This window comes from Onychostruthus taczanowskii, unplaced genomic scaffold (assembly GCF_017590055.1).
Source record: "Onychostruthus taczanowskii isolate IOZ18803 unplaced genomic scaffold, ASM1759005v1 scaffold164, whole genome shotgun sequence".
In the NCBI taxonomy this organism is placed as follows: domain Eukaryota; kingdom Metazoa; phylum Chordata; class Aves; order Passeriformes; family Passeridae; genus Onychostruthus; species Onychostruthus taczanowskii.
In genome coordinates, this window is record NW_024498840.1 from 13,334 (window position 1) to 85,184 (window position 71,851).

Here is a 71,851-nt window from a genome sequence, read left to right on the forward strand (position 1 = left end):
TGGAATAGCAGAATTTCTGCAGTGCTGGAAGGTTCCAGGTAGAGTGGGAACAAGTCCACAATGTTCCTGTACAGTCATAAATAGGGATGCAGGGCTGGACCAAAGGCTTTCCTCGGGGGCGTGAAGCTGAAATCCAATCCATTCTGGCACGCCAGCATTCCAGACCCCAGCAGGTCTGACAGACAGCCCATGCAAGGAACAAGCAAGATCCAGCTACTACAGGACAGAATGGAAGGGAGATGGATTCATTCAGACAAGCAATTAATGTTTGAAGGAAAACCATGCACAGGTCCCTTTGAGCAAAATGCAAAGGCAAAGGGATTTTGGCAACAGCAGCAGAACTCTTGGAAATAGGAGTGCTTTGCAACAGCAGCTTACAAGGACTAATTGCTGCCACTGGACATTAGGGCAGAAGAGAAGGGTTTGGTAACACAGGAATCATGTCAGGAGATAAGCAGTCATCTCCTGCTTCCCCACAGCCTTGCAACAAGCAGAAAGGGCTGTTTGATCAACAAAAATAAAAATAGCAAGAAAATCCTGCTGACTCCTGCTGAGACATTGATATTGTGGTGCCTCCGTTGCCGTCTGCTTGGGGGTTACTGCCAGCTCCGAGCAATCAATCATTCTCCATGAATTGGTACCTGTGTGAGCAACAGAAAGGATTGCAGAGGAGAGCTCCCAGCCCGCCTCAAGGCTTTGCTTTCATCCGCTCGACATCAGCTCAGGCGACTGGATGCCTTGTCCAGGGGAGGGTGTCCCTGTCCATGGCAGAGGGTGGAGCTGTATGAGCTTTAAGGTCCCTTCCAACCCAAACCATTCTGGGATTCTAGGATTCTTCTGAAGGCACTATCATCGATAATGAGAGATCCCTTTCCACAAGCTCCATCATAAACTGCTGTCCCCTTGTCCCAGGCTGCCCCACTGTATCTAATTACAGCCTGTTTTCCAGCCACACTGCAGCTGCCTTTGATCTGTGCTGGCACCGTTTGAGCAGCACTGGACCAATTGGCCTCCAGAATTCCACTATTCTACAGCCTAGTTTTTAGGGAGTCCAGCACATCCTAGAACCAGCCCAGGAACCGGTGATCCTTGTAGGTTTTATTAGGTGGTTGAAAGTCATTCATGACTAAATGGAACTTAGGTCAAGAGAATATTCAGTGGTCCCAGGGAAACAGTGAGCTGACTGGGGAATGTTTGGCACAGCTTAAAGTTCTCTTGGGCAAAACCACTCTGTGGAAGGAGGAGCCAGGCCCCAATGGCCAGGCTGATCAAATTGTTCCAGATTATCCCATTAACAGTTACATTTCTTAACCTACTGTCTCTAAAGATGACAGTGTTCTCTGCATCCATCTGCATTCTCTCTGCCTTTCACATCCCACTGTGGGATCCAAGCCAATTCTTCTTTGAAACTGGCGGCAAAAGGACCCGAGGCTGATGACCAGACACTCAGCTGGACCGGAGGCTTTGGGTCGGCTCCTCACACTGCAGCTCATTGTACTGGAGACAGGAAGGGTACATGATCCAGCCTAATGCCCCACTCTGGCAGTGGAAAAATAAACCTTACTCCTGCCCCCGCTTCTGTCTTTTCTATTTGGGTTGCCTGCTCTTCAGAGTTAAAAGGTACCAAGGGTAAAGGATCCAGCACAGCAGCCCTGCATTTCCTAGAGGCCCTCCAACACAAAGACAACTAAAATAACTGTGGGTTAGTCACAGTTTTTCAAAGGCAAGCAAGTAAAACAAGGTATTTTAAACAGTGCCAAAAATTGATAGAAACCCCCGATGGAAAACTGTATCTTTCAGAAAGAAAAACACAAATGAGGAAGAGAATTTGGGTCTCCTTTCTTTCCCAGTATCAGACAATACGAGTACAAGCATCAACAATTAATACTTACTCTTCTTTCAAAGACACACCAATTTAACACTACAAATGCTGGTAACCTTTTCCAGGGTAGAGAATGGATTTAAAGAGGGCTTACCCTGCTCCAGTAGCTGCTCTTGGATTTCAGCTGCACTCATTTAATTTTACTGGAAATCTCTTTCAGAAGGCCTTTCAAATCAGAGAGCTTGAAAAAAATAAGAAAGAGGTTATTTTTGTAAAGTCCATCTTGCTGAAGGAAAGCAATGCTAATGAGAAATGGAAGTAATGAGTAATTGCCTCTTCAAGTATTACACCAAATGCAAGAGTGCTCGAGAGGACACTCCTAATTACAGTGTTCATCAGGGCAATTAATGCAACGAGCCCTGATACCTCTGTATTTCAGTGAGTTAACCAGCAGTTAGCAGAAGAGAGATGCAAGAGATGGGTATTTCTTTCCAGGATAGAATTAAGGTTAGGAGGATCTCCTTTCAGATTCAAGAGCAGCATCACTAATCACAGACTCGCTCACCACTCCCCTTTCAGTCTGGGAAGCAAGTTATCATTTTGCAATGTAAATTATTTGACAGCAACCAAAATATGTACTCTGAAGTACATGTGGCTCTTTTCACCTCTGAGCTTCTCTAAAGTCTGTGCTTCATACGAAAGCCACTCCCCACTTCAGAGGCCAAATAGATAATTCAGTCAAGTCTCCAAAAACACCCATTGTGAAGGTCTTTTCAGCATCACAGTCACAGAAAGATTATTTGTATGGCAATTCTCATAGTGTGCTCTCTGGCAGATTGGTAGATTTCTATTGCTTAATTACCCCATGCCAACAGCACCAGAAGCTAAACTTGACAGGCACCTTTGGGAAGGGGACGTGTGTGACACCCCTTCTTCCCACGGCTGTTTCATGGGCCCGTTACACGGCTGAATGTTGCAGTTTAAGGTGGAAATTACTTCTAATTTATTCTGCCCCAGAACTCCTCCGGTGCTAAGCAAGTGCCTTTCTGTTTCATTTTCCTGCACAATATGAAGCTCTTGTGGCTTGGAAGGGACTTCAGAGCTCATTGTGTTCCACCCCTGCTGTGGGCAGGGACACAGGCTGCTCCAACCCCATCCAGCCTGGCCTTGGACACTTCCAGGGATCCAGGGGCAGCCACAGCTTCTCTGGGCACTCTGTGCCAGGGCCTCTCCACCCCCACAGCCAAGAATTTCTTCCCATTATCCCATCTAATCCTGCTCTAAATTCAAAACCATTCCCTCTGGTCCTAACCACTACACGCCCTACACATTCCCGTCTGTGGAATCCAAACAGCACAGTAAAAAAGTCCAGTTAAGCTGGGGTCCTGCTGACAAGTGACAAAGACTGCACACGACTCTGGGAGGCTCATTTTCCTTGCCATGGCACACCCCCTGCTTTACCAGAGAGAATCACATTCCCCAGAGCAATCTGGGACAGAAGTACCTTTGCATCCAGTTGTCTGAATCGATGCACCATCCTAGGAGCAGAAGGAGAACACGGAGCAAAGGGATCAGTCTGGATACCAAGGAAAACTTGGCTAATTACCACACCCCACCTTCCCCCAGTGCTCCATCCTCCCAGGGAGGCAGGGCTGCATGTGACTGGCATCATTTTTAGTACAAGTAAATTAACCAACATGCAAATTACTATCAGTAGGATTCTATTCCATTTTCCTTCTCTAGACACTTTTGCTTCCAGCACCAAGGAGATATTTTTGGTATTTGTTTGGCTTCTTACCCAACACTGCGTGTCTCTGGGTAGTCTTAACCTAAACACTTATTTGTGGACAGCAATGTTCGTGCCCACGGCTGTGGAAGGGTCTGGTTTTTCTTGCCCATTCCTATCAGCTCTCTCTGATTAAGGGAAATACTCAGGCTGCCAGAAGTCAGCAAAGTTAAGCAATCATACAGAGCAGGTTTTGTTCTCTAGCAGTGTTCTGTTTTTTGCTCTCTTTCTGTTTCTTTTTTCTCTTATACTAGTACTCTGAAAACAATGAGACATATCCCAAAGATAATGTTTCCATGAGCTGGCAGTCAAAGAAACACCCAAGTCTGTATCTCCAAGCTCCAAATACCGTGATTCTAAAGACCATCTTCCCTCCTCAGAGGTCTTCCTTACTCATGCTAGTAAGTACACATCTCCATCTGGATTACTGCTGTGGGAATGTCTGAGATTCCACGTCTAATGGTAAACATTCTCTGTTAAATGTATAACCATAGAATTACTTGGGTTGGAAAAGATCAAGTCCAACCAATTCCGCCACTAACTCGTGTCCCCAAGTGCCACATCCACACAGCTTTTAAATCCCCACCCCAAGATGGGGGTGCCACCACTGCCCTGGCCAGTCTGTTCCAGGGCTGGACAACCCTTTCCATAAAGAACTTTTTCCTAACATCCAGCCTAAACTAATGCTACAACAAGAGTGGCACTGCTGTGGCACTGCTTCCCATGATGAGATCTCAAAACACCATGGGAAGACATTTTCTTCTCTTCAGCAGACAAAAAAGCACCATTTCACTTTAGAAATCAAAAGCATGTCTCTGCTGAGTTTGTTTACTTACTCATTAGTTTGTAAACATTCAGAGCTGCTGAAAACTTGCCTTGACTAGAAATGTTCAAGAGAAAATTAAGAGAATGAAGACAAAAACGGCAGCCTTACTCTTCTGATGAATCACTTGCTTTTGTATTGATTTTGACGAGGTAATTTTCCTTCATGACAGCTTCCCATGCCAGGATTTCATTGTCCTCATTTCTTGAGCCTGGGAAATGTATTTGAAGAAAAAACATTTAATTTGTCTTTCCAAAGGCAAGGTGCAAAAACGCTGGGTCAGTGTGTGCATTCTGAGGTTAATGATTCCCTGCTCCACATCCTGAGCACTCACAGCCCCACTGCCCACCCCTGACTCAGCTCTGACAGATGTGACACTAACACCTGGCACTGAATGCTCCTGGCAACCAGAGTCACCTAAAAATACAAAATATGAGCAAACATAAAATCCTCCCAACACAAAACCCCTCCCCCCAACCTTACAAGCTCCAAAAGTCTTTCTGGACTTCTCTGAGTCTTGGTTAACACAGGTGCCTCTGCTCCAACAGGTACAGGACATTCTAGCAAGTTCCCATCTGGGTTTGAGCTTTCCATTTGTTCCTACATTATCCCATACTGGATCATTAAGAGTAACACTTCAAGAACCATGATGTGGGATTTTTCACTGAACTGAAGCACTCCAGAATGATGGAGAATTGTCTTTTCCAGAAAGCATTTTGTGGTGGTGCTGCAAATTCAAGAGTTGATACAGAGGAGCCCAATTTGAGGTATCCGTTTCCTCCAGGGTAATAACTTCAGCATTTTATCCTGTTCCAAGAGGACAGCATAAACCATAGGGGTTTAAATAAAAAAATAAAATTAACTGGGACTAAAGAAGCCCAGGGCTGAAGTCCCTTTCTCCCACCCAGAGCTCCTCTGAGCTCACACACCCCTCAGCTGTTCTCCCATATTCCAACAAGCATTTAAGGACCCAAATCCCAACCATTTCCATAAGAATTAAATGGGGAAGGCAGGATTTTATGACAGTCAATACACCAAGGTGCTTCCCCCATGCAGTTCTCAGTTCCTATCATCAGCAAAACCACAATCATTTTCTGGCTCTAATTAACTCTCCCATTCTTTCAGAGCTGCAGCATCAACTGTGCATCGTTTGAGCAGGAATATCTGCCATCCAACAGCAAGGAATCCACACAGCAATTTGGACAGCCAAAATGATTTAGTGCTAAGCAATTTTATACCCCAAAGCAGGCTCTTCCTCCTGAAGTGGTAACAAATCCAGCTTCTGCTGCAGGGCAACAGGCAGGCTGCTGATGGATGGGAACAAGCCTGTCAATTAACTCAACTTATGCTCTCTCAGCTGAGAAAACACTACATTTGCTGGAGAGGTGGGGGAAAGCTTCTTAAAACAATTCCTATCTGTGTCCTCTGACAGAGAAATTCAAGGAGAAACAGCTCGAGAACTGACTTGCCACATTTTTGAGGTGGTTTGCTCATTTGGCTACATGGAAACTGTTTATTCTCTTTCAGTCACTCCCTAGCAAGTAGAATGAATTACAAAAAAGCCAAACCCACCACCTTGCAAAGCTGGGAAACAGCACAGGCAACCCTGAAGAGTCAGGATTAATCTGAAGTCTTAATGATTGACACACACAAGGCAATTCTACAGCAAAATGGCTTGGACAAGAGAGCACTGGATAAATCTCACTTGAAAACTTGAATCTTACTGAAGAGATTTCAGCAGCACAGTGGATTTGCATGAGAGAGCTCTGCATGGCCCTTGGAAATTTCCCAGCACAGCACAAAATGCCTGGAATAAGCACAGGACGCCATGGAGGAACTGCAATGCACCTGCTGTAGGGATGACTTTTGGGCAACAAGGAAAAACCCAACTCACAACAAATGGATGGCTCTTTGCTTTCTTTGTTGCAGCAGCACTTGAAGCATTTTCTCAGCACCATGAATATGTAGGCAAAGATGACAAAGGGGAAGGGGATGGTCAGGCGACTGCAGTATTCCTGCACCAGGAAAAAACGCTGGAACTTCCACACCTGGTCATTGTTCTCCTGCACTGACCCAACAGTGTAGCTGATGGGAAAGAGAGAACACACCCAGGATGAGTTGTTCACCCAAGAGCTGCGTCAGAGCCAAGAACAGAGCATTCCTCTGCTGCACCAGGGCATGGTTTTACAGTCACAGAATCCGAGAGTGCTTTGGCTTGGGAGTGACCTTAAAGCTCATCCCATTCCACCCCTGCCATGGGCAGGGACACCTTCCATCATCCCAGGGTGCTCCAAGCCCCATCCAACCTGGCCTGGGGCACTGCCAGGGGCAGCCCAAAGCTGCTCTGGGCACCCTGTGCCAGGGCTTCCCCACCCTGCCAGGGAACAATTCCTTCCCAATATCCCATCCAACGCTGCCCTCTGGCAGTGGAAGCCATTCCCTGTGTCCTGTCCCTCCATCCCTTGTCCCAAAGTCCCTCTCCAGCTCTCCTGAGCCCCTTTAGGCCCTGCAAAGGGCTCTGAGCTCTCCCTGGAGTCTTCTCCTCTCCAGGTGAGCACCCCCAGCTCTCCCAGCCTGGCTCCAGCCCTTGGAAAATCTCCTCTGGACTCATTCCAGCAGCTCCATGTCCTTCTGATGGTACGGGCCCCAGTCATTCTGAAGGTGGTCATTTTTATTGACTAGGTGGTTATTTAGTTTGTTCTCCTTCTTAGTGAGTAATTTGCAAATGGGTAGAACTAAGACAGTAGGAAAAAAAAAACCAAAACAACCCCTTGAAGTTATAAATAAACCAGAAAAAATCTGAATAGGAACAAAATGCACCGTGTACTTTTACGACCTCAGCTCTAAGCAATTGTCTTCTAGCCTGGACACCTGAGAACAGGATGCTTCTGCACAAGACATTGAGTCTTATTAACTGATCAGATAACTCCTTTCTTAGGAAAAAATCCCAAACGTAGAACTCGAACCCTTACAAGACATTTAAAAGCTCCTGAGATTGGTAGTAGAGGTACGAAGCACACTGCAGGCACAGATAAAGCCACGGCACAAAGCACTGTATGAACCCAGCAAAGCTACAACCACAGGAGCAAGCAGCTCCCAGGCTGCCTGACCTTTCAGTGTGACAGTAAGGGGCAGATGGATGTTCCCAAAATGCCTCTGCTGAGAGCCTAATGCACCTTTATGTGGGATAAATGCAAACCTTCACCTGGTGGAGCTTCTCTTTCTGCTCAAAAGATAAATACAACTGGCCAAAACTAGAGGGTTTTTGCTGGCATGACAGCGTAAACTTGAGCATTTACCATCAATTAATGCTGTTAACAGCTTTAACAGCTGTTAAAGTAAGTGTTCTAGCAAATATTAAAGGTTTTTAGGGTAGAGCTGGCTTACTGCCACACTTCCCTTCATTGTTGAGAGGCACTTGCACCCTTTTCTAGGGAGTATGAATGAGCATGCTTGTCTGTCCCCAGGCACATCCTGGCTGCCTTGCCAAAAATAGCATTTCTGACTGTTTTAGAGTCCAGGTCAGCCTGGGGAGAAAGGCTCAGAGCAAAAGCTAAATCTGAGGCATTCTCAACTTATCACACTCAGACATCTCAGGCCAGGAAACAGTGGCAGTGTCATTCAGCTGAGAGATCCTCTTCAGCAGCACCAGGAGTCCTGTCAATACTCTCTTGCTGCCAAAGCAACTTCCTGCCAAGGTGCCACCAAAACACAGAAATAAACCTAGTGGTCCTCAAGAAAGGGTGGCCAGAGGTTTTGAGTACTCTTGTTATGATGTGAGTGTAAAGCAGAAAAGGAGCAGGGCTGGGAATGGGAACAGAGCCACAGCACCAATCCAGCTGCATTCCCAAGTGAGACACAGAGGCAACACACCCCATAGTCTGATATGAGGAACTTCCCAGGATTCAATCAACTCCCTGTCACAGCTTGCAGTGGATGCAACAAAGGTTTCTGGGAGAAGCTGAGGAAGATGTTCCCTGCCCTTGCTGGTCTGCAGGTGATGGCACTTCTCAAGACAAAGTCCTTCTGCATGCCCCACGGGAATGTGGCCCACTGCCTGTGGTCTAAGTCAGGACAACAAATGGCAGGTGCACCAGAGCAGTACCAGACCCTTCCTCACCACACAGCAGCTCAGGTTAATAAAACCACAGTGTCCTGAAGAGTGATAATGACTCATTTACTCCCTCCAGCCAGGTGTCCCAGATTGAAAGGCAAGATGTATTCTGTTTGCCATCTGCATGGCAGCTGTCTTCTGTTAAGTGGGCAGTTTTCCTTATCTCTTCCACACCCACTCCTCCCTCCAGGGAGGACATCTGCTGATAACAGGCTATTGAATGTCACTGCATGGCTGATAAGAACTATAGCATCCCAGTGGGAGACACTCTGCCCAGAGGGAGCAGCCCAGCACTCCTACCTGGATATAATCTGGAAATTCTGGAGTACCAACACAGCTTTTCCACTGGATTTCCCAAAGGAACAGCAGCTGCCTCTTCTTCCACTGGATCTTCAGAGGAAGACTACATCTTTCTACAGGATCACTGCTCCAGCAGAAGCACACCTGACACTCCAGGAGGACTGCAGCCACAGTTCCAACTGGACTGCTACCAACACCCTGACCAACAGGGTGTCAGGTTGTGTTCTGACTCTGTCAGTGTTGTTTTAGTTTACTGCATTGTTTATTTTATCCTGTTATTTTCTTCTCTATTAACAACCTGTTATTTTCTGCTCCCATATTTTTTTGCCTGGGAGCCCCTTAATTTAAAATTTGTAGCAATTTGGAGGGGGTTACATTCTCCATTTCAGGGGAGGCTCCTGCCTTCCTCAGCAGGTACCTGTCTTTCCAAACCAAGACACGAGGTCACTTGGGCAGCAGCTCACACTTGGTAAGGCCCTGACCCAGCATCAGCCCGTGTGACCCGCGGCGGTTCGCAGCACGCCCACAGTGCAGAGGATGCTCAGAGATGGAGGCAAAGGACAGGCAGCAATCCCTCCCCAGGACACTGCACCGGCTTCCCCCAGGCTGCTGTGACAGATGCAGAGGCAAGGGGTGGCTTTTCCAGCACTGCACTCCCTTTCCCAGAGACATGCCAGTACGGGGATGACCAGGAAGCCACGGCTCCTTGGGTACGCACCCGAACATGGCCACGAGCAGGTTGACCAGGAGGATGTTGGTGGAGAGCATGTAAATGCACACCAGGGGAATGGTGATCCACTCCGGGAAGCGGGGTTGGTTGTTGGCATCCAGCTCCACGCACAAGGGCTTGGACTCATTCCCAGAAAACGTGCAGTGGTCAAAGTTGTAGGTGGTACCTCAGAGAGAGAGAGAGGAGGGCAAACAGTGAGCTCCTCGTTCTGCAGGTCCTGCCCTCATCCCTCCATCCCTGCTCCCCATTAGACTTGGAGGCAAGGGGCCAGCACAGGGCTGGACAACCTTCAACACACTCAGGAGAGACCCCCAGAAGATAAATACCATCAATGTCATCGGGGTACTGGCCAAACATGGCCAGGTAGGGCTCGTAGATGACCGAGCGGAAGATCCACTCCCAGCGGTGCTCGTTCTTCCTCAGGATGCCTTGCCTGGCCACTCCAAAGGCCACCATCCACACAGCAAAGAGGAAGAGGAAGAAGAAGACATCTATCATCTGAAAAAGGACAGCAGGCATCAATCAGTGCCCCACTGCAGGACTGTTGCAAGCCACACGTGGATGACTTCTTGCTCCTAATTTCACCAACACACATTGACCACTTCTATTCAGAGAACTTCAAAAATATTTATGCAACCGTAAAAGCAAGGCATGTTTTGGAATACAGGATATTCCCCTGGCATCAGACAGGCTTGACAAAAGCCAGAACCAGGTAAAAAGGACTGTGGCTCACCTTACCCCTACGAGATGAAAGCTTCTGGAAATGCCACTCTGGATGGCTTCCAACCAGCATTTACAGCCCAGACACTCTGGCCAATGGTTTCATGAATTTCTAGCACTGTATGACAGGATCCTCACCACCCTCTTCCTCAGGTACTCGTGGGATGGATGCAGTGGAGGACCAAAATCCTCCTCTTGTACCCTGCATCATCACTGTCTTGTTTGGGGAATACTCATGGGAGCAACAGAAATACCACTGAAACATTTGAGGTATGAAAGACAAAAGCTACCAGGAAGCAAATTTCCTCTTCTGTTCTTCAGCCTGATCCTTATTCTCTCTCTGGACACAGAAAAATGCCCTACTCTTAATTACATCCCATTTAAATCTTAATTCATCCTGTTTAGCAGATTTAACTTGCTGGCATCATCAGAACATGGTGATTTCACTCTTAAGAGGGAAGGAGGAAAAAAGTGTCACATCATTTTTTTTAGACTCTGTTGAATAACTGCCAGAATCTTACCATCCTCTGCAGCATAATAATTTTGGGTCCTAGATTCCTGCTAACTGTGAAAATATGGATGAGCCTCAGGGTGAAAACTATGTAGTCCAAACAGAAAATTACTCTCCCGGAATACCAAGAGCTTTCATCAGAGTGAAGCCTGATGGAGACAGCAGAAGGAAACAAAGAGAAGCCGTGGGTGAATCATGCAGAAATCAGGCAAAACCACACTGAGACATTGAAATGGAGAGTGGAAGGTGAGTAATTGGAAAGCAGAGCACAGCTATGCAGGGCCCCATGGCCTCCCCATCTAATGGCAGGTGGCAGAGATGGTTAATGCACACTCTGTTTACACCCTTTCTTCCTGACATGCATCAGCCCTGCTCATTATTTCTCTTACCCTTCAAGCTATTAACAGCAAGGAAATTTGTACCTGGAGCTACTCCCACGGCCCTCTGAAACCACCACAGTGCAACAACTGCTCCACTGCCCTGAGGCAACAAGGACTAAGTTACAGCTGACTGAACAATTGCTTTGGAAAATGTGTTTCCATCATTTCTTTGCTGTGGTTTTTAACTGACCTCATTGTGTAGAACAGCTTCTGGGAGATAAAGACATTGTTAGGCTGCTGTAGGGACAATCCCACTCATTTAAATGTAACACAAGGCCCAGGTGGTCACACTAAATAGCCAGTAACAGGAGCCACAGAAAATCCTAAAGGTCCCCTGACTTTTTTGTTGTTGGTTTGTTTTTTGGGTTTTTTTTTAAAAGTCAACACTTGCCATTATTTGGGGCCTTCATAAAGGGAATTCCATTAATACATTGCTCCCCAAAATTTCATTACAGGTTGTAGTCAAAACCCACCTTAAGGCAGGGAAGCAAAGCTGTAACATGGACACAAGAGAAGGCACTACTCACCTGAACACAATCCCTGCTATGAAGTAGAAGATTGCAAGGGTATCCATAACATTCCACAGGTCTGAGAAATACTTGCTGCCGTTCATGTACCACTGGGAAGGAAAAATAACAGAAAGTAACCCCCACACAGCACAGTTTCCTTGCCCAATTAGCTTTTTGTCACACAATAGAGAACACCAGAGTGCAGATGGCTTTCAGTTTCCCCAGAAAGAGGGGTTTAGTGTATCCAGCAATGCCACAAGTTACTGGCACAGCCTGGTTTTTTGGGTCTCGGAGGTCCTGGAGGCACTGTGAGGGGACGGGGCTCACAGTTTAAGGGTAGCTGATGCATCCTGGCTTCTCTCCCTTCACAGAGCTCATTCACTAATCTGCCCCCAGCTACAGGCACATGCTTTGGATCCAAGACGCAGATTTAATTTCTTCTTCTAATTACACACCTCTCTATTTCTGAACTGCAAGTCTAGTGAGAATGCCTGCTCATTCCCTGACTGACTGGCACAGCAGCCTGGATCCCAGGTCTGTGCAAGAACCAACCTCTGCAGTCAATTCAGAGGTGACTGATGAGGACAAGAAGCTTCACCAGGACAAACCTCTGCCAGGCCTGGAGAAATAAACTGCATCCCCAGCCATAATTCTTTTGAATTTCAATTTTCATTGAAATGATCAAAGTTTTGGAGAGTACTGCTCAGTGAATCTCTAACTGGCATATCCAAGGAGGGCAATTCTGCCCTTAGTACTTCTATGGGAAGCAAACAGAAATCAAAGGGAGTTTTCTCCTAGGTGCTGTCTCTGCCCAGTAGCTCCCTAAATCAAACAAAACATCTGGGACTGAGGTGCACTTCTCCAAATTCCAAGCAGTTCCTACTGCTGAGAGGTGAAGTGCACAGAGGTTCTGTCCAGATTCCTCCTCCACTGGAGAAAGCAGGGCTTTCCTTCACACCCCACCAGTCCACCCACTCACCTGGCTGGAGGCTACCTCCGTGTGGCTAAGGAGACAGCAGGGACAAGGCCTCTCCAATTTCCCTATGGCTCTAAATGGGACTGGAGCAGCTCCAGATACTTACAAATCCCTGGCACCACCAGAAGTGAAAGCAGGGCTGAGCCAGTGGCTTACAGTTCCGAGACTGCTCCAGACCAAGGGGGGCTGCTTTCTCCCCAGAACTGGTTCTCTGACTGCTGCAGCTACATGGGACCCCAGGCAAGCTGCTCCTACTTGCCTTGGATGTGAAAACAAAATCTGAGGTACCCCTCTCTTTTACTTCTTTAAATACAAAGGACACTGACACAATTTTGATGCAGAGTTGGAGCAATGCACACGTGGTCTACCTCAGGAGAAGCCAGGGAGGAATTTCCCCAAGAAGTTTAGAGGATTGGGACACTGCTCTGCTTTTCTTCTCCATTTCTCCTGCTCAGGAAAACAGCTTTGCAGCCAGAACACTGGCTGCAGGTAACCTGAAATATTCAAATTTAGCTGCCTCCACTGCCAAACTGGTACAGTCTGGCTACCAGTTACTAAAGGGAATTGCAGCAGTTCTACCTGGTCAGGGTAGTAAGAAAAAGGGACATTGGTAGGAAAATAAGGTTTCTATCCCTAAGGTTTTCCCCAGGATTTTTGCTGGGTACACACAGGACGTGCAAGGACAGGTCCAGAGACACCAGAACCTAAATCAGCAGAAACAAACACTCCATTAGTGTTTTCATGACAAAAAAGTCTTTTACTTTTCCCCCATTTTCTTAGCAAGTAAAGTTGCCACAAACAGGGTTCCACCTTGACTATTAAAAAGGGAAAACACCACAGGAACAGCGGCATCAGAAATGTCATCTGAGCTCAAGTGAAAAAAAAAGCTAATGCAGGGTGGGATGATCCAGCAGATCAGCCACAAACACTCATGAGGCCACTCAGGCCTTACAGCAGAGTCAGAGAGCAGCACCAAACCCACGCACCCACTGCTTTCTGCCTCCCCCAGCATCCTCCCGCTGCTCTGGCCACAGACTGGCAGAGACCAGCTTGCCCAAAACCCACCAGATTCCATGTGAGGTGAGGAGAAGATACCAGCTAAGTGGCTGGCTATAAAGGCAGTCCCACGTGCTGTTCCCACATCACAGCTGGCCCCTGAGTCTACACTGAACCACCAAAACCTGTACAGATGATTAAAAGCTAAATAGAAATGCATAAAGGTATGCAGTTTACTGGCAAAATAAAAAACAAAGGGGGTGGAATGTAGGGAAGAGAGGCAGGAATGACTTAATCTAAAGCTTTGCACCAAGGTAAATGGGCTAAATCTAACCCTTTATTACCAAGTACCTTGGCAAGCCAAGCATTCCTGGGAAACCTCTGCACTGGCACCATTATCCTCTTGGTGCACAGACACTGCAGCTACAGGGGCACAAGCCGGAATTAAACACCAGAGGAAAAAACCCTCACTGAGCCCTGAGCAGCTCTGCTAGCAAGTGGCTCCCCTGAGCACCTGCACTGCCTTGGAGGGGAAAAGCCACAAGGCTGTGGCTCTAACACTAAACTTTCTGGGGTTGCAAGAGCTGCCTACTTGTCTCACTTCATCACAAAGCAGAATGAAGACCAGCACGTAGAGGATGATCTCCAGGGCCGTGGGTTCCTTCTGGAAATCCATCAGCAGCACGTAGGCGAAGAGCAGCAGGAAAGCAATGTAGAAGATGACGTTCCAGGAGAAGACCACAAAGGGGGAGGTGAAGAAAGACACATAATATAAGAAGAGTTTCTTACTCTTCTCCACAGGCTTTTTCCTGAGGAATCAAAAGAGGGAAAAGGTCTCAAAGCATAGCTTTTAATGCCTAGAAACATCTGTGTTCTTAAAAGTGAAAGAGAAAAGGATGCAAAGTCTAGCTCAGGTTGTTGCTTCAGAGGTGAAGACATCCTGCATCCACTGCACTTAGGCACTCCAGTAAGCTGGTAAATCTTCCAGCTTGGATGGGGCTTGGAGACACCTGGGACAGTGGAATGTATCCCTGCTCATGGCAGGAGTTGAAACAAGATAAGCTTTCAGGTCCCTTCCAACCCAAAACATCCTGTGATTCTGTGATTGTAAATCCAAGATTGGAGTGAAACACAAACTGTCAAAAGCTCATTTGGCTTTTCAATGCCTTTATCTACAACTGACTGAACTCTAGAACAGCTTCCCCCGAGTCTCCACCCTTGGAGATATCCAAAACTGGACACAGTCCTGGGCAACCTGCTCCAGCTGACCCTGTTTGAGCACAGGGTTGGAGTGGATGATCTCCACCCAGCCTCACTTGCATTAAGATTCTACAATTATTTTACTTTCTTTCCCTCTGAAAAATTTTCCTACTAATGAAAAATCAGTTGATTACCTGAATGAGATGAAACCACAGCCTATTAAAGGGAAAAAGAACAGGCACAGTATAATCTTCCAGTTTTTAGTGTCTCTTGAAATCTCTCCATACCACTGCTTGGAAAGGAAATTCTGCAGGGAAGAAGGAAACGCCCTCATTTGTTCCAACAGCAACAAAATAACCTAGGAATGCTGTTTCAGAACATTTGATTTGGTAAAAATCAACCCCCAACTTTTGAGATTTCAATCAAAATGCTAGAGATTTTTGTTGCAACAAAACAGAAAGCTTCCTGCATCAGTAACAGCATGCTGGCTCCTTAGGGCAGCCATGCTCCATCTATGTGATGAGGAGTTAAAAATGAGGCTGAGCAGGACTTGACCTGATTGATAAAACACTTATAAACCATTGCATTATATGCAGTGCTCATCCCTGCCGGGCATTAGATCCACACTGTGCAAGCCAAAAGCAGAAATCACTTCAGGCAGTCTTTATTACCCAGTTCATTATGATTTATAGCCCCAAGCCAAGATTTTTTTCCCTCCTGATTTACATTTGTGAGTAGAGGAGCCAACACCCCCCGTTAGAGCACAAGAGCTACAGTGACCTGTGCACCTTTCCTTCACTGCCATTACCTGCACACCTGGCTGGGCAATAAACTGCTGGTCTCTGGCCTCCACTGCTAGCTCCAGACAGTTGCTCCCTCCCCAGGCTTCACAGGAATAAGTCAGCAGCTGCTCAGCCAGGTCTTCATCATTGCTGTAGCACTCAGTGAACAGCTCTGGAAGAAAGAAGCAGCTCCACACTGAGTTCCAACTTCAATTTCCCAGCAACTTGGGTGCAAATATCTTTAGTGTAATATTTGTAGTACCAAAGAACCCTTTTCACATTTTCAGCACTGCAGAATGACTGTGCATCCCTTTACAACCCCACTTGCACATCTTCAACCTTTGATACAGAATTTAGTCACATTCACATTCTCTGAGAAAATCCCTTTGCCTGGGATTTTTCTCCTGGGAAGCTGAGAAGGCTCAGAGAAAAAGGAAAACAATAATTATCTCATTTGCTTCTCCTGTGTTGTGCTCATGTGGAATGTGTTTGGAGATTGTTTACCCACAGGTGTTTGTTTAATTGGATTCTGGTCTGAATTATTTTGACTCAATGGCCAATCAGGGCCAAGCTGTGTCAGCACTCTGGAGAGAGTCACGAGTTTTCATTGTTATCTTTTAGCATTCTGTAAGTATCCTCTTTGTATTCTTTAGTACAGTATAGTTTAGTATTCTTTAATATAATATAGTATCATAAAATAATAAATTAGCCTTCTGAGAACATGGAGTCAGACTCATCATTCCTGCCTTCATTGGGGCACCCCACAAATACAATAGAATTTGAGCTTGGACGGAAAACTGTAACACTGAATCACACAGAGAGCATTCAGTTCTGCACTAAAAAATTGAGTAAAAACCATGAATTTCTCCTTAAATGATTCAGTAAATCTCCTTGCTCCGTCCTCTTTTCTTAAATTCTGTTTGGCACTGATCTGATGAATTATAGTCAGTCCAAAATTAATAGTAGGGTTGAAAAAGTCAGAATCTGATGTTTTTTTACTGGGAAATGCACTGTTCACTCTTTAGTGTCCTGCTAAATCACCTGGTCTGAGGAATGTAGATACCTTTAAAAAAGTCTATTTAAGCAGTTTTTCCTTTGTGGAATAAGAGATACTCTCTGGAAACAAGCAAGATATTTCCAGTGTGGCCTTGAGCTGGTCCTTATAAAGTCACAGAACCACCAATCTACTTTTTACCTTCAACTTGTTCTCACTCCCCAGAAGTACTCCCAAAAATCTGAAGGGTGTTTTTTCCCAACCTGAATACTACCAGTATTCATTAGGAAAGTTTCCTCTTTTCTATACTTTTATTCCTTTTGTGGGCATTCTTCTTCAGCCTTGCCAGTGGAGCTAAGTAGCTTTTCTTCCCCATGAAAGAAATTCTACACCCCAAAAAAATCCACTTCACAAAACCCACCTTTTGAAGCCAGAACAGGACACGAAATTTCTACTGGGAACAAACAATGTGGAAGGACTTTCCTAGCAGTAAAATCACATGTTGACATAAAAGAAAAATGTATTTAATGTTGGATGTCTAGTTTTTAATTCCCTGGTCTCTGACCCTTCCCACTAAATTTCTAAAGGACTCACAGAGGAGGCACTTACCTACTGCTCTTGTCTCATACTCGTTAGCCAGTTCCTCAGACTCGCCAGCAGCATTTATATCATTCTTCACCTTGGCCATGCTTTTCAGGAGCTTACTGGCCCCCAGGGCTGCCAAAGTGCAGCCTCTGGTCTGTAGAGAGAGAGCGAAGTCATGCAAATCCCTCTGAGAGGGGAACATGACCATAGAATCCTGAAGCCACAATGATTTGGGTTGGAAAGGACCTTAAAGACCATCTCATCCCAACCCCCTGCCACCTTCCACTACACCAGGTGGAATCTTTAAAAATTCTCCTCCATTTTGGACCTTCTCAGTTCCCAGTCCAGAATGATCTTTTTGATTCTACAGTCATTAAATTACTGTCTAATCCCAATTAGAAATTGGATTGCAATCAAACACCTGGAATCAGAACCCATCCCTGCTGTGGAATGGGTGGGAACTCAGTATCCCAGAATTGGCAAAGGTGACAGCATACAATGGATGTGGACTGCTGACTCACACACAGCCTTAGGAAACAAAAGTATGAAGTCCACACCCAGACATAAACTGGACAATATAAAACCTACTGAGAGTCATCTAGCAATTATGTCTTGTGGTGGTGTGTTTGAAGCTGGATGTGGAACATTCAAAGGCCAATAAACTAAAGACACAGAACCCCACTGCACTGCCTGCAAAGAGAAATAAAGGAGAACTCAACTTACTTGCTCCCAAATGACTTTGGACAACTCCTTCTTGTTCTGAAGAACTGACCAAATAAACAGAGCTTGCAATGGGTGCCTTGTGATAGGACACTCCTCCTGAAAGAGAGAGCAAGAACTCAGACCTAGGCTCACCAGATGTTTTCAAATGGAACAAATCTGAGCACGGACTCTCCTGTTTTTGTATTTTCTTTCTTTCACAGCCACCTCACCAATTCCTTCTCTCAGCTCTCTGCCACTTGTCACACACTACTGTGAGTTAGGTTACATTTGCTATTTCTAGTAAAGCCTTGTATTTGACAAGGAAGAATCAGCCTGCCTGTTTTTCCTGAAGCTGGTACTAAAGAATATTTGTGTAAAATATTTCCTGCTTTAACCACTGCAGTCCAGATAACCTCACTCGCAGCAGGATCAAACTGCTCATCACTCACTGAGAGCTGTATCTCCATCTCATCCTTGCTGGTTTTGTAATATCTTTTGAAACCTCTCCGGAAATCTTCCACCATCTTCCAAACAAAGGTGAGGAGGGCATCATTGTAGGAGTTCTTGGCAATCTGCAGGTTCTTGAACACCAGGCTGCTGAAGTTGTTGGTGTACAGCTCCCTCAGGACCTCTGTGGTCAGGAACTTCCGCAGATCCAAGCCGTTCTCCAGGAAGAGCCGGACAAATTTGGGCCTGTCTTTCACCAGGGCTGTGAACATCACATCCTGCAGGTCAGCAGACTAGGAAGAAATGGAAAAGCAAAAGTTAGGGATCATGTGAGACGTGTACATCTTATTTACAGCCTGACACATGGTCACTGTCGTGTTTTCATCAGAATCAGGTTTTTTTCTGGACACAGTTGCCGTGGCTGGATGGCCCAGAGCATTTCTGGCATGGGCAGATCACCTTTGCAACACTGATCAAACAATGGATCATCATGGAATGATCCAAAATGATCATTTATGGATGGAATACCCTGAGTTGCAAAGGACCTGCAAGGATCATCAAATCCAACACCTCTGGCCCTGCACAGACACCCCAACATTCCCACCCTGTGCACCCCTGAGAGCATTGTTCAAATGTTCCTTGGGCTTTGGCAGCCTGGGGCTGTGCCCTTTCCCTGGGGGAGCCTGGGCAGTGCCCAGCACCCTCTGGGGGAAGAATACCCAGCCTGATCTCCAGCCTGACCCTCCCCTGACACAGCTCCAGCTGCTCCCTGGGTCCTGTCCCTGTCACAGCAGAGATGAGAGCTGCCCCTTGTGAGGAAGCAGCAGCTCCCAAGGAGGCCTGACCTCCTCTTCTCCAGGCTGAATGGAATGTGACAGTGCAGGAGCAGTAGACACTCTCAACACAGAGGCTGAGGTGCTGGGACAGTGGCTCCTGTTGGGCTGTGTCCCTCCCCAGAGCTCCCTGCACTCACTCAGAGAGGGGCTGTACCTCCCAGTTTCGGTCGTTGGTGAAGATCTCATCGCTGGCCAGGTCCAGCTGGTTCCACTCCAGCAGCAGCTTCAGCTGCCCGTTCCAGTTGTCCCTGTCGTGCTCGTTGGTGCTGAAAGCTGCAGAGCAGCAACAACCTCTGGGTCAAGGCCAGGCATGTTTATCATCTCTGCTTCTCACACCACCAGGACAAGACTCCTTCCAAGGGGCTTTTCCCACACCCGTGCACATCTTTCCAAGTGGGGGCTGGAGGCTCAGGCATCTATTTATGGTCCAAGACAGGCCACAAAGGAGCTGCCAGGAGCACCTCATGACCAAGATCAACACAATGCTTCCTTCAGGCTCCTCAGAGTCCCTCACACAAGGAACTCATACCCTCATACAGGCTCCTCATACCCTCTATACAAGAGAGATTCTGCAGGATTCCCAGTGGGGCCCTATCAGCATCCCCAGGGCTCTCTAAAATGCCTTCCCAATTACCTTGTTTGGATCTTCCCCACACTGAGAGATCCCATACTGCTGCTGTAGCCTGGCCACACCCCTTCAGAGCGAGGAAGGCTCCACACTGTGGCAGGAGCTTAGCTCTAGAGAGATGGCACTGCTCTAAGGAAATCTGTTCTAGAGAATAAATAGCCATCCTTTTCCCATTTATTTTTAAATCCCCAAACAAACTCAGAAAAACAATTACTTGCCTTTGTACAGGGCAAAGGAAATGGCATTGCTCACAATTTCATCCCCAGCTTCTTCTATTTTGATCACTGTCAGTAAATGAGGGCTCTCAAGGACTTCTTTGATCTACAAAAAAAAGAGAAAAGCCATGTTTCAAAGCTATCAAGGCTGTTTAGTAGCAGATCTCCTATTAAAAAGAAATTTGCCACCACATCATAGCAAAGCTGCTTCTCATCAGTCCTGAGTTTTAACAAATTTAAACAAACCCAAATAGAAGTAGATAATGAGCTTGATTTCAAAGTCACCAAAGGACAACATTAATTATCCTCTGAACATACAGCAAATAACTGTGATTTCCCTATGCAGATCATCTTTAACAAGAAGACATAATCTCAGTAATTAGAAGTGACTCCTAAAGTAGAAAAGATTGTGACAGCACAAGTTTCAACTTATATCAAGCAATTTGTTAGAGAACAGTCTCCAGCTCCTTGTGCTTTGTCAAAGCCAGGTCATTTCTCTCATATGAAGCTTTGTAGAGTTAATTTCATTTTAGCACATAGAAGACAAATAATCTTTCCCATTTCTGATGCAGGAGGAGGTACACTCCAGGGCAGCCCAGCAGAAGCTGTGAGGAGTGTGGCCAGACAGAGAACACTGCCTTCAGCAGCTCCACACTTCACAGGGAAGAGATCCTTCTGGAACCTTCTTAGCTTTCCTGTGACCAGACACCTGCTGACTCGACTGCAGCCCCCCCAAGTGCTTTTGTTCTGTAGATGGAGAATTTTCCTTTTTTGCATCTGCACAGACGTAACATGGCAAGGAGCCCTGCACACCCCGCAGGTATCACCAGCCAGCAGCAGCCCTGACCTGGAAGCCAGCAGCTGCTCCCTCTAGCCTCCTCGCACAGCAGCCCACGCTCACCCACTTGATCCAGCTCTCGGTCTCCTCTTCTGAGAGCCTGGAAATGGTGCGCGGCAGGAACCTGAGCAAGCTCTCCTTGACACAGGAGGAAGCAAGAGTGCCTTCAGCCTCCACCAGGCTGGCAATGACATCGGCAATGCGCCCAGAGCCTTCCACCACCACACAGGGAATCTTGCTCTTGATGGCCACGTTGATGGACTGAGGAGACAGAGGCAGAGGAGAGCACTTGAAGCACGACTGTTACTAGAGCCTGCTCTTGAGTAAGGAATCCAAGAGAACAACAGAAACCCACGGTCCACAGCAGTATTTTTATTATTATCCACTGATACATCACCAGTGACAGCTCTTTAAAGCATCATCATCTAATGAGAGAGGGCTGTGAAGAGCCCCAAAGAGACCAAGGGTCAGAAATCACCATCTGCCAAATTTTCACAGAATCACAGAACAATTTGTGTTGGGAGGGACCTCAAAGCACATCTTGTTCCACCCCCTGCCATGGCAGCAACACCTTCCACTAGGCCAGGCTGCTCAGCTTTAGAGTGGATCAGCAGCTCAGGACAATTGCCAAGTGGAAATGGCATTCAGGTCACACAACAGTGCTGCCCAGCTACAGTCACTGCTGCTTTATGGCACAGCATTGCTCAGCTGGAACCAAGGACTCTGGATTTATTTGCTGGAGGCAACAGCAGCAGTGTTTTACAGAGAGAACACTTCTGTAGCATCACAAGAACATCAAACTCTAATAGTACTGAAAGTCTCCAAGTAGCCATTTACTTGATTTCTCACACAGCAACATTGTACATGGATTAATGGCAAGACAAAAATCTGCTGAAATCATGCTGGAAGGACCATTAACCCTCCTGGTGCAAAGACCATAGGAGACACTGATTTCATTTGCATCACTACACTGAGAACAGAGTCACAGCATAAGCTGGCTGCCAGCAAATTGTACAAAGGGAGTCGATGCAAGTTATCACCAAGAACTGGAAAGACAGAACATCTATTAGTTAAGAGAGTTTCTTGAGAACAAACAAACAAAAAAAAAATCAATTCAGTCATCAAAACAAAACGGCGCACACATTCCTTCTGTCAACTGGAGAGCAGGTCTCTGACAAAGGCAAGGAGGCTTTTCTTATCAGCTAGATGAAAGTGGTTTTCTAAAGAAGGGTTCAGCTAAAGTGCATGTTTTACATCACAGGCAAATTTCAAACAGAAGCTTGGAGCAGTTTTACTTCTCCCTCACTAATGCTGATTCTTGTTGTCATGCACCAGTCACAGAAGCTGAGAGAGAGAGTTTTCCTGGCCAGTACTGCTAGGACCAAGGCATGGCAAGGACAGACATCCACAGCATGGACTCTGCTGAGTCATCTGGGCTGGTCAGAGACTTAATTTGCTCCTTGAAAAAAGGCTTCACCTCAGAATATCTCAGTGCACTTCCAACACTGAGAAATAAAAACTCAGCGTGGCATAAACCAGCCCCAAGTTGCATCAGGAGAACTTTAGGTTGGATATCACTAAAAATTATTCACTGAAAGGGATGTCAAGGGCTGGAACAGGCTGCTAAAGGAAGTCATCATCCCTGAAGATTTTAAAAACTGAGTAGATGTAGCACCTGAGGACACGGTTTGGTGGTGAACGTGATAATGGTGTTAGATTGACCACGGGATCTTAGAGATCTTTTCCAACTTCAATGTTATCATGATCCTATGAAACAGCCAAGAGAGTGGCATGAACCCTGAACTGAACCATCATCCAGGTACTTCCCAGAGGAGACTCTTGCCAGGAATTATGCATTTGATTTAACAAGGCTTTTACTCATTCTGGTTAGGCAGCTACTAAGTCTGTGTGATGTATCACTGCTTAACAGTGGGTCTGAGGTCTCTCCAAAAAAAGTGAAATAATAAGTCTGCACAGCTACAGCACCTGGCAGTCAGTCAGCTCCTTCAATGATGGCCAAATCCTTTCTCAACCACCAGCAATTTGGAGCTAAAAGGAAATGGACATATTCAACACAACCCTCTGAGCACAGCTTTCCTCTAAAACCTGACTGGATGCTTCAATTCATCTCAGGACTTCTGATTAACACTGCATCTGCATTCATCTACAACTGTGCAAGGACAAAATTCATCATGTGAATGGAACCAAACTCCCAGGAAACATACAGGGAGGCTGGGATAACAATCTGGAATTTCACACACTGAATCAGACCAACTGATTAACACCAGCAACAAAGTGGTAGCAGAGATCATGCTTTGAAATGACATTGTTTATCCTCCTGACAAGCCAAGTAGTTTGATCAACCTTGACAGTAACAGCACAGCTCTGGTGAGAACAGGAATAACCAAGATAATGTCTACAAAAAAAAAAAAAAAATCATAAATATAATGCTGCTTCAACTTATTTTTGCTGCATCCTACTTTCTTGCAAAATCCAGCCCCTTTCCCAGCTCTCTGTACAAGCTAAACCAGCTTTTCCTGTAGCTGGTCAGAGCTCGTCCTCACTGTTCCTGTTCCCTTCCCACACAGCCTGAATCCACATCCCCTCACTGAAAACCCTGGGTCAGGTCCCTTTGCTCCCTCAGGCCACGCATCCTCCCTCTGGCAAGGTGAATGGGCAAGCAACAACCCTGGGTTTTAACCCTGAGAGAGACTTAGAAGCCATCTCCCTTTCCCCCTCCCCTCAGTGTCACTTAGACATCCTGTTTCAAGGATGTTCAGCCTCCTGCCTGTCGTCTGTTTGAAGATGATGCCTGCTCCTTCCCCTTGTAGGCTTGGAAGGGTCAGAGTCAGCAGAGCCCTCCTACCCTGCCCAGCTGCCAAGACTTAAACCAGGTCTGGATCTAAACTAGATTTAAAATGCAGCCTTTCAGTACTTAAAGGGGCTTATAAGAAACAGAGAGAAACTTTTTACATGAGTAGATAGTGACAGGACAAGAGGGGATGGTTTTAAACTGCAAGGAGAGAAATTTATATTTACATTAGGAGGAAATTATTGACTGTGAGGGTGGGCAGGCCCTGGCACAGGGTGCCCAGAGAAGCTGTGGCTGCCCCTGGATCCCTGGAAGTGTCCAAGGCCAGGCTGGATGGGGTTGGAGCAACCTGGGATAGTGGAAGGTGTCCCTGCCCACGGCAGGGGATGGAACTGGATGGTCTTTCATGTCCCTTCACATTCTGTGGTGTGGAAGAACTGAGACAACTGAACTGTCCCAGCCAATCCTTTTCCAGGATGTCAGCCCAAGGCAGAAACTTTGCACAGAAATTTAAACAGAAACAAACTTCAAAAGTTTAAATTGCAAAAAAGGTCCTCCTGTAGCAAGTGCAAGGCAAGCTTCTGTAAATAACAGCAGTGTCTACTTCATCGAGTTTATTTTGGAGCAATCAGTCTTCAGTATTAGAGCAATGCCCCTATTGTCATTCCTGGAAATAAATTTAAAAAAATGAACTTACTTTCAAAGTCTCCTTCCCACCACCTTGGGCAAAACACACAATTGGGATCTTCCCACCATAATTAGATTCTGTGAAATATGCCAAAAGAAAAAAGAAGGAAAAAATATTAAATCAATTAATGCAGTTTGAAGAACTTATTTTTCCTGAGTACAATGAAAGAATCTCCAAGCCATTCATTCAAATACTAGTTTGCTGTTGATTTTGCCAGTTATTAACAGATATTTTTAATGAAAACTCAGTTTTGCCTAACATTCTGCATAGCTGACTTCAGACAGCCTTCTCCAACACAAGCTTTTCCCTTCTAGAAATCCAAATTTTTACTATCTCTCAAGTCCTTAAAATGGAATTTTATTGTATTCATCCGCTCCTTTGACTATTTAGAATCTCAGTGAAAGGTTCTTCTCACAAACTCAAGATACAGAACCTGAGTTCACATTTCCAATTGTAAAAGAAAGGTAAGAATTCCATAACTCCAGGAGCTAGTGTTTGAGAGACATTCAGAAAAAAAAAAAAACCAAAAGAACCAAACCCAAACAGCAACATACCCAAAAGCTAAGGCCTTTGATTTTTTTTTTTTTTTTTTTTTTTTTTTTTTTTTTTTTGTAAAGAAGGGGGCAAAAGAGAAATTATTTACCAGCAAGTTGCAGGCAGCTCAATCACCCTCATAAATAAATATTTTGGGAAAAGCCTAATTTCAGTTCCTGTGTGATTGTGCTCCAGCTACCTGGCATTCAGTGACAGGTGGGAGGGATATGGAAGGGCCAGCTTTTAAGAGGAAAGGAGGGAAGGGCTGTGTGGCTGAAATGAAGCATTTGCTGTGACACAAAGGACATACAGAAAGAAAGATGAGCTCCAGATGCACATGAAGGCATGTCACACACACTCCTTCCGGCTCAGCAGCCACAGGATGCTGCCACTACTTTCTTGTCCCATGAAAATCACTGTGGATCAGCCCCAAAGCATGCGAAGGCAGGAGGAGGAAGAAGATACCTGGGATGACCCGCTCTGAAATGTACTTCTCCAGCTGGGTCCGCACTTTGGCCTCTGTGGTGGGGTGCCCGTGGGTGCCGTTATCAACCAGCAGGAGATGGGTGTGGTTGTTATCCAGGCAGTACAGGGCATCTCTCTTCAGGTCATCCATGATGTAGCGGGCCAAGTAGCTCCCCTAGGGGCACACACAGTGTTTGATATTGAATTCAAGAACACGCCCACCTTATTTGGGTGGCCCCCCAAATATTTGGGTGGTGGGACAGTTTTTTAGATGTGTTCTATCACGTTTGGTGGGCAAGAGACAAGGGGAGGCTACCCTGGTGCATCTGACAGGTGGGATGGCAGTGTCAATGAAAATCCTAAACAGCAGCAGGTACCATGTGCCTTAGATCATGGGAACCCCTACTGTGGGGGAGTGCATGGGGATTTCAGAGCTAGAACACCCACGGGAATAGTTATTCCCTAAAGCAATGCCAGACATGGAGTTAGAGCAGCTGAACTCCCACACAGACATGCCAAAATCTGGCACAGCTGAAAGCCTCCTCACCAGGCCTGATGTGTGGGACTAACTCGGGTATGAGAACATTTTACTCTCCTCCTGTTCTGGGAAGAGCTCCTGACGTTCTGAGGCCGAGCCTCCTTTCCTTCCCCGTCAACCCATCCATGCAGCACTTGAGGACGTGGTTTAATTGTGAATTAAACACAGCACTGGGCTGACAGCTGGACATGATCTTAGAAATCCCAGTTTGTCCAACCTTAAGCTCATGAATGACTCCCTGAGCCCTGCTCCTTACGTCGCTGTCGGCCGTGCGGATGAGGGTTTCCCGGTTGGAGATCATGCCCCAGGCCGCGATGCCAATGGCCACCACGTTCTCCTCGGAGCTGCGGCTGATGGTGTTGTCTCTGACCACCTCCCCAATGTACTTCATCAGCCCGTAGTGCGTCCCCCCGGTGAAAATCCAGGCTCCTGGAACAACACCAGTCACCTGGGGGAACACATCCAAACACCCACCCTCCCACGGCATCAAAGACACAGCCCAAACCCCTTTTGTGACCTTGGGGGTTGGCTCTTCCATTAAGCACAAAAGAGTTGCTACACAACTCACCTTATGTTATCACAGGCACCCCTGACTAAATCCCACTCCTGTTACTTCCAAGCCATTAATGTCACAGGTGCAGCAGCCAAATGAACACTCTGCTCCCCCACAGACCCCTTGAGCTGCTACCTCTGCAGCAAGGAAGTGACAGAGGCACAGAAGCAGGTGCTTACCCTTGGACTGGGCGATGTAGATCAGTCTGCTGAATATCTTGCGCATGCGGGGCTTGAGCGCGAAGTTCTTGGCGCCGCCGGTGACGGAGATGACGAGGTTTGGGGTCTTCAGGTGCCAGTGCTGGGTCATGAGGTCGTAGAGTGTCTCAGAGTCTGTGTCACACGACAGGCGGATGTACTTGGGGAGAGAAAATAGGAGAACAAACATGGCAGGAGATAAATTGAGTGGCTGGGAGCAACCCGGGGATTGCATTTTCTTCTCTGCTGCACAGCCTCGTTCCAACAGCCAGGAGATGAAAGGCAAGGTGATGATGAAATCCTCGTTTCTTCCTCTGAAGCACCTTTTTCCTTCCCCTACAACCAGGCACCCAACCCAGGTTCCTCTAGACAAGGCAAGAGCAGTGACCTTGGGCTTCAGAGGAGCTCTGCAAGGATGAACACACCACCACTACAGCAACTAACTCCAACGGTGCTATTTAAAGCTTAGATTATGAATCAGAGGCGGCATCGTTGCAAGTGAATAATAATAATGACTGTTGTATTTTGATTACACTATTCAAATAAATTCCAGGCTCCATGTGAGAGGTGTGCCTATCACTACACATACCCACTCCAGTGCTTCAAGTAGAAGACAAAACAAACACATAGTTTGTAGTAAAACTTGAACGCTCTACAAAGATGTCAAAAAGCACTTAAGAGAGATAATCTGGCTTCAGGTGGATCTAACATGTCTCCATTTATGTAAAAGCTTCTCTGGCCTTGTCTTGCTTTGCTATTCAAAAGCCCCTTCACAGTTTCATCACTTTTGGAAGACGTTCATGGGTGCACAAGCCAAATGCGGAGATGAAAAGGAGTAGCTTGGACCTGAAGCATAGAGGATTTCGTATAAATTGCCCAGTACTTGCTGGAGGGCAAAATGAAAAGATTACTTTGAGAAGGAAATGTCTCCACCTAAGAGACACTGAACTTGAATAAAAATATTCATGTGCTCCAAGACAGGTTCCCAGAAGGAGTTAAAGCATTTAGGGCATCACAGAGGATGCTGAGCAGGCTCCAGCAGCTACACAGGAGAGCTAAGGGCCCTTCAGTTACATGAAGCTTTGGGTGTTTCCCTGGAGAGGATCCCCTACAGGAGAGGGGAGAGCTACCAGGAAAACGACCTGGGGTCAGCCCTGCCCACAGCAAACCTGTCAGGTCCATGCAGCCAGTGAACTCCTCGGCTCAGCACCTCCCTCCTCTGAAGTATAAGGATGCCATCTCGTGGTACTGCTGGATGCTGCTCCCAGACCAGGGCTGTGATTCAGGAAGCCTTTCTGGGGTTTGTTTGGGCTCCCAGAACATTATATCATTAAATGCAGTGACTGAGATGCTCGTGCATGCTACAGGGTCTGAGGAGCACAGCAGAAACAAAGAGCTCAAAAGCTGGACTTACAGAGGGTGAGGTTTTACAGAATCCCAGAGTGGTTTGGGCTGGAAGGGAGCTTAAAGCTTTAGTCTCATCCCTGCCATGAGCACCTTCCACTATCCCAGGCTGCTCCAAGCCCCATCCAACCTGGCCTGGGACACTTCCAGGGATCCAGGGGCAGCCACAGCTTCTCTGGGCACCCTGTGCCAGGGCCTGCCCACCCTCACAGTGAGGAATTCCTTCCCAAGACCCCATCTAACCCTGCCTTCTGGCAGTGGAAGCCATTCCCTGTGTCCTGTCCCTCCATCCCTTGTGCCCAGTCCCTCTCCAGCTCTCCTGGAGGCCTTTAGGCCCTGGAAAGGGCTCTGGACTCTCCCTGGACCCTTCTCTTCTCCAGGCTTGAGCACCTCCAGCTCTCCCAGCCTGTCCTCAGACCTCTTTATGGGCCTGTTCACATCTAATTTCTGCTCAGAACTTCTAAGGACTCATGTGTCCTAAAAAGCACAATGCAGGGTATAAAACTTTCCATCCCTCACTGATAACTGACAGCAATTCTCAGGTCTGAAGTTTGAAGTCCTCCCTGCTGTGCATCAACAGAAAATACCTGGCAATCTTCAGGAGCAGCAGGTGCCTTGCTGTGTAGGGAATAAGAACAGAGAATTAAGATGTGATTCCAGCCAGCACTCCAATGGGATGGACAAGGAGACCTATATGCAGTGTTTGAACAAAGTATGCTCTGAAATGTGCACAGTGGCCTTGAGAGTCCGCATGAAACCACTGAGGGCACATGAACTGATTCCCAAAGCTGGAAGTGGGGAAGACACAACCTAAGGAAAGAACATTTAACCTTTGAGAAGTCTGAAATATTGCAACAGAGCTAAGCACTTTTTGTTCCAGTACAGTCACACAGCAGCTTACAACAAAGCATTACAAAGCTAAAACATGCATATAAAAAATTATGTGAAATACATGGATCTGTTTAAGGGTGATTTGAAACTTTCGGTCTCATTTCCCACTCAAGTGCCTCTTATTTCTGCTACTTTGCAAAAAACAAACCAAATTCATTTACATAGTAGGCTCTGATTTTCCTCATTTATTTTGATTGTCCCTAGCAACCTGCACTGGTGTTAAATATCAGCCATGCAGAGGAGGCAGATGAGCTCAGCCACATGTGACTCCTCACAAGCATCAGTAAAAATCACCAGAAACAGCAACAGCAGCTATTTTCTTCTTCTCACACCTCCACTGTCCCCAGTCCAAGCAAAGACATAAGGAAAAAAAACCCAACAAATGAAATAAAACTTTTGAAGTTCCACAGACATCTTACATCCCTCCAGAACTTTCCACTCTGGGAAATATTCAATATTCAATTGTTTATAGGCCTGAGCAAGCTGGTCTATGTGGATATAAAATAATTCAGGGATTATTTTATATCCATTCACTCTCATTCACCCATTCTCCTGCCATGCCTGGAAAGAGATAATCTCTTTTCACTCCCATGACCAGCCTAACCAACAAATAACACAGAAGGAATTATCCTTTGTTACCTATTTTCAGGGCTTGAAAAAACAAGTCTGTGTCCCTTGTAGCTTATCTCCTGCCATTAGAATAAAATCCATTTGACCTTCCCTGCTTTTGAGGAGCTCCCATTGGCACTCAACAGGGGCCTCATGAATATCCTTAATATTTCCACTTACCTTTCCTCTTTTTCCCAAGGTTTCAAATTGAATGTCCCCGAAAGCATCAGTAGGAAACTCCTTGGTGTGCTTCTTGTAGTTCCATTTTTCAGTGGTGTTAACCTGGGTGCCCTCTATGTGCTGATTTTCAGGGTATCCACATTTACATAAGTTACCCCTGAAAGAAGAGGGAATAAGACACAAGACCCCTGAGGAATCCTGAGCACAGAAAAGCGAGCTCTGCCAGCAAGGAAAGCAGCAGGTGGAGCTACAGAACCAGTTGTGTGTGGGACTCAACTGGGATTTACCACCTGACAAAGCAGAGCAGCACCTCATCCTGCTTCCTCCCCCAAAACCTGCTTCTGCCCACCACTGGGAAGTGGAACACAGCTCGGGAACCAGGCTGTGCTCAGGGGTTCCTTCCCCTTTTTGTGCTCCTAACCACACAGGACGAGTTCACTGCATCTCCTCTCCCAGGTGACAGTACAAGAGGAAAAGGCCTCAAGTTGTGCCAGGGCAGGTTCAGATTGGATATCAGGGGAAAAAACTTGCATGGAAAGGGCTGTCAGGCAGTGGTACAGGCTGCCCAGGGTTGTGGTGGAGCCATCATCCCTACAAGTATTCCAAAATCACGTGGATGTGACACTTGAGGACATGGCTTGGTGGTGGTGCTGGGCTGACTTGATTTTAGAGGTGCTCTCCACAGCCCACATTCCTGCTTCCTCAGAGGACACGGAGAAGGGGGAATTGCTTGTCTCCTTTAGAAAGATTTATTTTACTCTGCTGTACCTTGCAAATGAAACCAGCTTACCTTAAAAATATCTAGACAAAAATAACCCAGCAAATTCTGCAATCCTCTCCCAGAGGGCTTGCAGGAAGAGAAGCTGATGAGAACCAGCTCCTCCATCTGCTGTTGGTGCCTTGCCAGACATCCCATTTTTGGTGGCAGAGGAGGACCCTGAGTGAGACTTTCTGAAATGAGACTAATTTCCCTCCCTCTCTGAGGCATTTTTCCTCCCATCTTCAGAGAAGAGTGGTGTCAGAGAGCCCTCAGAGCTCAGTATTAGGATTTCTGCAGCTGTATTAGTTTGATCACTTTTCTCCTGAGACCAAAAAACACCACCCCAAAACCACAAAGCAACGTTATGGTCCTCAAACTAGCACTGCACTGGTACCTGTGCCTGAAAATGGAGCCAGTTTAATACCCTGTCTTAAGAGAACATCAGCCTGAGCAAAATCTAGTGCCTGAGTAATATTTGTGCATGAAATTTGTGATTTGGGTTTAAAAGGAAAATTTAAATTATGCAGACTTCTGATGCGTACACCTTGCCAGACACCAATACCAGTACTGCAGCCTTCAAGCATCCTATTGCCCCAGTTATGCTTCAAATAGGGAATTTGATATTAAACCCTGTGACAGAACTGCTGGAAGATGAGATCCCTAGTTTTGCATCAGGTTACTTGTGGTGTAACTCAAACAAGAGGACTGAGGTGAGACTGAACTGCTAGATCCAGGCTCTGAACAAAAAACCCCAAAACTTTTCTCCCTGCCTTTGCAGACAGAAATACCCTCATCTACTAGCCCCGTTCTTGAAAAACAAGATAAAAGTATCTCCTTACATGGACTTGGTGTCTTTTGTAAAAAAGACACATTCTCTCTTCTTAAAGTTTTCTTGGATGAAGTTGGCCAAATCCTGGAAAATAATTTTTAGAAGTTTATTTCTGGTAACTCACGAAACTGAAGAGACCTCAGTAACAGTACAGTCAGTGTGAACACAAAGATACTGCTTAAAACACTATGGCAAACATTCTTCCCAATAGTAAAAAAAAATAAGATAAAAAAAAGGAAGACAGTTCTTTAGGGTAGGAGCTGTTTTAATTCAACACACAAAGACCCCAGCAGGAGTCCAGAACAGCTTCAAGTTGTCCTTTATGGGAGCTCAGTGGAATGCGAAGTCTCTCCAGCTTATTTAGCCATTAACTCTGCTATTAACTTTGAAACTCCCCGGAGAAGCTTTAGCTCGGGGCATGCAAATTCATCCCTAAGCTGCCTCTGCCAACTAAGAAAGCAAAGAGAAATTCTCACTTGCTGATGACGTGTTGGGTTTTTTTTTTTGTTGTTTGGTTTTTTTTTGTTTTTGTTTTTGTTTTTGTTTTTGTTTTTGTTTTTTTGTTTGTTTGTTTGTTTTTTTTTGTTTTTGTTTTTGTTTTTTTTTTTTTTTTTTTTTTTTTTAGTACAGCTCCGTTTTTTTTTTTGTTTGCTTTTAAGTACAGCTCAGATTTGCAGGGCAAGATTTCACCTGGGACACAAAGGGAAGACAGGCAGCCACAGTTTAGTTTACCCGTTTGACACAACACTTGTGGTTAAACAGCAGGTAGAAGTTATTCCAAGCAGAAAAAAACATTACAAGCATTATATCCAAAACCAGGAAAATGGAAGTGAATGCATTCAACCAGTAAAAGTCACAATCGTGCGAGACCAAAAAAATAAAAGGAGGGGGGAAGCACTTCCCGAAGTCCTAAGAATCGGCCATTAAGGCCTTCTGCAAACCCACAGCAGGAGTCCAGAACAGCTTCAAGTTGTCCTTTATGGGAGCTCAGTGGAATGCGAAGTCTCTCCAGCTTATTTAGCCATTAACTCTGCTATTAACTTTGAAACTCCCCGGAGAAGCTTTAGCTCGGGGCATGCAAATTCATCCCTAAGCTGCCTCTGCCAACTAAGAAAGCAAAGAGAAATTCTCACTTGCTAATGACGTGTTGGGTTTTTTTTTTTTTTTTTTTTTTTTTTTTTTTTTTTTTTTTTTTGTTTGCTTTTAAGTACAGCTCAGATTTGCAGGGCAAGATTTCACCTGGGACACAAAGGGAAGACAGGCAGCCACAGTTTAGTTTACCCGTTTGACACAACACTTGTGGTTAAACAGCAGGTAGAAGTTATTCCAAGCAGAAAAAAACATTACAAGCATTATATCCAAAACCAGGAAAATGGAAGTGAATGCATTCAACCAGTAAAAGTCACAATCGTGCGAGACCAAAAAAATAAAAGGAGGGGGGAAGCACTTCCCGAAGTCCTAAGAATCGGCCATTAAGGCCTTCTGCAAACCCATCAGGAGCAGGGAATCTGCTTCAAAATTGCTGGAATCAGCAATCTTTTCAGGCATGAAAGGATGTTTAACATAACCATATGTTGGCTGCCTTGGCCAGGAAGCTGCGAGAAGAGCTTGGGGTGGTTCTTTACACAGACAAATTTGTCTCTTGCTGCAACGTGGGGAAGGGTTTAAAACCAGAAGTGCTGAAGAAAGCACAATAAAGAGCTGCAGGGCTCTAAAGGAAGGCAATGCACCCTTTGGGCTTCACCGTGTCAGCTGCTGCTCGAAGGTCACTGGTTAGGAAAGTGTCTCCATAAAGGGGAAAGTGACAAATCCATCATCATCCTGCTCCTGACCTGACCAAATTTGTCGCCACCGTGGGCCCCTGCCAGGACACTAGCGTGCACCAGGTACTCACAGCATCGCTGCAAGCCACGTCGATGCTGCGAGACATGCTGGAATAGAGGAGCCTGGAACTCTCAAAATTGCCATTTCTTCGGTGCCTCATGCTGGCCATGGAAACCTGGAAAAGCATGGGAGAGGGGGAGATGGAGGAGAACCAGAGAACAGCAAGGGCACTTTGTGCCCTAGCAAGGCAAGGAAGAGGTTATTTGAATCCAGCATAAAGAATCAGGAAGGAGATTAGTCCTAAAGTGTGAAACAAAAATTCAGAAAAAATATTTTCTATTATTTCATACCACAAAGGGACTTTCTTTTATCTTTCCCCTCTCCAAAAGAACTCCAAGTAAACATCTTTTGAGAAAGGAACATACCTTAAGTGCCTTCCCATTCAGTTCATTCCCATATTTTAACTCTTTTGTCTCTGATAAGAAAGCTCAGGTTTATATATATGAACAGTCCTTAATTTGCAAATTAAAGGTGATATTAAGAAGAAACACTTCAGGCACAGAGGAAAAACTGCAGCGTTAAAGCAGTTGGCCCAGCAGGACCCCAGGAGCTTAGAGGAGCAGCACCCACCACTGACCCCACTCCTGGAACACTGACAGTCAACACATGCAAACCGAAGAGCAAGTGGATTTAAAGCATATTGGATCCACAATTTAGGAAGTGACCTGTAGAAGCAAACACATTTCAATTGCCCTCCAAAGCAGATCCCTGTGTTGAAGTCACTGTCTTTGAAGGAGCATCACTGCACTTGCAGCAAAGCACACAACAAAATCATATTTATTCTAATACAGATATTTAAATTCCCTTCATGCTGCTCTGTGAATAATATTGGAAAAGACCTTTTCCTGAAAGAAAAGCTGTCAGCCAGTGAACATGGGGAGCTCAGAGCCTACTTGTGCTTCCACCACTGTTTTCTCTCCTGCCTTTCCCTTGCCTGTGTGCTCTGGGTTTGCCTCTGGGGTAACACTGCCACTGCATGGCACACAGAGCACCCCTCCCAGGCACAGCATCACTGAAACATCACCCTGTAAATACAGAACTCCTGAGAGCCAAGAACCAGCAAGTGTGAAAATTTCCTTGGGGCACTCAGCACAGTAGGAATGGCACAGGCAGTGGGAAGCTGCAGCTTCAGTAAACAGAATTGATGGAATGTGATGCGAGCAAGCCCCTGAAGCAGTAAAAAACGACAGCTTTCCACAAAGACACATATATTTACGTGTTATAGTTATTTTAAAAATCCTTTGAAAAACATTTCGTGTTGAGGGGGAGCACGATTGACTCAGTGTTGTTTACTGTGCATGGCAGAAGCCCTCAGCTACTTCCCCCGAATTCTGCAGCATGTCCAGGGATCTGTGCCACTCTATCACTAATAAGTCATGGAAGAGCACAGAAAAAAAGCCTTCCTCCTCCTTCCTGTCTCCTGCGTAGAATAGGAATGATTTCAACCCAAGAAAAGTTAAAAAAGGACTGGAAAGTGAATGGCTGGAAGGCTGGGCCCAGAAAGGAGGGAACAGAATTAAATCCAGCTGGTGGTCAGTCACCAGTGGGGTTCTCCAGGGCTCAGTACTGGGCCCAGCTCTGTTTAGTATTTTTATTTTTATCAAGGATGTGGATGAGGGGACGGAGGGCACCCTCAGGAAGCTGCAGACACAGAGTTGATGGGATGTGGATCTGCTGCAGGGCAGGAAGGCTCTGAAGGGCTGGCAGGCACCAGGAATGAAGGGGCTGCCCGCAGCAGTGGAGAAGTCACCTTCCACAGAGCCACGCCATGGCTATTGGGGATTCTCAGCCCAGAGGAACCACAACTACCGTTAAAAATAGGTTAGAAACTGTTGCAGAATTGTTGATAATTGTTAAGCGTGTACTGTTAGTTTGGTTGTTATCTTGTAAAAGGAGTTAAATGGGCATTTATAAGAAATACATACTGTATTACACACAAGTAAAGTGCACCCCTCCCCCAGGTGAAAGGAGCCAGCCTGGACAGAACTGTCATGGGCCAACCAAGAGCCTTAAACATTCGTGCAAATGAAGGATCCAAAAAGAAACCAATCCAAAGGGACAAAAAACAGGATAAAAGGGACATCTGACCCAGGGAAGCTGTGCCATTCCATCTGGAACATCAGGGACAACGCTGCTGAAGATGACCCAGTGCTGGCGCTGCAGCATCCTCAATGGGAACGCTTCTGCTCGGCCTGCGGGAACCCTTGCTTTAGGCCTTTTCTTTTTATTATAATAAATGCTGAAATGACTTTTAGTACCAGGAGTCCGGTCCTGTTTTTAACAGCTACCACCCCCTTTACTCTGAACCCCTTTGTTGTGAGATCTCTCTATCCATGATCCAAAAGTGACCAAGGAGGAAAGCCTGGCTGACAGAGAATAAGGGACCCAAACCTGACCCAAAGCTGGTCAGAAACAGTAATCGATAACGTGGGAATGTTTATTCAAAAAATGTTATCTCTGATGGGGCAGGCTAGTCAAATAGGATAGTAAGGAAAAGAGGGAAGCTGTACACAAAATACAGAGGGGCTCAGAGCTGGCACACATCATAAAGACATGAAAAAACACCTTGACAGTCACAGGCAGACAGAAACTCCATGAAACTGCAACTTGGAAGCTGATGGAAATCTGAGGTTTAATGACACAGGCAACTCTGCACTGGGAGATGTATTTCCTAATAACCCAGAGAGCAATTCTTAATATTTCATATGATTAATGATCAGTGTAAAGATGGTTTTAAAGCTGTAATTCGAGATAAAAGCCCCATGGAGGGTAATTTTATTTAGGTTTGGATCTACGCAACTTATTTATTGACAGTTTTACTTTCATTGTTGATTTGTTTAATAAAATTTAACACCAGAAAAGTGACTATGGACATAACTGCGCAGAGAGGAGATTAAAAGGAAACAAGGGCATTCAATTATTAATTCCAAACACTACAGGATTTCAAGTTTGCCTCGCTGCTTTCGTAAATAATTTATAAGAACGAACAAACAAACTGAAGAAAGTTAGTGAAAGTGCAAAGAGCCCCCTGAAAACCTGGTATTTAATTTTAAATTCTGAAAAGCCTCACTGATAGCACAGTGTTTAGCTGATACCAGTGAGCGACGCTCATTAACTCTGTGAGTGTCGGAGATAACGTAGCAATTGTACATATTTTAAAAGATGCCACACAGCTGCAGTCCACGGAACAGGCAAACTATTCTTTTGCTAACACATTTCCAGCCCATTAAATTCAATATGTAAGATATTCAACGCATTGAAGCATAACTTTCTTAAAACAACATATATTGAGAAAGATAACCATTGGATAAACTTCACAATAATCATCTAAAGTGTAAGACTATAACTTCCACAGCAATTCAAGGAGCATATCCAAGGAAATCTTCAGCCTGAGGTGACTTTAAAAAAAAAAGAGAAAAAAAATTAAAAATATCTAGTTCTAAAGAGACAAATTAAGAGGCTTTTAGAAGCTTGCCTGCAATTGAAAAAGCAAGACCAGCTCCATTCTCAAGAAGCTGCTAGATACATGTAACCACTATTTGCATTAACAATTCCCAAAATTTGCTTTAGGTGAAACCTCTCCAGCAGCAGAGGATGCCGCTGAACTTCAGCTGCACCTGCTTGCACAACTTCAGCAAATTCAAAATATATTCACTTAAGGACAGAAAACCCAGCATGTAACCAGTAGCACAGACTTACCAAAGTCTCCAGAACGTGCCCCAGGACTCCTTCTGCAATCATAACTCCAAGAGGAAGGCTCTGAAATACCCGAGCGGGCAAAGCCCCACCTTTATCTGTGTCATGCCTTCCTTTTAAGGGAGGGAGGGATCGTGGCCATGAGAGAGAAACAGCAGAGTTATTCACCAGCTCCCAATGAAGGCTTAATTGCAGCACGGTGCAGGAATGGCAGCCCAGGTTATTTGTGACAGAGATGTTTGCTGTCCCACCTGCTGCTGCCCATGGGCTGCAGGAACAGATAACACCACAGCTCCTTTGCGGCACCAGCAGCACCAGTAAAAAGACAGGAGTAAGAGAAAACGCTTGTGGGAATAAATAATTAGATGATAATGAAACAGCTGTAAAATCAACACCTATTAATCTAATTTACTACAATGTTGTTGAAGCACTGTTGTGCTTGTGGGAATAAATAATTAGATTTTAATGTAGCAGATGATAATGAAACAGCTGTAAAATCAACACCTATTAATCTAATTTACTACAATGTTGTTGAAGCACTGTTGAGTGCAATAGAGGATTTTAGAAATGTTTTTACTCAACAAAAATCAGTTACTTAATTTTTTGTTTGACATTCAGCATGGAGCAATCTGGTTTTCTCCTGCCTTTTACTTAAAGCTTTTCACTCAGGGAAAAGCAATTTCTATTGCTGTGATATTCAGTGGCTCCATGGAGAGATGGATTGCTCCCAGGACACCTTCCTTGCAGAAAGCAGTGCTATCCCATTTGCAGCTGGAGAACCTTCTACTGCCTTTTAATCACCCAGTCTGGACCAGTTTAGGCCAGTTGGATTTGGCTTGGAGCAACCTGGTCTAGTGGAAGGGTTGCTGCCCATGGAAAGTGGCGGGAATTTGAGTTTTGAGGTCCCTTCAACCCTAAATAATTTCAGGATTTTAAGTTTCAGAGTCATCTTTCCTTTTGTGATGGAAGATAGGTTTATTTGTCTTAAATCTCACATTACCTTGGCATATACACATCTGCATTTTCATTTAGGGGCTTCACGACATATGGCAGCATCTGACAGCTCCCTAAAATGTGTGTGTTGAGAGACAGAACACATCCAGTGACCCATTGCTCCTAAGGAACATAAAGAAAACAGATTTCAAGGATTTGCAGCTAAACCTGAGAAGGAGCTAAATAGCTCCTGTGCATTTTCTGTTTCCCTAAAGCAGAGTTTTCATGGACAGCAGCACCATGGTCATGCAGCAAAATTCCTGAAGTACTGAACACAAATCTGTGGTTCATACCTGCAGATAGTCCCTTAATCACTGTCCTGTGAAACCTGCCTGGCTGGCAACTCTCAAGAAAAATAACTACTCAGTACATAAATGGAGTTATGTACTCAGTACATAACTACTCAGTACATAAATATTTAAAAATAAAATGTTTAAATCCTTTAAAAATGTTATTTCACAGTTGAGAACAAACCTTTCTGCCTGGTCCTCTTAGATAGATCAAACCTGGAAAAGAGACAGATTTTTTTGGGGCCACTTTACTGTTCTCAAGTAAGAAATTTGGTATCCCAAACATAAGTTAAAAATGCTCTCTGAAAGTTTTTAGGGTAAAGATAATCAATATTTCCCAAAGACAAGAGTACCTCTGTGGGCAATAATTCACACTTCCCAGCATTCCTGCTTTCTTGTTTTGAGAATACACATACAGGTATTCCAAATCTACAGGAATATGTTAATATTTACTGTATTCCAGCAAAATCAGGGCTGACTCCAGCAGAGATTTCAGTGAGAACTTGCCAAACTGCACAGCACGTCCTGTCTCTTCCAATTCACAGAAGTTATCTAACTCTGGGTTTGGACCAGACAGAGCTATTTGTGAACAACCAAAAGGTGTTGTTATGGATCCTGGCCAAAGAGCTCTGTGTCTTTCTGGTGAACAAGCAGAAGCTTACGTCCTCAGGATCAGAATCCTTGTTCTCTGCGCAGGAATCAAAATGCAGCGAGCACTTGTATTACTAAGTGGGAATTCACATAGATACAAAAATATTTTCCATTCATTGTATTGAGAGCAGTGAAGAGACTGTGAAGAAAAACCCTTCTTCTACTTCTGAATAAGCCTTGTGATTGTTTAAAATGAAGTATAAAGCCAGAGAGCAGCTTTAAGGAAAATGGTGCCTGAAGAGCTACAGGGATTTGAGCCCTGCAGCCCCCAAATGTGCACAAAAATAGGTACAATGGGATTTAATTCAGTGGCTGGCAGGAAATCACTTTCTCTCCCAGAACCCGTGAAAGCTTGAGAGGGGCTTTTTATGGGCGAAGGCAGAATTGGCAACGTACCGTGAAATCAAGTGACACCACAGAATCCCAGAATGGGATTGAAAGGGACCTAAGAGCCCATCCCATTCCACCCCTGCCATGGGCAGGGACACCTTCCACTGTCCCAGGCTGCTCCAAGACCCCTGGCCTTGGGCACTCCCAGGGATCCAGGGGCAGCCACAGCTGCTCTGGGCACCCTGTGCCAGGGCCTGCACACCCTCACAGGGAAGAACTTCTTGCAATCATCTCATCTAAATCTCTCTTCTCTCATTTTAAAACCACTTCTCCTTGTCCTATCACTATATCCCTGTGTAATATATATGAACTCTCCTGTAGAGTTCATTTTGGGGATGGGGGATGAGGAGGGGTTGTGTGTCTTTTTAAAATTAATTCAGTCTCAGTTCACCACACCAAGCAACATTTTTAATGCCAGGGAGACCATCACTGTCTGACAGCATTGAGATCACCATCACTGACCATGAAATCCCTTTTTAGGAGCAATAGTTTTTTGGCTAAGCTTTGGGCACATGTAACAACCTGGGATAGTGGAAGCTGTCCCTGCCCATGGCAGAGGGAGGAAGAAGATGGGCTTTGAGGTCCCTTCCAACCCACACCGTTCTGGGATTCTATAATTATTATCCCACTGCTGCAAGGCAATGTCTTACTGGAGGTTTTTTTGTGGGGTTTCAAAGCTTGAGCTCCACAGAATCCAATAGTTAAAAGTATGATGGATCAAAAAGGCAAAAAAACTAATACTTACTCTGTGGAGTGCTAATCATGAACATTCCCTCATCTCAGCTCTCCCCATGGATTGCCAGAGAGAACAAAATGTCAAACACTGTCGTAGAACAGCCAGGGTACTTACTAATTACAGCAGCTCAAACAAAGCGTTACATGGAGATTCACAAAGAACATTTCTATCCCCAAAATCCCTCTGGATTTCTCTTGCTTTGGCTGCAAGCTGTTAACACTGCTCCTGTTTCTGAGCAGGAAACTGGCACTGACGCAGCTGCACACAGAATTTCATTTGCTGTGCATGACCTGCCTTATGCACCCCTTTATTGCTTGTACAAAAATCCACTTCTCCCCTTCTTATCCAAGCTGCAGAAGCCCACCTTGAACAGGGATAATAGCTGGTGTGTGGCTCCTCACTCTCTTCATGCTGGGATTTTGGATTCATAACCTAAATGGGAGCTATAAGATAACGTTTGAGCACTCCTCATCCTCAGAAGCATCTGGAACATAACGAGCATGAGCACAACAAACCTGAGGAGAAACACTGATAGTTATCTGCCATAATAATACAGGCAATTTGTTGTCCTAATTTTGGGTTATATGGAGGCACAGTAAAATGAGGAGCCACAGAAGGTCTTTTTCAGTGCAAGAAAGGTCAATGAAACTACTCAAACTAGACCAGTGTCCTACCCAAAGCAGAGGTGGGATAAGTCTTGTTACAAACCAATTTGGCAGCAAAAGCACAGGTGGAAGAGGCTTTACAGTGACTTCTGTGAGCCAGGGAGTTGGATAAGAGGATCCATGTTTGATAAGAGGATCCATGTTTAGCCCTGAAAGAATTTCCTACCAAGGTTGCTGGCATAGAAACCAAGAAAGAAAGAAGGATGAATAAGAGAATAAATACGAGAAACCTGCAACTGCCCATTCCAATAAGCTCTTAGTTTGTGTCTTCTGTCCAATGAGTAAAGTGTAAACTTATGAGCTTTGTAAGAATGTATAAAAAGCATGCATACTAAAACAAAAGAGGGAGTTGAAGCCTTCTGAAAATAGAGTGTGTTGTTTTGTATTGTCTCCATTTAAACTATGAGTGTCCCAACTACAACAAGCACAGGCATCACAACTTCTTTGGGGTTTGGGTCTTTAAAAATCTTGGAGAAGCCTACAGAGCACTTTTCTGTGGTGACAGCTGCTCAAGTTCTGTATGCAGGCAACACTTTCTAGTTCCTCCTTTCCTGGTTCCTTCTGCATTCAGGAAGGCAGGTGCGCTCCTGGGCACAAACCAAGTTTCCCAGAAGATCCCAGCTCCAGTGATTCTTACCCATTTTGAAAGGCAGACATTGTGGAATGGCATATTTCCATCTGGCTGCTCAAGTCACAGGGATTTTTAATGTAATATTAATTACTGAAAGCAGTTTTTAGCCATTTACCTTAGGATGTAACAGAACATTCCATCAAGCCTGCAATGACACACTAAAGGACACACCAAAGAGAAAAGAGAACACAAGCTGGTGCAAAATGGCAATATTTTGGCAATCAGTGATGTTGGAACTGTTCAAAAAGGGATTTTTAATGGAATTTCAATCTATTAGAAGCACTTCTGACTAGTCTGAGTGTCAAACTAGTCTTGCTGAAAGACAAAAGTCTCCTGGAAAATTTAAGTGTGACCCTGCAGAGATAAAGACCTAATGCTGTGGAACCTTGAAAATGGGGATACAACAAAGCAGAGAGCTGTGGTCCTGCCCTCCCTCATCACCCATCCTGCTGTCCACAAGCATTTAAAACCCTTTTTCACAATTTACATTCCTAAATGCAGACACTTGTATTTCCTTTCAGTGTGAGAGTGCATTGCATTTGAAGAACAATGAAATCATTCCGATGTGCATGTCAGCCCAGAAAGCTCTGAAAGTGCATTTTGGTGTGAAATATTAATAGGTAGGAACAGAACACAGGCAGATTCTTTCTGTAAAAGCCCTAAAAATAAGAAGAAAAAAAAAATCCACCAGAAAGAATTATGTAATTTTCAGCTTATCAGTGTTGAGTGACTAGAAATTGTGCACCTCGGGCTTTTATGCACTTTATTTGATGGAAATGTTCTGAGAAAGTGTTCATCAAGCTTTAAAAATGAGGAGAGGTGAGGAGAGGAGATGAATGCTTGAGATGAGCTAAAAAAGCACCCAAAACCCAAAGAAAAAGCAATAAGGAGGCTCTAATCAACACAGTAGTCAACTGGAGACTCACTTCCACCAGTTTCAATGCAGTAGGTTCACATCTTAGCTTCAGCCCCTTGGATTTCTTAGAATTTAGCCAGGATCAAAATAAAAATGTGCATTAATCCAGAATATTCCAATTGATGACAATCACAGAGAAGTCTCCACAACAAAAACTGTCAAAACTAAAAAAGCTTCAAATTAAAAGCAATAAATAAATTAAATTCTTTTCACTTTTGCATCAAAACTTCATGAAAACCACCTTCCTGAAAAGGAAGGACACATTTCAATAATCAAGTATACTTGACTATGGCTAGAATATTTAAGGAAAATACCAAGTTCATTAATTTTTCAAGGCTCATGATAATATCGTTGCAAGATTCAGAGTATTATCCTTAGTAATAACTGCTGTCATTCACTGTTGTAAAGTTCAGAATTTAACCAAACTATATAAACTTTCTGTTTTAAGAGTTTATGCATAATTTCTTGTGCCTATTTTGCATGCACTGAGATCATATACAGAAATCAAAGCCATACAGCACAAAGACAAGTGGTAACACCAAAGAAAAAGCTCTCAAATGTTCATTTCATCCACAGAAACTCCTCCAGTCAAGAAGTACATCTGTTTCCACAGAGCCATGTGACTAAAACACGCTGTCAAATTCATCTAATATTCAGTGAAAATTAACATATGCTTGGGACTATTTCAGTCTCCATTCTCTGGGGGCTGGGTGTAACGTGCAAACCTTGCACATCCATTCCAATCTCACACCAGGATGTGGATAATGGTGTGTGTCAGCAGCAGGCAGCAGATTATCCCACCCCAAAAAGCTACACTTAATCAGAAAGATACTTTGGTAAAATGCCTTTAATCCATGGAAATCAGAGTTTTCAGAGTAAGTGGGAAGGTACCTCTAGAGGTCTAAATAAGTCAGAACTAAAGTACGTGTGACTCAAGAGCTCAAGGAACAGAAACCCCACAGTCTCTCCAGAGTCTTTTCTAGTGCTTGAACATCCTCAGGTGGATTTTTTTTCTACTACAAGAAAATCTCAAAATTGTTTAGGTTGGAAGGGCCCTTAAAGTCAATCTCATTCCAAGCCCCTGCCCTGAACAGGGACACCTTCCACTATTGTGTTTCTTTCTTCTTTTTCTGCCTGGGTCAGGGTCGGGATTGAAAGCACTCAAGACACTATTTGGTGTTTGGATTCAGATGTTTATTAATTCTTATCTATATTAAGTCTTACAAGTTGTGAGTTCTACAGCATTTCACGAACAAGCTAGAAAATGGCCCAGTATCTATATCTACAAGGTCTTTTAGGGAAAAACGATCCAGTAAAGAAATGACACCTAAATTTTTTTCACTTTTAACCCAATAACCCACCACCCATGCCCCGCAATGGGGACTTTTTTATCCAATGACACAAAACCGCCCAAACCCATGGAGAAGAAGGTGAAGAAGAAGGTGGAGAAGAAGGTGAAGAAGAAGGTGGAGAAGAAGGACCAGCCTCCACCCTAAAACCTCCATCTTGCTTTATCTATATTACTATATTCTAAAACCTTAAACTCTAAGTTTCCCACCCTGTGATGTCAGACACTTCCATTCAGACTCCACACCCACAATCCTGGTTCTGTCATTCCATTTTGGAAGCCTTCTCCACGGCCTCAGGTCAAATGCAGTTTTCTCTTGAGGGTCTTTGCCTTTCAACACAGAAAGTCTAAAATTCTCAACAGCCAGGGTTCCAACATTTCACTATCCCAGGTTGCTCTCCTACTCATTCCTTTGTTCCAGCTTGTGTCCAGTGCCCCATTCCTGCACACCTCGGACACACCTGGATCCATTTTCTCTCCACATTCTCACATCAGGGAGTTAGAGATACAGTGAAGATCCCACAGCACGTTTCCATCTCAAGCTCTCCTTGGGCACTGGGGTTGGAACTAGATGATATTTAAGGTACTTTCCAACCACGAAGATTCCAGGACATTTTATTCACCCAGGACAGGATTTACCTGGGAGGGGACCAAAAACTCGCAGTCAGGCATTAACAAACCTCTAGCTAAACTATGGAAAAACCCTTCAGCTTTCAGGAATATGCTGGCTGTTCCCAATCCCTGAGCAGGCTGGGAGATAACCTGTACAAGTCCTGTTGGTTTCTGTTTTCCTGCTACCACAGAAGAAATAGGGACAGAAATAATGAATCACCAGTCCCATGGAGATAATATGAAGACAGTGCTGGGAGAAATGTTCAGCTGGAAAGTGTGGTTGGAAATCAAGTGAGCTGTGACATTCACCTCAGATCACTCTGAACAAGTGGCTTTCTAAAAACAAGGGAATGGCAGGCCAAGGACATCTTTGAGTTTTGAAATGAAAAAGCTGGATTCAGTTGAACTTGCTGAAATAGGAGGCAATGAAAAACAAAGTGTCAGAGAATTCAGAGACGAAAACAACACAAGAACCCTTGCCAAATTCACAGGCAAAAAGTAAAACAGCCACACTCCAGGTCTGAGGGAGGAAAACCCAGCTGAATTACCAATTTTCAGTGGTCTTCCCACAGAAGACCCCACTTCTTGAAGGCTCTAAAATGCTTTGCATTACTTAATAATTTGTTCTCAGCACAGCTACTGCTGGAATATCAGTTTGAGAAAAGTAGAAGGATGGGAGGAAACTGCTTCCAAGAAATTTAGCTTGGGTCACAGTCATCAAGAACTGGCTGTCCCCCCTCCAACCCAAAATGGGAATGTGCAGGAAAAGTTTTGAGCTAAAGAGTCTTTAAAAAGGAAGCACTAAAGGTAACAGAGTTAGCAGCTCTGACAAGAATTTCAGCGCACAGGGAGAGGCAAGGAGGAAGAGATAGATTCAATGGAAAAAAAAATCCCCTGGAGGCTGAGGTCAGACTGATTAAGATGCTGTTTCAGTCAATATCCGCTGAAAACCATAGCTGAAAGCAAACAAACACTAAATATACTTTATCAGAGTCTTACAAGGAAAAGACTCTCATGGAAAATGTATAAAGAAGCTTCCAAGTAATTATAGATTGGCGAAGTTGTATTTCTTCCCCTGACCATTATTTTAATTAATTATTAATCAGCTGCTGCTGTCAAGCCTATGTGCTTAAAAACACCGAGCAGTGTGTTCTTTATAAGGGGTAGTTTATCAACTTGATTTTATGTCCATCACACAGCATTAAAATGAAAGATAAGTGATTTAGAGTAAACCATGGATTTGATCCACTCACTTACACATTTCATTGCTTTCCCAAGCCCACAAGGAGCTTGGTGTCTGGGGAGGCTTTGATTGACTTTGAGGATAAGAACAGCACGAGCCCAAGGTCAGGCACAAAGGGGACATGCATGACTTGTCTGGAGTTCAACTTCTGGAGAGCTTCTGCTTCTGAGAGACACCCCCAGATTTCACATGCAGCAGTGGAGGACACAGAGCATCATTTTGACCCAAACCAGAGTCTCCCTGGAGTCACAGCCAGCTGCACAAAGGGTACCACAAACGCCTGTGTCACTCTCCCTGCCTGAACACGTACCATTGACTCATAAATATCTCTAGAACCCTTTAGTCCTGCTTCCAGAATATCCATTTCTGTAAGGCTTGGACTTTTCCCACTGAAAATCTCTCATGTTTTGATCCTCGGCTTGGCTTTTTTCCAGTATTCTTAGCACAAAAACAATGCAAAGCATTCACTCATTCTTTGCCCAAAACATTTCATTCTCAAGGTTAAAGACCACTCAAAATCCCAGAAGCAGAAGTTTCCTCCTAAGGACAGCAAGGATGTTGGAGTGTACTTTATTTATTCTGTGCTGTAGCTGTCCTGGCTGGCAGTGAGGCTGGAACAGCTCACTGGGTTCTGTGCTGACACCAGCCTTAGTCCCAGCTGGAAGCACAGCCTGGAAAAAAGTATCAGCTGGAAAATGTGACAAGATGGGGGCTGAAAAAATGCAAATATCTTCATCCCCACAGCAGTCACATCAATTGATGAGGGCAGGTGAGAGGGTGAGAATATTTACTTCCACAAGGTTATCTGACTGGGGACTCTGTCAGTTGAGAATTCCAAGGGGAGGAGGGAGAAACCACAAAGAAATGTAGTCACAGAGCTGACAAACCCACGGTGGAGACACTGACAAGGAACAGACCCTGCTGGTGGACAGGCTGCTCAGACACCTCAGGCACCACTTCCAGCAAGATCAGCATGAGGCAGGAACAGTAGGTGTTCCCAAAAACCAGCTGCTGGAGCAGACTAATGGGTATGGGGAGCCTTGGAGAAGTTGTGGAGAGGAACAGGCTATAAATAAACCCTACAAAACATGAGCAAAGTTTTGCCAGGATTAACCACTCTATTTGCAATATCAAGGTTTAAGGCCTTTAGGCTTGGCCTTGGTCTGCTTGAGGGCAGACTTTGCCCATAGATAAATAAGATTTAAAGTTACCTTCCAGGATGTCAAACACTACAGCAAGTTTGTGAACTCAAAAATGCTTTAAAATGTAGAAAAGGCAAGGCTGAAGCTGTCTGGGCTTTGTAAGGCAGACAGAGATTTTAAACAGGTGTTTACTGAGGTTAAAAAAAGCCCTCTAAGAACATCAAGTCCAACCATTAACCCAGCACCAAATGGTGTCTTTAGGCACCAAGACTGCATTGTTTTGAACACTTCTGGGAATGGTGACTCCACCACTTCCTGGGCAACCTGTTCCAATGCCTGACCACCCTTTCAGGAAGAAATCTTTCCTAATATCCAACCTGAACGTTCCCTGGGGCAACCTGAGGGCATTTTCTTAGGTCTTGCCACTTGTTACCAGGGAGAGATATTTACCACTTCTAGACTAATTTTAGACAACTATTACTGAATCAGAGTAATGGTAACACAATGGGCCTTTCTTTACAATTGCAAATCTTTCAAAGATGGCCCAGTTTTCCAAGGTTTCACCCTTGCTTCCCTACAGACATCTGAAGCCAAACCTCCCCTTTACTGTTTCACTGCAGTAACCATCAAACACCCCAGGTTTGGGATTTTCTCAACATCACTAGACAAATTTTGCACATCCAGTTCTATGTTGATTAGAGTTTGAGGGCCTCAGAGAGACTGTGGAATCTTGAGTTTATGGCAAGAGCTGTGTGCTGTGAAGACTTTAAAGAAAATAATTGGGATTATAGGTTATTTGGGAAAGCCTAAATCTGGCAGCCATTGCAAACAGATCCTACAGCAAACAGAGCTTTACAGCCACTCTCTGCAAAATGGTGAATTAATGACAAAACATCCTGATAAACTGCAGGAAGTCCTGCCCAGTCTGAGAAAGAGCCTCCAAACGAGTGAAGAACCACCCAGCTGTTGCAGTGAATGTCTGTCACCTCTTGATGTGCTCCTGCTTGCCAGTGATGCTGTGGGCTCCACAGGGAGTGGGGCAATTGTGCTGGTTCCTTGTTCCTCCCCGTCGGAGAGTGGAAGGTGCAGCAGATGTTGAGATTAAGTCAAACCTGCCCCTGAACCAAAGTCTTCTACCAAAGTCTTGGAGAGAGGAACAGCAGCAGCAACTCTCCAAAGATTTGCAAGTTTGCACGTTATTGGCACTGGGAACATTTTTTGGTCTCGGGCTCTCACCAGGACACACACCCCACAAAGACATGGCCCTGAACTTGATGAATAACTGCAATTATTGCTAATTAACAGGCCTTTAAGAGTCAGAAGGAGGAAGGTCGTGAGTACACGGACAGAGGAGGACCAGAGACATTGCACCCAGAGCTGTGGAAGGAAATGAGAAGGGTATGGAATACTGTTAAAATATGAAAAGGATATTAAAGCCAGCTTCAGTTACCTAGACTATAATTGCATATACCATCTGCTAGCAATTTTTTGCATTTCAAAAAGGAGTCTCAATCGAGTCAGCACCATTCAGCTTTTCACACACTGCAAGTGGCAGTATTAGAAAGATCCGTTCTGAACCTCCCCATCATCCCCACCTCTCCAGCTTCTCCAGCCTCCCAGATGGCTGAAACCACAAAAGTAAAGAATGCCTTTGAAACCGCCGCTCCCTGATTTAGGAGGGAACACATTCTTGATCAAATGAAAAAAAAAGAATGAAAACATTTATGATTTCCAGCTTCTCTGAAGCTGCAGAGAAAGGTTTTCACTCTGTATTAGCTGGCCTGGAATCTGCAGGCAACAACATTTAAGAAGTAATTTGAAACTGAAAGAGTACTTTTGGGGAAAGTGTCTCAAATGTCAGACAGATCTATTAAGACAGCTCTTGACAGACTAATCTTTAAGCCTTTCTTTTTTAGTGTGAGATTTGTATCGATTTTTAAAATAGCAATCCCATTACTACACATTAACAGCATGGATAAACATCTCTCCGAGTATTTAGGATTACAACAAGAGAGAATGTGAGGGCAGTAATTTTCCATCACACAATAGGTGAGTTTAACGTGGTATCTGCAAATCAAGTCCACCTCTAAAGCAAATTTTCGGCACAGCAGGAACTCTGATGACCTTTTTTGTTACCCAAATCCACGCTGTACTCTGCCACTCTGCCCCCTTCCCGGCAGTCAGCTGAACATCTGAACATCCTGTTACTCACCTCACTGCCTTTCCCACTGCCAGAGCAGGAAATTCCCTTTCCAGTGTGTCCAATTGTCCCAACTTTAGGAATAACAGAGGAAAACCAGGAGCAAGTGTACCTATGCACGAGGCTCAGTCTGCAGGAATGCAGCAGATGGACTCCATCGCAGAGGTCTTTTCCAACCTAAGTTATTCTGTGAAAAGAAACATCTCAACAGAAGAGGAGAGGCAGGCAGTTCCCCTCAGAGCAGTTTGGATTTCCAGGGCCAGAAGGACCAGACAGGCCCCTCCATGAGCCCAGAGGCTGCTCATGGACCTGTCCCACCATCACACCTGTAAGACTGACCAGACTCCCAACAGCACCGGTGGGACAACCAAAATAAATAAATAAACAAATGCTATTGCAGTAAATCCTGCTCTTCTCTGTCCCAGAGATTCCTTGAGCTCAGCAGGCTGGTGCACACATCAGCCTCAGAGAAGATCACAAAATCCCAGAACAGTTTGGGTTGGAAGGGTTCTTAAAGCTCATCTCGTCTCAATCCCTTCTGCCATGGGCAGGGACACCCTCCACTGTCCCAGGCTGCTCCAAGCCCCGTCCAACCTGGCCTTGGACACTTCCAGGGATCCAGGGGCAGCCACTTCTCTGGGCACCCTGTGCCAGGGCCTCCCCACCCTCACAGGGAAGAATTTCTTCCCAATATCCCATCTAACCCTGCCCTGTGGCAGTGGAAACCATTCCCCCTGTCCTGTCACTCCAACTCCTTGTAAACAGTGTCTCTCCATCTTTCCTGTAGGCTTCCTTCAGGACCTGGAAGGGTCAGTTCTGTTACCATGGAGCCTTCTCTTCTCCAGGCTGAACAATCCCAATTCTCTCAGCCTTTCTTTTTGTCTCCACCAGTTGCCAGAGTTGTGTAACAACAACTTACCTGATTCACCCTGGATTCCAGGTACATAACAAACCACTGTAATTTCAAGATTTCTCTCAAAACCCACTGTTTATGCCACTCATACACCTTCCCCTAAACACACACACACATTTAAGGAGCTCATTTTCAAATGAGGTTTCACAACCATGGTTTGGATGATTTTAAAGCTCAGCTGCAGGTGCTGCTGGCTATCAGGACACTGGACAACAGAAGGATTGCTCAGAGGGGCACAGCAGTAAAGACTGGAGCCCAAGAATGCTCAGCTGTGTAAAACCTGTGACAATGTGGCTGAACCTGGGTCAGGTGAGGGGTCATGACTTTGGATGTGGAAGAATTAAGTTAGAGATCCATGGTGGGGCTGCCTACACTGTTCTTTGGTTTAAAAATTGGATTAATCCAAAGCATTCAGAGAGATTTTAAATGAGAAAGATTAGATGTTATCCAAGTGTGGTCTGCAAGTGGTACCTGATCAATGAGGGAGGCAGGGAAAATGGGAATAGAGGGAAGTCTCTCTCCTGGCCCGCAGTGGAGGGTACTGCCTCTCCAACCCCAGCCTTTCTAGGGATAACAGATTCCACAGCGTTCTGAGTCTCTCCCAAATGTCTTCTAGTATTGGAGGCCTAGCTGGGTGCCTTTAAAGCCACTGGACTCCTGAAGCCTTCCTGGCCCTTGGGAAGGAAACTCCATGCAAGCCTGCTGCCTCCAGGCACATCTCTTTTCCAAGTGCTGTTCCCTCTCTTCCACCTCATACAATCTCTGCTCAAGCCCTGCAATTGGTTTTTCCAAGTCCCCTCTTATAGAACTGGAAGAGAGACACAAGAATAGACCTAATTTCTGCTCCAGCTTCTTTTGGGTGGCAAATAGCCTTGAACATCAGTGGAGATGGCTTCTTCTCACATGGGCACAGCTCCAGATCCTCCCACCTTGTTCCTGCATATTTCAGTAACCAGTGCTAGTAGTGGACCTTGGACCACCTCCACCTGGAGTGGCTGGATCACCTCAGAACCAGCAAGCTGCCCAAAGGGATAGCCCCCACCATTAGCACCATGCTCAGCCCAGAAAAATAAAAGGAATCTTTGGGGTCTTTATTTAGTTCCCCATTCTTCTGAGGGGGACAGGGAACGAGGGTGGAACTTGTGGGGCTGTGTCACAAGAGAGCATCACTGGGTTCCCAAGTGTCCACCCAGGCTGGATGACTCTCTGAAGATGTCACCCAACATCTCAGAGCCCAGGTGCTACCTGGCTGATTGCAAGGGGCAGAGCCATGACCTTCTTTGGGCTCTCCAGTGCAGAAATGTACTGAGAGAGCTCAGAAATTTCAGCTAATCTTTCCATTAGGGCCCCGCTACACAAACTCCCAAAACTGAGGGTCAGAGGAGTACCAAATTTGCTTTCTGAGAGGATTCTGTGCCCTTAAGACTACAGATCATAATGGGAAAATACAAAAAAAGCTCTCAAACAGGCCAAGTACTAGAAAGGTGATAAAGTCCACACCATTAAAGCAAAGATTTAAAGGCAGGTACATATTCTACCTCATCTGATTCTGCTGTGAAATACCCAAGGCTGTTACAGAAGTTCACATTAGTTCTTCCAGCTCCATCAAGAAAGAATGTTTCCAATGGCTTTACTAAGAGAGGAAAGTTCAGAGAAAAAAAAAATAAAAGAGAAAAAGGAAAAACATTCCACTGTTTGCACAATTATTCTTACAGAGCCAGTGGAGTAGGACAACAGAACAATACCCAGGAAACCTCTTGTTGTGCAAGCTCACTGCCACCCTGAGCCCAGGGCTGCTGCCTTTTAGGAAGCTCCTCTTGCATCCATTATTTGGACTGTGCTGCACCTCTCCCTGGCCTGGAAGGAGGAACACAAGAGAAAAGGGAGCTGTCCCATTCCAGGCCATACCCATTAAAAGTCTGAGCTTAGTCCTCCAAAATATTTCTAGCAGACTACATTGAATATCCTGCAGGTGTAACAAGGTTTGAGCACTTCTTTTCTCCTGCCCCCCACCTCACTACTGAGCTGTATTTCCAACTTCAGACAGCCAGGCTGAGTTCTGCTCTGTCTGCTAGAGAACCCCACACCTGTACAGTACAGTGGGATACACCAGCCAGAGAAACCTTCAAGGGGAAATCAAATGTACAAACAGCTTCTGGAAGGAGCAGCTGGGTGTCGTAAATGAGACTCAGGGAAGCTGGAACAGAGAGGAGTGAGCTGGAACAGGGATCAGTCTTGATCAGGGAAAACTTTTCTTGAAGCTATTTCTCAACAGAGCAGCACTAAGGAAAGCTAAGTTGCAGTTTGTCCTTGCTGCTCCCACACAAACTGCTTTTGTGACTAAAAACCAAACCTGTTATTAAATATCAATACTAAAAACCCACACAATTCTTTCAGCCTCCAACTATAGCGACGAAAAAGGTTTCAGTGTCCTTTTTAAAAGCAAGAATCACATTTTTCAATATAATTTTGTCTGCCAAGATCCAGTTTCCTTTCTGCCACTAGATGTCCCACAAGTAAGGGGAGAATCCAAACGGGAGCACTGGAAGCTAATTGCAATTTGGATTTATTTTCATTTGAGCTGCTTTAAACTCTTAATGTATTATTCCACTCTGTGAAAGCTTTCTCAAATTTGTAAATACAACAAAAGACTCTTGCTGGATTGATATATTCATTGAACAGTAATTTTAATGGTATAATATTAGATGTTAATCCCATATTCAGGTTGTTTCTGTGCTTTAGTTCTCTAACTTTTAAATATAATGCAATTTCAGCAGGGAAGCATTATAATGAAGCTATTACCCCACGGGAACAGTTTTTGTTGGTGTTTATTTCAGCATTAAAATAAACACCAGAGCAAGAACTGTAATGTATCATTGAAAAAGCAGGATATGCTGTGTCCCATCAGCCAGGTAATTAATGACAATCAATATAATCAATCCCCTGGGTACCTTAGCAGCACCTACTGTGTAGCTGGACTTTGTGCCACTGTCCAGCACCCTCTGGCCATTTGGCCACTCCAGTTTGCCCCACTGGCCACTTCCCTTTATCAGCCCCTCTGTAAGGATAGTGTGGGAGACAGCACCAAAGGCTTTAGTAAAGCTGAGGTAGACACTGGTCCTCCTTCATCCACCACTGAGTAACTGCACCATGGAAAGCTGCCACATAGCTAAACACAATTCTGCCTACAGTGAAGGTGTTTTCCTTAGTGGGGAGTGGCAATATCCCTAGCCATGCAAGAAGTTTCTCACCCCTGCCTGAGTCTAATATCCCAGGGGCTTCTGTGTGTTTTCCAGGAGGAAAACAGAGGCAAGAAAGGACAGAAGAGAACTCTAGAGACAGCATAAAACTCAACCCCTGAAGCCTGACTTGTATAAGGCAACAGGATTTCATCCCACAGCTGGCAGAGCTGGTGTGCAACAGAGATTTTCTGCGACAAGGGGTGGATCATTTCAGCCCAGTGTGGACACCAAACATTTGACAGCCACATACATAAACCTTATTTTTATTTTACAGAACAGTTTGCTGATTTCCTGTCACCACTCATGCCTCAGCACACAAAATCCCTAAGCAAACCAAGGAAGGAGATGTTTTATTCATGAGTACAAAGCCCAGCTGAGTTCTGACAAACCTTATTGCTGCTTTTGAGGTGTCTCCTCTCCAGGCACGGAGCTGTGCAGTGCATCACTTGGAAAGTACCACAAGTCCCAGCACAACAAATTTGGCAGAAGATGCACAGAGAATGGCCAGTGTGTGTGAGAAGAGGCTTCTGTCATCCATTGTTAGGCTGGAATTTGGTCCCAGCTCTACTTTGTGTATTCCAGCTGCTTAATCCAATTACAAGAAGCGACCAGCTAAGGATTAGGTGAGAAGGAAGCCAAGGAAGTGACTTTGGCCCAGGATTCAGCTGACAGATGCCGACTTACAAAGTACAATTCCCTTTGTAAACCTGAATTTATTTCTGCAGCACTTCTCTTCAGCCATTGCAAATAAACAACTCAACAGCATCTTCAGCTCAGGAACTTTGCCCTTGAGACTGCCAGAACACAGCAAAGCTCAGATCCACCTCCTGCTTCATTAAATTGGGGTGCTGACCTACATAAGCCACAGAAAATCTGCTGTTGACTTTGTCCTTGCTTTTCCAAGTGGTGCTGGCAACACTGCTTGACTGTGGGAAGTCAGAAACACGGATTCATTGCCTGTTCAGTGTTTATCTGTGAAACATTCCCCATTCTCACAAGCACAGGGAACAACAAATGTTCCAACAGTATCAGCAGGTGGAGAAGTCCCTGCAGATGGAGCTGGAGGCAGGAGGCTGGCTGAGTGCAGAGCCACAAGAACCAGCACCCTGATGGCACCAATAGTCCCTAAGTGCCCTGAGCAGCCTCTGCCTGCACTCCTGTTGGTGCCTTAAGGAGCTGGAACAGAGGCTAGACAGAGTTGAGCAATAAAGTGGATATTTATTGAAGTGCCTTTCAAGACTGTGGTACTTTTGGGGCCCCCCGACAAAGGAAGGAAGTGAGAATTTAACTATGTTTTTAGAGGGCTAATTTATTATTATATTATATTATAGAATGCTATACTAAAACTATACTAAATTATACCAAAGAATAGAGAAAGGATATAGACCGAAGGCTAAAAGATAATAATGAAAAACTTGCGACTCTCTCCAGAGCCTTGACACAGCGGGACGGAGATTGGTCGTAAAGTAAAAACAATTCACATGAAATCACCTGTTGGATAAACAATCTTTAAATCACATTCTAAAGCAGCAAAACACAGGAGAAGACACTGAGATAATACTGTTTTCTTTTTTCTCTGAGGCTTCTCAGCTTCCCAAGAGAGAAATCCTGGCGAAGGGATTTTTCCAGAAAATATAACAGCGACACAAAGCCACACCCTGGCAGTCAATGCCATAGTCCTGGCTCTGCCTGGATGGCTCCAAGATGGAAGCAAAAGAGGGCTTGGTCATGAAATCTCTCATTTTTAGAAGTTTTAGTCCATTTGCGTACAGGACCCAACTGTCCAAGTTATAGCTTCAAATTATGAAGTTTCATCCTCCTTGCTTGCTTGCCCGCCCTCCTCTTTTCACATTGTTGATGCTTTGGGCCTGAAGTTTGAAGAGATTGTCCTTGAGTCTCCAGCTAGAATCGGATTGTTTTGTCTTCACCACCCTGTGAAAAGATCCTAGGAACACTTAACATAAAGCTAAAACAGAACAGAAAATCTTAAAACTTAAGGTGTCACTGCCCAGAGGGTCCTGTTCAGCTCCATGCCTGGCACCCAGTCCTGACCTGAGCTGGAAGGCAGGTGACCCCTTGGACCCATCTGCAGCCTTGCCTACAGCCCCAATTCCTGCTGCTCCTGTCTGGAGCCCTGGCTGGATCCTGCTCCATCTCCTCACTTGGGTTGGGGCTTTCCACAAACCCTTTTAGCAGCACCCAGCTCTGTTGCTGCATCCCCATGGGCCTGAGGAGGAGGTTTCAAGTGGCAAAGCCCAGCCCTGGCTGTGGTTCTGGTGGCATTGGAGGCACTTTGTTGCTGTCCCAGTGGATGGATTGTAGGGGACTGGCAGCTGAATTGACCAGCCTGAAGTGCTCACAAGATTCACAGATAGCTCACAGGCACAACACCACTGGAGACAGCCTTCAAGGAAGTTAGGCTTCCAAAGGACAGGAAAGAGGTTTCACTTGGCTATCAGCACTAGGAAGCCCCTGTTAAGCACTTCTGAGCCCCTCAAGCTTTAATTTTACTGTACAATAGTATAGTTACAGCTCCTCTAGCAGCTTTTGGTCTTTCCCTGCCTCCTTTTCCTGATACTCCTGGCTCCTTGGAGACCCACAAGGTTCCTCTCACTGGGATTCAGCTGGATGCAGGATTTGGCCACATTTCTCCCACACACAGCCCTGCCAGCTCCCAAAGGCACAGGTGAGGGCAGCAGCTTCCTGCTGAGATGCAAACCTGTTCACTGCCCAGCACCCAGACACTCCTGTGCACTGCCCCTGCAAACACCCTGGCTCATGGTCTCAAGGGTCACTTGGTATTTGCTGTCCCAAAGCCAATGGAACTGGGGCAGCTGGACACAAACCCAGCTCTGGGAACACCCTGTGGATTCAAATTCCTCCTGTAACCATGTAAGAGCAAGTGGCAGGGGACAGGCCAACATCTGGAGCTCCAACATCAGGCTGCAGGACAGCTCCTCAGAAACTGGATTTGTCTGAATGCACATGGAATTATTTGTAAGCACTAGATCAATGCCCTGCAGACAGAATAAACCCACTGGTTTGGTAATAAGGAGGTTGAGTACATATTTCAGTCTCTTGCCTTGATATATGCCACCTCTGCAAGCTGAAAGGAGAAGCAAGCAATGAATATTTTGACAAATATTCTAAAGGTTGCACCAACACAAGGTGAATACACACACACAAATAGTGAAAAACCCACATACTTTGCATTATTACTTTCTTAGGAATTAGCCCAAGAGGCCCACAGATTGCTAGCTGAACTTTTTTGGAATAGTGTTACTTAAATTAAGTGCTCTAGTCCCAGTTCTGGCTTACATATATTTAACCCTCCCTTCCCACACAAACTTTGTATTTTAACAAATAACTGATTTCTTCAATGGATTACCCTCCCTTTAAAGACAGCAGAGTTGGGGCAGGTCACTGGATTGGCAATCTTTAAGTTTAAATCCATTTAACCCACCAACCCTCAACTTTATTTTTCTGATCTGGCTGAAGGTGGAGCTGTCTGGGTGCATGAGCTGACTGGCCTGTGAGAGCAGATGGCATTTTCCTTCCCCAGCTGATACAAAGGCATTCCCAGAGCAATTCAAACCCTTCCACACTGCCAACCTCTGGCAAGCTACTCGTACAATATTAATGACAGTTATTTCTGTCCTGTGGCGCTTTCAGTCCTAGAAGAAGAGTGGGAATATTTTCTTCGTTCCTGAAGAATCTTTACTGGAAAAGATCCAGTAAGGTTGATCAAAACTGAAAGTAGAGGGGTGTTCCCCCCCCCCCCAATCCAAGTGCATCTTTCTTGTGTTACTTCTGTGAAGATGAATACATAATTATCCATAAAGGTATCACATTGTAACAGGATACCTAAGGACAGTATTATGAGAGTGCATGTTTTTCAAGCTCAGAAGCTACAGGATTAACAGAAAAAGGTCAAAGCAGACTTAATACAGAAAGGAGTTTGCTCTTGGAATGTCTGCCTAGTCAGATGCTGGATGACTGATCCTGTCTGGGGGCTGTCCAGTACAAGAATGCCAAAACTCAGTCAGGACCTGCTGAATTTGCAGTCGATTTTGGCACTGGCACGGCTACCTAAAGTACCTGGAGTCAAACCAGATCCTGGCACTGCTGGCTGAATTTCCCACCTCTAATCCAGGCTGCCAGCAGGAAAACTACCAGGTGGCAAACAAGGAAAGCAATTCCTCAATCACAGACAGCAAGGCACCAGAGTTTTGTGTCGATCCAGCTACTGCAAACATTCTTGAACTCTTCCAGGGATGGGGTAGCCACAGCTTCTCTGGGCAACCTGTGCCAGGGCCTTCCCACCCTCACAGTCAATAATTTCTTCCTAATAAAAATCTAAATCTGATGTAAATATCATTAGAGGGCTTTCATGTTAAGAATTCCCACCTTCTGCTACGAAGATGAATTTATCCCAGGACTGTGACCAGGCAATTTTCTTTGCTATGGACCTCAGCCATGAAATGAAAACAGAGCCTACAACAGCAAAGAAAATAAAACTGACCAGTTCCATGACTGTGTGCAGTGAGAATTGTAAAAGTGGCTCCCTTAAATAATCCTTGACAGAAAACAGCAGAAGTGTTCCACCAAACCTCAGCACAGACCCTGAGGAATCCCCTGGCTGCCAGCTCAGGTATGAACCCACCTGCAAACACACCTCTAACCCTGGGATGCCCGCACTGGATAGAGCTCAGGAACCACTCAGGGAAGCATGGACCCACACACCTACTGTGTGCAGCATCCACTTGCAAATTGAGATGCATTCAAGAGCTGAGACCTTAATTTGGCATTTCAGACTGCTGCCTTTGCTTTGGTAGTTTTCCTATTACTGTTGTGAATAGTGTCTGGGCTCCTACATAATTAACAGCAGCATAATGCCTGCGAAGTGCTTCTAATTTGCTAGGCTGCCTTTTCATGCAAGTGAAAAAAATTTAAGCAGACATTAGCAAGAAAGAGGCAGAACCCCCCACATGCTGCTGGTGGAGGAATCTTGAGTTCCTGCCTTGAGCAAAAACCTGAAATTACGAAACTATCCACCAAAAAATCTAAAAAAAAAGTAAAATCCAGAGGCACCAAGTGATTCCTTTGCACTGAAAGGGGCAGTCCATCCTATGGTATGAGACCATGAATGTGGTCCAGCCTTCAGCTTTGAGACTGAGATACAGAGATATGCCATTTCTTACAGAGTGAGCGACAGACAGATGTCTGTAATTTTCTGCCCCACACAGGTCTCTCTGCTACTCTCCAGTGTCTAATACTGTAGCAAATCCTGTTTTCCCAAATTAAAGAAAAAACCTAACAGATTCAACCTCCCAGCCCTGGGGCAGTTCTCTCCCCCAAATACTCCATACAAAATCTCCCATGAGACAATCTCTTCTTACTCTCCTTCCTCCTGAATCTCTTTAATAAGCCATTCCCTTTTATCAGAATCCTTTCTATCTTTGCTTTTTTTTTTTTTTTTTTTTACCATCTCATCTCTCTTCTCCCACCCCTCCTCCCCTTTTTTTTTTTTTTTTTTTTTTTAACTGCCAGAAAAAGAAGTTCTCACAGAGCGCAGCTGCATTTAACTAAGGATTTGGAATTCTGCAAGATGCCCTGGGTTGCTGTGGACAGCATACCAACCAAGCCTTTAAAAAGCTAGAGGAAGAACCGCACACAGCCCCTACATCTCAAGTAATTCCCACGTTCCTGTTAATGCAGCTGATGTTTGGTGCTGCGGTGATTTTCCCCCAGGCTCGGAATGGGAAGCAGGCACGGCTGGGTATTTATCTTTTGGCAAGTGCTCGTTTCCCTTCAGTATCCAACAAGCGTCTTTTTAACTTCCCTGATAACAAGTACATTGTTTACAGCAAACATTCTCACAGAAGAATGTAGCTTGCAGCCGAGGTCAGCCTCGGGGAGATGTTTATTAGCACAGCTGGAGGGATGTGCAGCAGGTAATTCTGCCTCTATTTTTCTCCAGTACCAAAGAAGCAACGTGGATTTTTAGATGCAAGGTTTAATGTCCCTATGAAAAGAAGTTTTACCTGCACATCCCCCCTTCCTCCTATTTTCCATTAGCTCCTTATGCTAAGCACAACATCATAGAATCCCAGAATTATTTGGTGGAATGGATTTTAAAGCTCATCTTATTCCACCCCCTGCTATGGGCAGTGACACCTTTCACTATCCCAGGGTGCTCCAAGCCCTGTCCAACCTAGCATGGAACACTTCCAGGGATGGGGCATCCCCTGCTCCTGATGCATTCCTCATGCAGCATGGAATATCCCTTTGGTTGGTTCAGGTCAGGTGTCCTGGTTGTGCCCTGTCCCTGTTCCTCACTGAACCCCAGCACAGCTCAGCAACAGCCAGAACAGCCCAGTCTTACCAACACTGCATCAGTCACAAATCCAAACCATCACACAGGCTGCCGTGAGGAAAACTGACTCCATCTCATCCATACTAAAACAGCAAGACAGGCATCATTACCTTCCTGTTATACCCTTTAAAGAAACACAGTATGTTTACACCATTATGTTTAGATTTAATCCCTGAGCTTTCCAAACGAATGCTGGTACAACAATCTGAAAAAATTCCAGTTCAAAATAATTTTTTTTTGTTGTTTAAAAATTCACTAATAAATTTTAGCACTGATTTCTCAAGCTCATTGCAGCTGCAGCAGGGGTTCCCCTGCATGTCAGTGCTTTTGTGCTGCCATTTTGGGAAGGAGACTGTTCCTAAAGAACTGAACACCAGCAGGGACCAACAATCCCTTCCTCACCTGGGGGAGGTCAGTAACCAGAAAAGAATGAGCATTTAATGCCCTGAGCAGCCCCACCTGGCACCTCCACCCACAGAGCAGGATCTCCACTCCAACCAGGACAGTCCTGGCCTGAGTTAGGACAAAGGAGTGTGCCAGCAGTGCCAGGAGTGTCTGCAGCACATCTGCAGGAATCTCTTGGACTCACAGTGTCTCTTCTCCTCCAGCCCTCTGGTGCAAGCCAAGGAAATCCCTGGAGCAGTGCTCCTCTGGCTGGGATCGGCTGCGAGCCTAGCAAGGGTTCACCTTCCTGTCTTCCCATCCTGGCAAAGCAAGGGCTGTGCCAGGAATGCCCCCAACAGGTTCAGCACGAAGCTTCTCAAATTTTGGCAGCAGGCAACAAAGCAACAAAGCACTACAGAGAAGCAGAGCCCACTTCAAGGGGAGACTCCTTCAATCTTATCACAATCTTATCACAAGAGCTCTTTAACTACATAATCTCCTTCTCCAGCAGCTTGAATACCCCTCTGCACTACAGAGCATACCTAAGCCAAATTAAATTCTGGTACCAGAGGCCACAAACCTGTCCTGCTTCAAACAGCATTACTTTTCAATGTGCTCACCCCGTTCCTCAGCAGCTTTGGGTGAATATCCATTTCTGTGGCCCTCCTGGCTTTAACACAGGAGACCGTGCACATCTGAAGCAAGGCCACTGCTCAGCACTCACTCATGCCTGGGAAGGGGATGAAAAGACAAACAGCATGTGACAGATATTTCCCAGTCGCCTCACACATTGCTGGGATGGTGCCGGGATACTGCAGCAGCAACACAGCCCAGGAATGCACGAAACAAGCATTCTTCATTTCCTTTCCAAGCTGCACCGGAGACATCGGGATCTCCAGGACCGCACTGCGTCCCTGCAGCAAAACGTGGCATGGAGGACGAGCAATTACAAGTGAGAAAATTACAAAGTGAGAGTGCATCCTCGGCCACGGCATCCATCGCCCACCGAGCACGGCACCAAGCGCCCGAGCAGGGAATCAGGTCACAATCTTTGATGGAAAACAACCCTGTCCCTGCCAAGATAACAGGCTCCATCACCAAACACTCCCCAACTCTTCATTACGGTTTCAGAGTGCTGAGGGCACAGGTTTGGCTGCTCCCCCCAGGCTGGGAAGCGCTTCCATACCTTTTTCCACCATTAAGTGTCTACGTTCGCAAACAAATCGCGGGCAGAGCTCGGGCGCCTGCTGTTGGATGGCTTGCACTGCGGGCAGGCAGATGAACCGGGGGGAATTAGCGCCCGGGTTTAACAAAGCCCAGCTACAAACCTGCTGACACGGCGCTGTCAGCACGCTCCTCAGGGAGGAAACAGCTCATTCCTGTATTCTGCAACCTGCTGCGGACAGGCCTGAGTGAGGGCTGGAGATAAAAAGAGGATTACAGCTTAAGGGAAGCTGGCACCCCAGCTAGGGAGCAGCCCGGGCCTTCCAGCCATGCTCCAGCCCAGCTCAGCATCCCAGAGCTGGTAGATCTGTGTCCGTGATCTTGTGCCTGTAGAGTCCTGGAATCCCAGAATGGTTTGAGTTGGATGGGATTTTAAAGCTCATCATGTTCCAAACCTGCCATGGGCACGGACACCTTCCACTATTCCAGGCTGCTCCAAGCCCCATCCAGCCTGGCCTTGGGCACTTCCAGGGATCCAGGGCAGCCACAGCTGCTCTGGGCACCCTGTGCCAGGGCCTGCCCACCCTCAGAGGGAGGAATCCCTTCCCAACATCTGATCTAACTCTGCCCTGTCACTTTAAAACCATTGCCCCTAATGCTGTCACTATCTGCCAACCTCCTTTGAAAACATTAGAAGTTGAAACCTCTTGTTTACATTTCAAGCTTGCAAAGTAGATGATGATTTTTACGCCCAGATCTGGTGTCTTCTTGCATCTGTAGAAATGAAAATTTAAAATCTGTACTGTTCTGTCATCCATCCAGAGAGCTTCCTCCCTGGAGCAGGACACAGCAGCTCAGAAATCCAAGCCCCTCCAGGTACAGCAGATGTGCTCTTTCATTTTCTGCTAATTGACTTTGTGCTCACTTCCTGACAGGTCATTGGCAACCTCGAAGGGCTCGTGATTATGGAGTATTTGTGACCATCAAGCTTCCAATGTCATTTGCCCCACCAAAGCTGAGAGGCAGAGGACATTCCCAGCCAAACAGGGAGTCAGTCTGGAAAGAAGAGCACTCTCTCTCTCAGGCTGTAACAGAGCCCAGCACTTTCTGGGCAGCTGTTTGCTCACACACCATCCCATCCCAGAGCCAGCTCGAATTCCTTGTCCTGATCAGTCTGTGCTTGTTCTTTCCTTGTTTGCCTCACAGTTGCCATTGTTTGTTTTCCTTCCCTGAGCCCCTGCCGTTTCAGCCAGTCTTTTCAAGGCTTTTGGTAATTGCTGTCACAGATTCGAATCACTGAAGCTGAAAAAGAGCCCCAAGACTATCAAGTCCATGCCTTGAGGAGCAGCAAGTCATCACCTGTGCCAAGGTGTTTAGTGCTTGAATTCAGAAGCATCGCCAGAAGCCACTCTACTGAGTTCCTCACTTGACAAAGATGTTTTCTTCTCCTCTGAGATCATCCTGAGTTCTCTGATCCAGAACATAAGGAGGGTTCCCTTCCAAGTACCAAATCCTGAGTCAGGGCTGTTCAGCCCTGAAGGAGAACCAGCCCTTTTATGTCTCCACCTGCCCTGCTTCCAGTGTGCCCTTGTAACACCAGAGCAGATTCTCCCTGGCCTCCTTTGCTTCCCTTACCCTCTGCCTTCCTTGGAAATCCAATTCCATTTTTCTTTACATATCCCAGGAACCCCAAATGAAAACCACAACAAATCTGTATGAGCAGCTCTCTGGATTTCTTCCTATTCCCTTGTTTTATTCTCAGCCTTTTGGGGGACATGCCCACAGATGTGCCACCAGATGCTCACCACTGGGGCTCCCTCCTCGCAGCTCCCCAAGAGCTGAAGAGCAAAAACATTTGAAATTCCTTCCACCACAGCACTAACTGCTCTAATGCTATGCTTTTACACTTGATAAGAGATGGGAATCCTCCTCGAATGCAGGGCAGGGAGCTCCCCAGCACTTCAGCTGTGAGCTCAAAAAGCAGCTTACCCGGAGGAGCAAGAGGCAGAGCCTGAACTGGAGGCAAATTGTCATTTTGTCATTGTCACAGCCACTAAAAACCAAGCCTGATGGAGGACAGCACAGCAGAGCAGTGCCCCAGCTCCTCCAGAATGCCACTGACTCGAGTTACTCCATCAAAAGCAGTTACTTGTGCTTAGGCACACTTATAGGCATGCTACTAGAATGCCAAAACACACAAAAATTTTGGTAGAGGTGTTACATCCATGTGCTTTGGCTGAAGTGAGGAGTTAAACTCAATTTATTTTTCTACAGGACAAGAGACTAAGACTGACAGTTCATTCCTATTTACAGAAAAGGGATCCAGCTTAAATCCTAGGAACTGAATTAATCAACAGAGGCTGCAAGAGATCCAGCTATTGCCTGTGCTAAAGCACAAACTCCATTGGGAATGATCACTGCTGAGCACAGCATGGCCAGGCAGTGCTAAACAGGGCTTGGGTTCCCCTTTTCCTCCTGCTTTTTCTACCTTTTTGTTTTCCTTTAGCCACACATCAAAGTCCCACTGAAGACACTCCTCCTTATCTGCAGGCCAAGGGATTGGAAAGGCCAGGGAAAGCCCTTCATGGCTAAGAGCAGGTTAAAAGCCTCTTCTCTCCGCTTTGGGCACAGAGCTCACTCTCCCTGCCTCCTTTATCACCCATTAGTGCATATAGAACAAAATGTCCACTTTGGCCACCATTATTTATGACAGTTTGGGCCCATGAAAGTCAGAAAGAGGATTTATGCCTGCCTGAGTGAAGAGGTTGAGTGATACAGTACTGAGCCCTACTCAAAATATGTCTGACACAGGGGCTTAAAGTATTTTAGTCCTGAACTTCAAACCTGAGCTGTGCCAGTGCTGTCCAAATCCTCCAAAGCCAGTTGGAAGTCAGTCTCTACATTTAGCAGAGTTAGGTTGGGAAAGGTTTACTAAGTAGTGGGTGCAAGTTCAATGAAACAGCACAAGATCAGATAATTACATCCCAACAGGGAGAGTTGATAGAGTTTAATACTGTTTGTGCTGTTGAAAAGTGAGAGCCTCGTCCTTTTGTGTTAGGGTTAGGTTTTGTGTTTTAAAATCCACTCAATGAATACAATTAATGACACTGCTGGGCAGACTGCATGTGGTTTGCTCAATACTTGCAACTTATATCTAAATAAAGTGCTCACATCCAGTTCTACAAACAGCTTGTTTGAGCCAGTTTGGGGTCATGCCTGTTGTTAGCACCCTGTCAGCCACAGAAACTTATTTGATATTTAAACAAAAATCCCACGAGCTGGCAGCTGGCTGGGGTGCAATGCAGTGGAGCAGCTTCTCTTGCTGGATTCATCTGCTCGTGGCAGTCATGGACACTTGTCACCAGTGGGGTCACCTGCTCAGAGCCAAAGGAACCACACCCCTGAGGTGGGTCTGCTCCAGCAGGGCTCTCCTCACATCCCTGACCTGGTCCAGCACCACAGGCTGGGAGAGCTGGGGGGGCTCACCTGGAGAGGAGAAGGCTCCAAGGGAACCTCAGAGCCCCTTGCAGGGCCTAAAGGGGCTCCAGGAGAACTGGAGAGGGACTGGGGACAAGGGATGGAGGGACAGGACACAGGGAATGGCTTCCACTGCCAGAGGGCAGGGATGGATGGGATATTGGGAGGGAATTGTTCCCTGTGAGAGCAGGAAAGCCCTGGCACTGCCCAGAGCGGCTGTGGCTGCCCCTGGATCCCTGGCAGTGTCCAAGGCCAGGCTGGATGGGGTTAGAGCAGCCTGGGATAGTGGAAGGTGTCCATGCCCATGGCTGGGTTCGGAACAAGATGTGCTTTAAGGTCCTTTCCAACCCAAACCATTCTGGGATTCTGTATGCACAGCATGCAGTTACTGGACTATGTGATTAAAGTGCAGCTGCTTTTGCTGACAAATCCTCTACATCAGTTCATAAATTCTGTCTATTTCTTATTTTTCTAAATCTCTTGTCTAGATATATAGCTTAAGGGTAATGCTTTTAGTGGGAAAGATGAGCTCAAAATAAATCCCTTCATTCTCAGTTAAAGAAAAAATATTTCCATAATTCTAACTGAGCTGCATTAACCTCAAATTTTAAACTGCTTCAGATCACAATTCTTCCACAGGCATCTCATTGACACAGTTATCACCAGACTTCTCCACAGGATCACAGAATGGTTTGGATTGGAAGGGACCTCACAAACCATTTAGTTCCAACCCCTGCACAGGAGGGACACCTTCCCCTTTTGTTTCCTGCCAGGCTGGAAAAATCCCTGCTTAGTTAAATTATACTGTTAATGTTTCTCCAAAAGGTTTTAAGTAATTATTTTCAAGGGCAAGAGGAAACAAATAACAAAACTCCTCTATTTTAGTGTCAAATACACACAACTCCTGCTTCAAAACCAACTCACCTCCAGGGAGAAAAGCCCTGGGAATGGAGCGAGACCTAGTTTTCAAATTCACACCATCAGCAGCTTGTGTTCTGAGCTCATAAAACAGAAACAGTTTTGGGGCAAAATAGATACTCAAGCTCTTTTTTAATGTTTCAGTGATTTCTGAGTAACACTTGCAGACTCATCACCCGGGTGCGACATGAATTGCAAATGACTGGGGGAAGGTGAGGGGGAAGGAATATAAATCCTAACTGTTCCAAAGGTGTTCAGCCTCAATTCCCACTGAAGGCTCGTAAAAATCTTTTGCTTCAGCTGCACATGACCTATTTGGCATATTTTGATATTTGGGAGCAGAATGGGGGTTTAAATTGGACACCATCACCCGAAAGAACACTGCAGGAACTTTTAGATACTAAGCAAGGGATCAAGGCAAGCATTTTAACTGTGGAGATCCAGCTGCATCACTCCCATGTGGAAGGCAGCCAGGAATGATTTCCCAAGGTCAGAAAGGTGCAATCCTGCAGCTGCATACTATTACACTGATATAAACTACTGCAACATGCCATTTAGAGGAGTAGAGGTAAAAAGAAAGCTCTATTGTGGTGGGTTTACACCAATATTATTTACAGAGTAAGTGGAAGGTTTATTCTAATAACCTGTGTAAGAGAATTTGGGAAAGCTTGACCCTTGCATTGGAGGCAGGAGGTGGACTCAAACCGCAGGATGCAAGGATCTAAATGAGCAGGACTGCAAAGCCAGCAGCTGCTCCTTGCTTGCTCCTCTCCTCTTTATTTTTCTTCCCAGGGCAGAAGTGGGAGCTGGCAGTGGAAGCAGAAGATGCTGGCTGCCAGCAAGGAGCACTTGCAGCCTTGCTCAAGGACAGCAGATCAGAGCAGCCAGGTCCCTGCAGCCCTCCAGCATTCCCAAGCCCCTCTGAAGGTGTTATGAACAAAAAGTTATCTATTTTTTTTAAGGTTGCAGAGTTAAAACAGGTTGGACCAGTTGCTGTTAAGTTAGCTTCATTGTTGAGAGTTCTTCTTCAATTGCCTGTTAGTGGTTGGTGATTAGCCATTGTTCCCCTGGTGCTTGCCCGGGAGTGACACCGGACCCTGCAGGGACCAGGAGAAGGGTGGGACATCAGGGCTAGTATGCAGATGAGAAATGCATTGCATCAAATCTTACAATTTTCCAGGAAAACCCCTAAAAACAACGAGCCAACATAAAATTAGGGGACCTAGGTGATGTCTAAGGATGGGCGCGTAGTCCAGTGCCTGCTTAGATCCTTTCTGCTTCTCACCCTAACCTAAAAGGATGTTCACTAGGGAGAGGACCTGAAATGTTAAACCAAAAAGGTGGAATCTCCTAATTTCCTGTGAGGATGGAGGCCCCAGCTCTGCCTGCAGACCAGCGGACAAAACTGCATCATCATCATCCTCCTCCTCCTCCGTGCCACTTCTGGGAGCAGCGGCAACATGGGTGTGACCCATCGATTTCTCCCCACCTGAGCTGATTCTCTTTAATAAAGACATTAAAAAGGAGAAAGATCTCCTGCCCATTTATTTCAGAAGGCACTGCTTGGCATAGCACAGCTCTTACTACAGCAAGTGTCTTGTGGCAGAGCTGCTGCTGAAATGAGCCCTTCGGTGCCTGGGGAGAAGAGGCAAACAATGTTTGGGAAAAGCTATCTATCCCCTCTTCCCACCAGTTTCATCCCTGGGTGGAAACTCCCTTTTTCCATCAGCTCGAGCCCACCCCTAAGCACCTGGACACCGCAGGTGAGTGGATCATCTCCTGTTGAACAGGCGCTGGGTTCTGCCACCCCTACACGGACTGGCATAACCACAGCACAAAAAGCAGTCACAGGAGAGCCTGTGACCGTCCCTCCACCGCCAGAACATCCAGTCCACAGAGAGAGGAATAGGGAGGAGATGATCCTTTCCCAGATTAAAGGACATAGAACAACAGGTTGCAAGGGGCTCCAGCGGGCTCAAAGTGCTCTTCGCCTGAAAAATGCCGCTTTAAAGTCACTTCTGGCAATGGCTCTAATTAATTGTTGCAAACACAACCCCGGAGAGTGTAAATGAGCCCTCTTAGCAGCATTTCACACTTCACATTGCTAGTTTAGCAACAGGACTAGAAGAGGAGTGAAAAACTGGAGATTATTGGTTTATTCAGGTGTTGGAGGCTCGTGTGTCCTGGTTGTTACTAAGGAAAAACCAGAAAGGCAATAAACCTTTTCCTCATAGTTTCTGAATGGGAAGTGGGGGCAAAAAATTAGTTCTACTTTGTTACTATGCTGCTCTATTTTTAATTAGCAATAAATTAAACTTCCCCAAGCCGAGTCTGTTTTGCCCATGACTGATTGGTGAAGGATCTCCTTGCCCTTATCTGAACCCACAAGGATTTTTCACCTCGTTTTCTCTCCTGTCCTGCTGCAGAGGTTCATCCATGCCAGATGAAAAGGAAGCTCTAGCAGATCAGATTTCAGCAATCAGATATTTTGCTTGCTGATCAGCTTGGAGAAAGCTGGCTGGTACATTGGCTTAGCAGGGAAGAGGGCACAGCTCCTACATCTGTAAGGGATTAACCTGCTCATCCTCAGAGGGCAGCACACTGCACAAGAGAAGAGTTTGGCTCAGTATAAAAAAAGCAGCTGCTCCCCCAGCCTTGGGGGAAGTCCTTGGCTGTTTTTGGCAGCTCAGCATCCTATAAAGCTCGGTTCACGTCTCCTGCAAGCCTCGTACCAGAGGTGCTGGGTTAGCACACTGCAGGGGCTGTGCTGTGCCAATGACAACAGAGCTGTGTCTGCGTGTGGTGGGGCAGAATCCCACAGACCTGGAAACACACAGGTCTTGAAGGAAAAAAAGTAATGAAAGGATAAAACTACTTGAGCATTGCTGTCATTTCCAGGGAAGATGCAAAACAATGAGTAACCAGCCTGAGAAGGGTAAGGGGCAGGAAAAGAGTGACCCTGGTTATCATCTACCCTGCTCCACACATGGCTCTGTGCAGCAGCCACAGGACACTGAGGGTGGGACTTGCATGGCATCATCTGCCTGCTGCCTGAGCTGGGACTAAAAGCTCACCAAGCCTGCTCTTGCACGTCTGCAGCAAACCCAGGCTCAGCAAAGCCACTGTGCAGCGTGTCAGAGCAATTCCGTGTGCTCGGGATGAGCTCTTTGTGCTCTTCACAGCCAGTTTCACCCTTTGTGCAGAGCAGCGGGCCAGAGCCCACAGACAAATTGAATTCAGGATAAAAATGCGTTTGCCAGCACAGTTTAGTCATACTTCATTGCCTCATGCTTGGTTCCATTGCAAACAGGCAGATGCAGTTGAGTTCTGTCCAGTCACTTTGGTTTTGCTAAATTTGGGAATATAGCACAGGAGTAGCATTTGTGCATTGGCACAAAACTGAAGATGTATTTTTCCTGATACGAGTTTCATTTGTACAATATGTGCCACAAATCCAGGACGAAAATGTTAATTCCAGGAACTACAGTGTGCTCAGAAAGCCTTTCCCAGGCAACTTACAATCACCCACCATGAATACTCACTGTACAAGGTCTTGCCAAGTGGGTGCTTCTCCTCTAGAAGTTTATTTCACTAGCCAGGAATCTCTGGGACTGATTTCCTCTGCTACCACCAGGGCAGCAAGGGTTTCACTGCTGTTTCAGGACCAGCACTTAAACATAGCCCACAGTTTTTATTGTCCCTTCAACACAGCCCAAAACTTCTGCAAACGCCTTAAAAAGAAAGGTAAATCCTGTGATAAACCAGAAAGCACAAAGCACATTGCAGCTGGGGACTCATAGAGTAAGTTATGAAGAAACATCCTGGAGCAAAAAACAACCCACCACAAGCACGTTTAAATTGTGAATGAAGGTTAATGATACACTAATCACTGTGCTCCCAAATTTCCACCTGCAACTGGATGCTACAGTGCTCAGCACACTCAGCCATCAAAAACTTCACCACATCAGCTCTGTGCTCAGGTTTCCAGTGCTACAACCCCCCATGGAGTCTTTTGGAGTAAGGGATTCAAAACCTTTTCTGTCACCTCTTTGGGGTCATGACCTGTTGATGGAAGTGGTTAATACAGAGGTAGCATCACAGAATCATGGAATGGTTTAGGGTGGGAAGGACCTTCAAGCCCATCTTGTTCCACCCCTGCCATGGGCAGGGACACCTTTCACTGTCCCAGGCTCCTCCAAGCCCCAATGTCCAACCTGGCCTGGGACACTTCCAGGGATCCAGGGGCAGCCACAGCTGCTCTGGGCCCCCTGTGCCAGGGCCTTACCACCCTCACAGGGAACAATTCCTTCCCAATATCCCATCTAAATCAATTCTTTCAGCTTAAAGCCATTCCCCCTTGTCCTCTCATGATGCCCAAATTGTTTCTGCACTAGCAAATTTTGCAGGCATGATGAGGACCATTAAATACCTCACCACAAGCAAGTGGTGTAATTCCCATAGTATTGGCTGGATGATGAAGTAGCATTATTACAGGAGACCTTAAACACTGGGAAATGAAAACACTGCATGGCTGTGAGAGACTCCTGTCATTAAACAGCTATGGGGAGAACATCTTTAACACTTTAAAAATATGCTTACATGCCATAAATCACTGCCCCTCAATAATACATGCACATGATATTCATAACAGCATAATTACATGACAATTACCATACAGCAGTAATTAAAGGGAAACCCTGTGTGCCATCCAAGGCAGCTTCTTTGAAACAGACTAAATATACAAGGAAAACATAATTAAGCAACAGAAGGTGAGCTATTTCCTGATGATAATTACATTACTGGCTGTATTTTCAATTAGGTCACATCTAAAACATCAGACTTGTTCAGGGTTTTGATGTCCACAGGAATCCTGCTGCACAAGAGCCCAGGTGGTCATGGACTTACCTACCAATCTCATTTGTTAAAAGCTTTAATGGCAAGTAGGTTTTGCCCCTTGGCAGACTTTTGGGCAGCTGCCTAATTTCTATAATGGCCTAACACAGACTTCAGCCAAAAGCAGGAGTCATTCTGTATTACTGAAGAAAACATTCAGCTCAGTTGAACAATAAATGCAGCTTTTTTTAGCTGAAGCAAGACCTTGCAGAGGTGAGAAGCTTAATTTCTATGCATTTTGGTAAAGCTCTGCCAAATAAAAGGGCTTGAGGAATAAGCCAGATGAGAGGGGAAGGCTAGGAAGGAACGTGCAGTGCTCACAGGGGTTTATGCACAGCTCAGGCTGTGAGGATCTGCTGCTGGGGACACAAGAGCAGCCCGGGAAGCACAGCTGAGCTCTCCCACACTCGCATCAGAGGCACTGAAGAATTTAAGAAGTCCATTTGACACAACTCATTTAAATGCCTCAGACTCCAAGTGGCAGCCCGGAGGTGGGGGAATGCAATAATGAACCCCAGTGCTCAGGTCATTTCCACTACAGAAGCATTTCAACCTCTTTGGAGAAGCTGCAGCAACCGGTGGATTTCAAAGCTGAGCCTACAGACATATGCTCTGTGGCTAGAGAGGGCTGGCTGCTATTTTTGTATGTGCTTTCCTGGGAAAAGCAGCATTTCACAAACAAGTTCAGCTAAAGTAATCATTGTATATTCATTCCTCGCTCTCTCCAAGGATACAACTTCCAGGATCCTCCCCAAGAGCAGCTCCAGCAAAGCACAGATGGATGACTCTGGATTTACCCTTCCCAGTGAGTTACTAAACATGAGGTGTTCTCATCATGATCGTAATCTAATAGGTCACAGATGGCACAGAACGTTATGGCATCCTGAATTTTGTACCCATTCATGCTGTTGTTTGTTCAAAAAAATTAATCTCAAAGGCTGCCCACCCCTGTCTTGCTCAGAATCACCTTTTTACCTTCTCGCCATCTGCTCTGAGACCTTGAGGGCGAGTCAGTGTGAGTCCAGCCTGAGCTGCAACTCACTGGGTTGCATCAAATTTGAAATCATCCAGCACAAAATGTACCTCACTGCCACTGATCCCTGCAGGAGAGGGGAGAGGCAGCACTTCCCTGCCCAGGCCAGCAATACCAGGACCACTGCAAAGAGAAAATGTTTTGGAGGCGTGTACCCACAGCCTGAGTCCACCTACAACACAGCCCCACCCATCAAAATCCTTCTTTAAAATCAGCCAAGCCTGATAATGGATAACATCCAAATCCACACTCACCTGGCCCACCGTCTCCTGAAACCTCAGCAGAGCAGACAAGCTGAATTATTCCCTATTTCTGATCTAGCACCCCTTTGCTAGCATGGATACTTTGTCTTTAACAAATCCACCTCATTTATTTTAGGCCTTTACAACTTGAAGAGTCACTTCAAGTTCTCCTCTGGCCTCCAATAATTTTTTTCCATACCAGTTAGGCCAAAAGGAGACATTTTTTGCAGCTAAATAAATAGAAAAAGGGATAAAAAGAGGAGGTTACAGTCCAGATTTCAGCACTGAACATGTCATACATGGCCTTCCCTGTACAAAAAGCCCAGATAAAGCCCAAAATCTGATTATGTAGATTATTCTCTCGCGTCACACTTTGATACTCTTATGCATTTCAAGGCTTCTAATGTGTCTTTCAGGGAGAAGAGCTTGCATGAGGCCCTCAACAGAGGGCTAGGAAG

At 45.5% G+C, this 71,851-nt stretch overlaps 1 protein-coding gene across 1 annotated transcript; it reads right to left on the reverse strand.

The window, feature by feature from the left end:
* Positions 1–2,012: 2,012 nt before the first annotated feature.
* On the reverse strand, positions 2,013–33,365 carry TRPM8 (transient receptor potential cation channel subfamily M member 8). The gene is made up of 24 exons (XM_041399544.1): positions 33,249–33,365; positions 31,365–31,438; positions 29,766–29,922; positions 26,664–26,841; positions 26,188–26,360; positions 25,394–25,568; positions 24,404–24,471; positions 20,958–21,155; positions 20,060–20,162; positions 19,368–19,486; positions 18,380–18,670; positions 17,952–18,047; positions 17,253–17,382; positions 15,676–15,821; positions 15,062–15,174; positions 14,260–14,476; positions 11,714–11,805; positions 10,817–10,955; positions 9,902–10,073; positions 9,564–9,741; positions 6,326–6,516; positions 4,543–4,642; positions 3,327–3,360; positions 2,013–2,063 (listed from the first exon to the last, which is right to left on the reverse strand). Exons 1-24 carry the CDS (start codon positions 33,363–33,365, stop codon positions 2,013–2,015), a joined length of 3,312 nt encoding a protein of 1,103 aa, XP_041255478.1.
* Between the last annotated feature and the right edge of the window lie 38,486 nt (positions 33,366–71,851).

What these genes read in the sequence shown, in the direction of transcription:
- TRPM8 (XM_041399544.1), bottom strand. Translation starts at nt 33,365, where the DNA reads ATGCTTTTCCAGGTTTCCATGGCCAGCATGAGGCACCGAAGAAATGGC. An exon ending in TTCAGAGCGGGTCATCCCAG is followed by an intron (nt 24,472 to 25,393) that starts GTATCTTCTTCC and finishes CATATTTCACAG; the next exon opens with AATCTAATTATGGTGGGAAG. An exon ending in CCAAAGTCATTTGGGAGCAA is followed by an intron (nt 17,383 to 17,951) that starts GTAAGTTGAGTT and finishes CTCTCTCTACAG; the next exon opens with ACCAGAGGCTGCACTTTGGC.